The 72089-nt window shown below is 41.7% G+C and overlaps 1 protein-coding gene across 2 annotated transcripts; it reads left to right on the top strand.

Annotated features, from left to right (window-relative positions):
* The first annotated feature begins 14502 nt into the window (after window positions 1–14502).
* On the top strand, window positions 14503–53097 carry WASF3 (WASP family member 3). Of its 2 annotated transcripts, none has more exons than XM_028106508.2 (8): window positions 14503–14635; window positions 34074–34208; window positions 36324–36477; window positions 39468–39585; window positions 43932–44107; window positions 48257–48523; window positions 50114–50481; window positions 52940–53097. In XM_028106508.2, the coding sequence occupies exons 1-8, from the start codon at window positions 14503–14505 to the stop codon at window positions 53095–53097; spliced, it is 1509 nt and encodes a 502-aa protein (XP_027962309.1). The 2 variants fall into 2 exon arrangements, with proteins under 2 accessions (XP_027962309.1, XP_087878307.1); XM_088022181.1 differs by lacking the exon at window positions 43932–44107 and adding an exon at window positions 47233–47399.
* Window positions 53098–72089: the final 18992 nt, after the last annotated feature.

A 72089-nucleotide genomic window follows, 5' to 3' on the forward strand; every position in this document is an offset into this window, starting at 1 on the left:
ATTTAGTACAATAGTAAGGTATCTTCTATAAACGGAACTTCGGAAATGTAGATCAACTTCTTCCTTTCATGATTGGAGTCGACCACTCACAGATGGTCAGGTGCTTGGTTCAGTGTTGGGAGGGTAGCAGGAAGGAGAGGGAATAGAAACATCGTATGAGAAGTCAAGGCTTACTTGGGTACCAGGGCAGAGAATTTTTGCTGCCTTGGCTGCCTTTATATACTGATAAAACACAGAAATGAAGTAGCCTTGGCTTGTTGGCATATTTACAAATGTGGCTTATGGGGGAACATTTACAAATGGGAATGTGGTGGGCAGAGCACCAGCCGAGTCAGAGATTGAGCTTCTAATGTCTCCTCAGTCCTTGGCAAATCTCCATAATGCAGGTGATTTAGGATCTCTTTGTCTTGATCTCTGATGACAAAATGAAGAAGTTAGTCTAAATCTCCCAGGTTCCATTTATCTAAAAAAGTTTATTTTATTAAATAGCTGGTTTTGTGTGGCTGGTCAAAACAGGGAAGGAAAATAGTTCCTGGCAAAAGCATCTTCAAGGTTCCTAGAGTAGTAACATGAATCAGGATGAATTTGCACAACAAAGAAACAGAAAACAGATGTATGCTCAAATATAAAATATATTCTGTAATTTCAAATGTACCGAGTATCTGGTTATATGGACAGCAGGGCCTTATAAAGAGACTTGGAAACGGAAGACAAATATATTTTTAAAACATTTCACATCTAATAAGAATTTAGTAATTTATTTAAATTAAAAAATCCAGACTATAGAAGCATAAGAATCAATTTAGGTAAGTGTAGTTAAATAGAAATAAATGGTGGAAGGTGCTAGAACAGAGGCTTTTTTTTTTTTTTTTGAGCACTCATCACCCTCCCCTATGATACCCAGGAGAGAAGAGCAGAGGAAAGAGACCCCAGGATTGTTCTTAGTGACTGTTCTTTGCCAGGATCCCCACTCTGCTTCTCTATATTCTCACTTAGGACAGATTGCTTTTCGTCACTTATACTGGCTTTGAGGTTTCTCCCGTCAGCAGAGAAACTGCAAGACAGGAGCCAATGGGGAAAACCTTGGTGGGGAGAAATCTCAACCTAGACATCGAATCTCTGCCTTTTCAGTTAGACCCACATATCACCTTCCACTTGAAGTGTCTTTCAGAGTGCCTGTTTGTAGCCCACAAAAGGCAAATGATCACTTCTTATCTCAGAATGCCCTCCGGAAATAGGTACTTGACAGGTTTCAGGTGTATCACATTATTCTGCAGACATGAATCTGCTGCTTTTCCCTGGGATACTTGCTTAGTTATTGAGGCTGCTTAGCAATTTTTAAAAGTGATGGAATGCTTCCCGTAAACCTTGAGTAAGGACCTCCATTTTCCCATCCGCTATGCTTAATGAGTGCAGCTCCCATGTGCCAGGCATGGTGCTGCAGGGTCTGTGATGCTGTGTCCCCCTCCCCCACCCACCACTGAGTCTTTCTAATTAATTTAATTTAATTTGATTTAATTTAATTTAATTTCCTAGGTATGAGAAATACCTACAATGTAGTGCTTGTCACACTGGGTTGTAACTTAATTTATATGTCTATGTCTCTCACTAAACCATTAATTCCTTGAGTAAAGGGATTGTGTCTTTTTTTTTTAAGATTTTATATCTTTGTGAGAGAGAATGAGCGGGGGGAGAGGGAGAAGCAGACTCCCCACTGAGCAGGGAGCCCGATGCAGACTCGATCCCAGGACTCTGGGATCGTGACCTGAGCTGAAGGCAGATGCTTAACCGAATGAGCCACCCAGGTGCCCCTAAAGGAATTGTGTCTTATTTTTGTCTACTCTTCCTGTTGACACTGGCTAAAGAATAGTAAAAATGCACTGTTTGGAGAGCAGATGACTCCAGTATGATAGTTTTCTGAAAGGCAGTGGAATATCCAACTGAAAGGACAAAACAAAGCTTATCGGAGCTGGAGGGAACGGAGGGAGCAAATCTGTTTTTCTTAAGAGGAAACTGAGGCCCACCTTGACTGTGACACTTGCACAAGGTCATGCGGTGTTAGTGACAGAACTGGGACCACAAGCCAGGTCCGCCTGTTCCTACTCCAGTGTTGTTTCACTGTACCTTCCTGTGTCTCATCATGTGGAAACATACAGACCGTGTTCTGAAGAGCAAAATGTAGTCATTCATCCCAGTGAAACGCTAGTGATTAAACCTCACCCAGTTTCCCCCCCTTCACCCCACCCTTCCCAGCTTTGATCTAAAGCTTAGCTAAAAGAGGAGGTAAGGCAGTATAGCTCTAGAAGATAATGTAACAGCTTGGGAGTTGAGGAATCCTAGGCTCTTCCATTGGCTGTGGGAATGTAATATTAGTGGCGAACATCTCTTGGGAAATGTCAGTAGGCAAGCAGCGTGCCATGAGACTGGGGTGCACAGACATGGCCCTTGCCCCACGGGAAGTATGGTGGGAAGTCGGAGCAAGGGCTTGGCAGCACCATGTCACTCGGTTCTGTATGAGCGTGGGGCCAGGACCACCTCTGCCTGGGTCCCTCTTGAGTACAAAACTCGCACATAGAAGTCAACATGATTAAAAAGCCGGACATCTGCAGTGCGCACGTGTGTAGTTTGGTGTGTGTAGTCTAGTCCGTACCGCGTGATTTAGTCTTGCCTCACACCGCACTTTGATTCCTGGCATGCGGCAGTCAGAGCAAAGGTTACAGCGCACCAAGAATAGAAAAGACAGAATCATTAACACTGTCAGGTTCTGCAGGTGGTGCATGCTCTCAGAACTCACAGGATGGTCTTTATGGCTGCAGAGTGAAGAAGGGAACCCATCCCCAAATCTGTTCGTTCAATTTTGTACACTCAACTTTCTCTATCAGTAATATCGTTTTAAAATATCTCATAAAGACTTAATGCAGTTAATAGAAGTTACTCTGCATCCAGTCAGCCCTTCCTACAATTGCAGTATAAGCTGGGGAATGATCACAGTGGTGAGTTTCAATTTAATTTATACTGCCCATTGCAGTATATCCCATGCACGAATGTGATCTCTTATCCATACTAATTATCCATACTAAGTGTTATTCCTTTCTTTCCAAAAGAGTTTGCTCACTTTGGGGTCTGTGCATGCATATACTTAGAGTACACTCAAATGTTCAATCCTCAAGAATATCACTTTGCTTTCTTTTCCCTTTGTGAATGTAGCTAGCTGTTTAAAGTCTTAACAAAAGAGGAAGCGGATATGTTCATCTTGTTCTTACCATGATGGCAGAGAGTTTGTCTTCCAGTTAGGATGTAAGAAGTTGCAAATGAGCATTGCTTCCATCGGTAAGAAAGAGAAGAAGCCATTGGTCTGTAAAGTAATAACTTTTCTTGAATTGCAGAGAGTAACAAGCCCTCCTGAGGAGAGCAGGACATTTAAGCTATTTTGTGTTTTGCAGAGCGTGGGAGGAACAGGTGACTGCCATAGAAGTGGCGTTTAAAATGAGTTCTTAAAGGTTGAATGTGAGTTAACACATCCCTTTAGAATAACCAGGAGCCCAGATACAAGCGGGGGTTCACACTCACAAGCTCTTTTCTGCAGGTCTCTACCAAGTGCTCCTAAGAAAGATGAGTGGCAAGCCTGGAGACTAGACAGGACCCCATTGGTGGTACAGCCGTGTGGGAGATGACCATACTAGGGGACTGGCAGGATGTAAGGTCTGTTATCCCACCCCTTCTCTCCTTTGACACAGAAGTTGTGGGGAGGGCAGCAGATCCTCTAGCACCCAGGACCCAGGCAAATATTACTGCTTCTGGAGGAAGGCTAGGAAACCCTTTTGTCCACCCTTTGTAACCAGCGAAGATCTGCTTCTGGGACCAAGCATAGTAGCAAAAGCAGAACAACCTCTTAGCCCCCCGATCTTTCACTAATAGAAAACAGAGTTCTGCTTATGTTGCATGAGGAGCAGAAAACTCTTATGCCCAAGACAGGGACAAATACAAGGTGGAGTCTAGCTGCCATGGGAAAGAAAGGCACAGATGCTGAGGAGGCCTGCTCTGAGGTCCAGGTCCATAGGCCCCTCCTGAGATATAGGCTGGACCAGAAGAGCCAAGAACTTTCCCTTCCCCAACCATGAACCTCACATCTAGAAACAAAATAACAGTACCCCTCTCCTGGAAGGTGAGAATGTGGAGAGGGACTCCTCTATGACACAGGTGTGAAGGGACTGCTGGGTGGAGCAGGAACACTAAGAAAAATCTGACATTTCAAACCCCACACCAGGTACAAGGTAGCAGCCCATTGCTGGGGGATTTTGTTGCTCTGCTACATTAGGTAACAGTAGGTTGATTCAAATCCTCTGTAGTAAAGGCATGCTGGAAGACCACGCAAGCTCATTTCCAGGCAGAAATACTGTTTGCCTAAGTTGCTAGTGTTCTACAAATGATATCCAGCATTGAGCAAAAAAAAAATTATGCCACAAAAGGCAAGAAAAACAACTTATTGTCAGGAGATAACACTATCAACAGGAACAGGCTCAGAGATAATCCAGAAGTGGGAACTATCAGAGACTTTAAAATAACTGTGATTAATGTATTAAAGGATGTAGTAGAAAAGGTGGACAATATGCGTGGACTTGTAGAGAATATCAACAGACAGAGGAAGACTATTTTTTATTTTAATTTTTTTAAAGATTTTTTATTTGACACAGAAGGGGAGAGAGAGAGAGAGAGAGAGAGAGCGAGCACAAGCAGGGGGAGTGGCAGGCAGGGGAGAGGCAAGCTCCCTGCTGAGCAAGGAGCCCAATGTGGGACTCAGTCCCAGGACCCTGGGATCATGACCTGAGCCGAAGGCAGACACTTAACCGACTGAGCCACCCAGGCGCCCCAACTATTTTTTAAAAAGAGAGTTAAATGGAAACTACTGGAAACAAAAACACATGAGTTGGGTTTGTTAGCAAACTGGGCATAGCTGAGGAAAGAATCAGCTAATTGAAGCTTAAGTCAACAATATAAAATGAAATTATTGGATCATGTGGTATTTCTGTTTTTTAATTTTTTGAGGAACCTCCATACTGTTTTCCGTAGCGGCTGCACCAGTTTGCATTGCCACCAGTGGTGCGCAGGGTTCCTTTTTCTCCACATCCTCACCAACACTTGTCATTTCCATATAATGGGAAAAAAAATATATATATATATAATGGAATGCTGCTCAGCCATATATTTGGATGAGATCTTGCCATTTGCAATGACATGGACGGACCTAGAGGGTATTATGCTAAGTGAAGTAAGTCAGACAGAGAAAGACAAATACCATATGATTTCACTTACATGTGGAGTCTAAAAAACAAACAAAAAGCAAAAACATACCCATAGATACAGAGAACAAACTGATGGTTGCCAGAGGGGAGGAGGGTTGGGTAACATGGATGAAGGGGAGTGAGAGGTAGAGGCTTCTAGCTGTGGAATGAATAAGTTACTGGAATAAAAGGTGCAGCATAGGGAATATAGTCAATGGTATTGTAATAGTGTTGTATGGTGACAGATGGGAGCTCCACTTGTGATGAACACCACATAATGTACAGAGTTGTAGAATCACTATGTTGTACACCTGAAATGTGTGTCAACTATACTCGAGAAAAAATAAACATAAAATGAAACCTAGAAAGAGGGAGGGAAAGAGAAAAGGAGAGTATATAAGACTGCCCTCCCGTGTTTTTCTTCTACTCTCAGTCCTCTACTACACATACAACACTTCGCTTCTCATACCAGATGTATGGCTTTCCCACACATCAGGCAATTCTCTGTTATGTCAGCCTGGTCTCCGATAATTCTATTCAGTTCTAACACTAGAGTTGGTGCGGATCCCACAGTTTAAGGGCTCAGTCCCACAAGACGGCTCTCACTTCAGATGACAGTTGCACGTCCTAGGTTATCACCTGAACTCCTGACCAACTGGCTATAAATCAGGGTTCCCACAACCCCTTCTTTTGGTTTGATCATTTGCTAACACAGCTCACAGAAATCAAGAGAAATAGTTACATTTACCAGTTTATTATATCATAAAGAATATCCTAAAGGATATAGATAAATAGCCTAATGAAGAAGTATATAGGATGAAGTCTGGAAGGGTCCCAAATGCAGGAGCTTCTGTGCCCACGGAGTTGGGGTTTGCCACCCTCCTAATACATGGATGTGTTCATGGAAGATCTCCAAACCCATACTTTGGGGATTCTTATGGAGGCTTCATCACATTGATTGATTATTCCATTTCCCGTTCTTCTGCCCTCTCTGAAAAATAGGGGAATAGGGCATGGGGCTGAAAGTTCCAAGCTTCTATAAAATTGGGGGAAAATATTACGTATCTTATTTTAGGAATGAATGTTATACTTATATTAAAATTAAAGTAATAATACCATTAGTATGTTACTTTTTTTTTTTTTTTGCCCCACACACATTTTCATGTGAGCCTCTGAACAAGCTGTAAGGCAGGCAGGGAAGGTGTAATTAGCACACACAGGGACTTGGGGTTAATTTGTTAAGGTAATACATAAATCAGAGTAGAGTGTACCTTTATGCTCTATATTCAACATTGCCTTCCCCATTTTTACCCACTTGATCCATTTTTTCACGAAACCTCGTCACCAGTTGATGTGTGTTACTGCTTACTGTTCAGAGTTTGAGGACCACATCGGGGAGGGTTAGAGGAACAGGGAAGCGTGACCTGTTGCAATGATGGAGGGAGAGGCAGAGCTCAGGCTGGGGGTTTGTAAGGGCGTCCTCACAAGTGATACATATGAAGTGAAATGAGCTATTCGAGTTGCTGCAAACTCATACAAATGCTGGCTAAAGCCTGAGTGTGTGTGCATGTGTGTGTGGTTTTTGTGTTTTTTTGTTTGTTTTTTAGATTTTATTTATTTATTTGAGAGAGAGGGCATGAGAGTAAGAGCCCAAGCAGCGGGGGAGGGGCTGAGCAGGGAGCCCAGTGCGGGACTCGATCCCAGGACTCCAGGATCATGACCTGAGCCTAAGGCAGACACCTAAGGGACTGAATCACCCAGGCGCCCCCCATGTATGTGTTTTTAATAATGCCATACTGAAAAGAACACATTGGCAGCCCATCCATGGGTGTTAGAAGCTGAGGGTGTCGAGAGGGGGAAGGACACCGGAACGGGCTGGAGGCTAGGTTCTAATGATACCCAGGATGTGGAAATGTGTCTTGGGCAGGCTGAAGTAGCGAGCTGGAACTGAATCCTCTCAATGAATGCTGGGATGTTCAGAGGGTTGTCAGATCCCTTAAAAATTGAATAGAAAAACTGCTCACCAACCTAGAGAAATGGCTTGCCATCAGCCTGGGGCTCCAGAAGTAAGAAAAAACCTTGAACTCTCGGTGAGAACTTAGAATCCCAGTCCTGTGCCGGGGTCTCAGTAGAAGCAAACACAAAATTGCCCTGTAAGACAACTTTCCTGAAATGAGGTACAGAGAACAAACCCCCACTGTGAGAAGTAAGTTAGCAGTAATGAGTTAGATACTCCAGGAAATCAGCGGGTGCAGCGTATATGGGCAGCATGCATGCACAGGAATTAGCGCACTAAGGTAGGTAGATGATTGAGTTATCCAGATCCCCGAAGCAGACAAGATGGGTGTCAGCTGGCCTCCACACATGCTCCTCCCTGCCCCTTGTGTAAACACAGCTTTTTCTCCTGCTCACAGTCAGCTTCCTCTGCCTTTATGGGGGCCTCCTCTTCACTTTTGGTCCCTGGCCCAATGAGTCCACAGTACTGTCCAGAGCCAGAACGTGGAGTTCAGTGGGACCCTGACCATACCCCTGCCAAGAATGAGCCGTTTGCTGACTCGGACCTCTAGCCCTGCAGAGTCCAGTGGTGCAGGGATGGAAGCACAGAACCCCTCAGTGGGCTTTTTGCAGTGATGGTAAGTAGGGTCATTCCTGCTTCTACCCCTTGGCTCCTAAACCTTTGTGTAATTCTTTGCTTTGATGGCATGGCCTGACTTCAGAATCCCAGAGGCATGCATTTGATTTTCCCTGGGAGCTTGCCAGGGGCTCTGTATGTGCCTTTTCCCATTACGAACACGGTCTGCACCATCCGGGGTTGCTGGGTCATACGGCCCAAACATCTAGGTTGCTTGTGCCGAGCCTGGCCCTGCGACAGACTCTTTTCTTGCTCTGGGCCACACTCAAAGCTGGCAGCTGCTGTGTCACCCAGTCTCTGGCCCTGTTGCCCCCAGGACCCAACCTAACAGGCACTGTGCTTCCTTCTCTGTGGATTTGTCTTTTACTTAGGAGGGGCTATCCCAGCATGCCCTTACCGCCACACCCCTAGAAGCTTCACCAGAGTTGCCAGACCCAGAACCTTCGTCGAGTTTATCTCCCACACTCCAGAAGCGTGTGTCTTACGAGGGCCTCCAGAGCATAGCCACGCACCACTTCCCCAGTCAGCATGCTGTCAGTCTCCCTCCCCAGGCCTGGCACTGGGCACCCACTTGACATCTGGAAAGGGACGTGTGCCATTAGTAGTACACCTGCCGACTGGTGGGGCCGAGGCCTCTGCATGGTGTGCTGAGGTGTTTGGACTCAGCATCATTGTGAGCATCCATCAGAAGTCCCCGTTCCAGTTGTTAGGATCCCTGAAAGTCACAGCTTGGACCTGCATAATAGAGTGCTTTGACTGAGCATTCAAAAAGTCTGAGCTCCAGAGCTGTCACGGTTAGGTCCGCAGTTCCATTACAGGTCATGACGAGGACCTGTTTATACCCACCAGGAAGGCTCGAATGTTCCCGCACTTAGCTATTAACTGCTTGTTAATAACTTTCAGGACCTCATTGCCCTTATGCAGGCCACCAGCGCACGCTAGCAGTAACTAGCCAACTCTGCTGTTTTTGTACGTGTTTTTCCTTCTTTGTCTTCCAGGGGTCTGCATTATTATGCCCGTCATGGCATTTCTCTGTACCAGGTCAGTTTCTGGGTCACTTACAACAGAAATCTGTCACAAGTGCACCACAGTCTTGTGGCAGGGCTCTCCATGCCCATCCTTCCAGACCGTCTCCTCGTCGCCTGCAGGGCGGTCTGTGCACAAGTTCCAAATCCCTGTCTTACCACTTGTTTTCCCAGACCACTCTTGCAGCCACTTGTATTCGTCTGGGTCCTCGGGAGACAGCCCTCAGGATGGGATCACACCTGTGAGGATTTGGTTAGGGGGAACTGCCTGTGTGGCAGGAAACAGAGGAAGCGAGAAAAGGCTAAAAGAGCCATTAAACTGTGAGGCAAGTCTGACCCCCATTGAAGAGGGGGGGGTTGGGTGGAAGCATCCTCTCCTTGTTGGCCATGCCATCTGAGGGAGATTGGGCAAAGCCCTGGGGTGCCCTTGTCTGTCTCTTGTCTTTGCCAGTTTGTTACTTCATTCTAATCTCTTGCTGCTGACTAACCTTGCCGATCTCCATTTCCTGTGGTGGAAGAGTTACCCATTCCTGCTGTTCAAGAGAGCAGCTGCTGAGCGGGCTGTGGGGGTTCCACTTCCGAATTCCCAGGGAAAGGCTCTGGCCTGGTTTCAGCCGCAGCTGGAATCTAGTTCACGGTTATGTGAACCAGGTTGTCTCTCTCTAAACTGAAACATTTCCCAGAAAAGTTGGACAGACTGCAGGTTTAATAGTGATACCTTATGTAACCTCTAATAATCCTCACAAATTTGATTAGTTATCTTTGATTTTTTTTTTTTTTTTAGCATACAGAATAACTTTAAAGAATGATCTGGATGGGTCATAGTTCTTCCAGTGAAGGAATTGAGAGGCATACTTGTCTTATTTGTTGGTGACTAACTGGGTTCGTTCATTACATGTCTCTTTTTGTCATTGCAAAGCATTTTCACGAGTAATGACTGACCCAACATTTTCTCCTTTACCTCTACCCTGCTGTTCAATTTATTCAAAACTGGATTAGTGTCAGAAAAAATAAAGGCCATCTGGGGAAAAATACACGTGTTAGAGTATTTCGCACTGAATTGGAAAGCCATAAAAGCCATTGGTAGGTAATTAGGACTTTAAAAAGGAGCTACAAAACAATTTTTCTAAAATTCGGAAGAGAGTAGCATGGCCTCCCTCTGTTGTCATTTGTATTTAGACAAGTGTGGGAGTGCCAAATAGATGCATAATGATCGTGAGAAATGAAGGCTCAGGTTAATTAGAGCTGAAATGCTGCAACAACGCAGACGAATACCCAAGGAGAAGGCCAGATCGAGACGTGTCTGTGTATGCATGTGGGTGTGTGTGCAACTGGCAGACGGTTTTTCAGTGCTCAGGCCGTGTTGGGGAACCGTGAAAGTCAGTGTGGAAAACACAGAACTTGTAGACTCAGTCCCAGAGTTCAGAAAGCTTAGAGGCCACCCTGGGAGAAAGTCCTAGCCTGGTACCAGGCACATAGACTCCCGCAGGTTGCCTGGAATGGTCAGCGGGGACACTGAACAGCTGCCGTGGTGCCTCCTGGGAATCCTTCTCAGACTTCCTTGTTGTTTTAATGTAATATAGTACAGTAACAGAAGAGGTGACATACGGTGAGGCCAACAGATCGGGCGGTGGCTGCCAATGAAAAGATAAGTGTTGCAGGTCCCAAGACTGAGGGGTATGCCACATCATGAGGGGGCCACATGGGGAAGCACCAGGTTCGAGGAGTATCTGGAAACAGAGGGAGCGCCAGAGGGAAATGGGGGCAAGAGCCTTTATTGTGGTTTCTGTGGGAAGGGATGGGTGAGGCGGGCCAAGCAGGTTTAGGATTTGCTGAGTAATTACAGCAGGCTTTGGGGCATAATATTGTCCCTAGATGTCTGGTCCCTGGCACTGGGACGCTTAGGGCAGGCGGACAATGGCCTGGGGTGTGACAGCAGAGATGTGGGCTCTGGGTTGGTGGGTTTGCATATGAAAGGTGAGCGCCTGGGTGAGTTTTGCTAGCTCTAGGAATTGGCTTAATTCTGGGAGGAGCAGTCTGTCCAGTCCAGGGACCTCCGTCTGCCTCCAAGATGTCAAAGTATCAGAAATACAGGTACAAAAGACAGGGTTAATACACCTCTACAGAGTGAAGCTTTTCTCTCTTGTGTCCTAATAACATCTTCAGCAAGCCTCTGGGTCAGCACCTTCAGTGGGGCTGCCAGGGACCCCCGGGGCCTCCCGGTACCCACAGCGTTAAGTCAGCAGTTCACTGTGTGACACGAGAGGGGGATGTCTTAAATATGAAATGGAAGGACTTGGCCGGGGTGGGTGGGCTTTCAGAGCAGGGTATGAGCCCTTCCAACTGAGAACGTCAGGAAAGTCTTGTGTGCATTTTCGAGCCTCCCTGTGTGGCAAGGAGCCTGTGCTAGCTCCTACCTGTGCCCTAATGAATGACAGGCATATCTGATATTGGGGAACTACCCAGTCCAGGGAAAGAGGGGAGGAAGGTATCAACTAGCTGTGGCCAGGTTTGGGACATGCCGGTGGGACCTCTGTGTGATACGTGTATCATTAAATTTGTATGTGTTTGAATAATTGTAGGTCCCAAGAAATGTGGGTGGTAAGCTGGGGAGGTGCTGTACTGGCAAGTTTTCTGGGCATGTCCGCGGCCTAAAAACATGGGAAAAGAGTGACATTTATCCTGAATAAATACAAAATGAATGTGGAATGGGGGAATATTATATGCATAGCCTTCAGCTCCTGAATCTTATATTTACCCCGAACTCTTACAAATCCCTCTTTTGAGAAATGATTTAAAAGCTAATTCATGCTTGGGCCAGTTTCACAAACCAGCATTACAGGCAGACCACCCATGAATTCAGATTCTTGTAGAACATCCAGTTCAGTAGCTTTACCTGCGCAGTCTCTAGAAGTGTTTGCCATTGTACCCCTCCCCCCATGTCGCCCTGTGCTGCTTTGTAGACATCATGGGCTTTGTTGCTTAATTTTCTTCTCCATTTCATGGCGCGAGTCCCTGTTGATCAGTTTTCAGTATTTTTCTTTCCACACTCTATGCTTTTATTAAGTTTATCAATGATATTTTTTTCCTTATGACGAATTCTAGTTTTCTAGTTCATGCTATTGTGATTAGTTACCATCCTGTTGTTCTAAAGGATTCTCCCAGAAAGTCATGACAACTCACAGTAAATCTTACATTTTTGCCTTGAGACTTGGAGATCTAGAATTTGCATATTTTAGCACTCCTTCCTTAAGTGTGTCCTTTTTCTTTCACATAATTTTTATACAACTGTTGTTATCTATTTTCTTTGGTCTAGCCTTATCATCTGCTAAGTAAACTGTTGCTTTTTTATTATAATAGGAATAATAACATTATAGCAACATGTAAGATACCATAAAACTAATATAGTCAGTCACATTTTTTGAATACGAAAAGCCAGGCTATTCTAAATGATTTATATAGTAATAACTCATTAGATTCTCACTCTCTAAGGTAGGTACTGCTATTATCCCCGTTTTACAACGGGGAAACAGAGGCACAGGGAGGTGAAGTGATGTGCTATAGGCAATATACCTAAGTCAATGGATGAAGTAGGATTTGAATCTGAAAATATGGTTAGTATATTGAACTATCACCTTCATGGACATTAGACAGAAATAGTCAAAAACATTGGATAATTGAACAGAAATTTTCCCACTTTTGCCTTCCTTTGTTTCATTCTCCACATTACCACAGGACCCTTATTCACCCTTCAGATTTCAAGTCAGCAGTCATGTCCTGCATCCACCAGAGGCTGCCCATGACTCTGCAGACAACTCAGCACCCTACCCCCCAAAATGGTTCTCTAACCCTGAGTTCATTAGTCTGTGTGTTTGGATCAGTGTCTTGCTTCCTCATAGAATAGAGCTCCACTGGGGGAGGGACCTTGTCTGCTTTTATTCCCCATTGGGTCCTTGTTACTCCCCATCCTGCTGGTAGGTTGTAGGTGCTCGGTAAGGATTTATTAGGTGCTTGAGCAAAGATTTTAAAGAAAGGGGAAAGAAAGGCAAAGATTTATTACATGCTTACACATTCCAGGTTCTTTAGATACAGGGTACGGTTCAGTTATCCTACCCATTGGGAAAAAGTTTTACCTCAAGTAACAGAAAACCCAACTACAGTGGTTTAAGCAAATAGGATATTATTTGTCTCGCATAACAATAATTCCAGATTGGCATTTCAATTTCAAAGTTCGACTGCTAACCAATGTCCTAGGCTTTTCTGTTTCTGTTCCTTCAAGTTGGGCAATATGATAATCTTGACAGTAAAAATGACAGTAGATCCCAGTCGTTGGATTTTCTGCTGTTGTATGAGCAGTAGATTGGTTGCATAAGCAGTAGGTTTGAAACTCTATATGCCTCCTTAAACAAAAAGTTGAGATTTTATGTTAATTTATAATGTACTTCTTGAGGAGAGAAGTGAAAAGAATTGCCAGGACATTGGGGAAGGCTCTCCTGAAAGGTCTGGTGATCCTTCACCTTCCATTCTTATTTACGCCTAAGGCATCAAAAGCTAATGGGGAATTGTGTGGGGAGAGATTATTGGCAGGTGTATAACGGTAGCGTGACCTGGTTGCATTTTCCATAGGGAGAAGCCCTGGCTCAGTGTCCATGTTCCTAGATCTTTTCTTTTCCAACAATCTGGGGAGAATGTCCTGATCTCTTTGGGTGGAGAGTGAAAAGCAGCCAAGTGGAGAAGCGAGCTAGGGAGTGAGGGTATGGGGAGCAGCTCTGTCTTATATTCAGTGTAGACTTTGAGTTACTACTCTTGGCCTCAGTGCCTTTCCTACCCTAACCTTTAGCTATGTTTTGTTTCTCAAGTAAAAATTCTGGAATTCACCAGAAAGTAAAACAGCTGGGTGCAGTGGAGTAAGAGCAGCCTGGGGAAGGAGAAGGAATTTGTGAATGGATTTTTAAAAGCCAGCAACCCTCTTTTCATATTCCTCCTTGTAGAGCCTTGTAGTACATCTCATTCATCATACATCTATGGATCCATCCTCCCCCCACCCCTGTTTCATGGATACATGGCACCGCCTGCTCCTGAGCCTTTGCTGGGCAGGGTGGGCAAGGTTCTGTGGTTCGGGCGGGCTCACTTCCTGTCTCCCTTCGTTTCAACCCGGCTATGCCTTTTCTGTGTCTTAATCTGGTTGGGCTCGTCCAGGTTTGGGCTGCCGTGTCCTTTCCTACCCTTAGCATTTTTGGGCTTATGCCTTTTTTATTCTCTTTTCATTTTACTAGAGAAGAAAGGAAGGTAAAAATGCATGTATTCAGTCGTTCATACTTTACTGGAAATCTTGCTTACATTATCTTTCTATAGAAGTAGGATTGTACTCTCTATCTTTGAAATCGATAAAGTTTATGTAAGTCATTCAACATCTGTTGTATATTTAGTGGATTTATGTAGAAAGGGTAATGAAAATTCTTGGGAAGGAATCAACTTTCAAGGGAATTAAGACTCTAAATTTGTTAAAATGTGAATATGAGCTTTTTTAAAAAATGTCTTTTTAATTTTCAGATTGTGAGCCATGCCTTTAGTGAAGAGGAACATCGAACCCCGGCACCTGTGCCGGGGTGCCCTGCCTGAAGGGATTACCAGTGAACTTGAATGTGTAACCAATAGTACTCTTGCTGCTATCATACGCCAGCTAAGCAGTCTAAGTAAGTCATCTCGTTTCTAGAACACCTGTTTTCTGATGACCAATGGCATGTTGTTAACTTTACCATTAGCAAATTGATTTCAATTCAGTAGTTAATTTTGTCTGAAGAAGAGACCGCAACTTTGAAGGACCAACAACTTTGAAATCCCACTTGCCCAGTTTTCCCAGTGTGAAATAAATCACTGGTCTCATGATACCAACTTTATGTGCTGAAGATGTAAAGTTAGAATTGACCAATTTACAAATTATTAGATAAGACCAAACGTGTAGATTTGAAGTAGTGTCAATTTTTAAAACCTTAGTAAATGAGGATAAAATGTTGATACTTTTTTTTTAAATGTGAATTATTTTAAGCTTGGACAGGACTAATTGTTTTTTTTTAATGTGATAAATTGTTAACACTTATAACATGTCTGGCCTAGAGTAGATGCCCAAATATTTGTTGATCAAATAATATTCCAAGTAAATTGAAGATTAAAGCCAAAAATAGTGAGATTTGCTGATTTGAACCTAAATGTAGGGACTAACTTCCAAATTGAGGTCAACAGATAAGCTGCTGATTATTTTATATATATATATATACACACACACACACACACACACTACTATGTATATATTACATATTTAGATTTTATAAATCCAAGCAAATATAAGGAAGAAAGGACTTTCTATTATTTTTTTAAAAGATTTTATTTATTTGAGAGAGAGAGAGAGAGAAAGCGCATGAGCAGGAGCGGGGCGAGGGGCAGAGGGAGAGAGGGAAGCATTGGCTCCTTGCTGAGCAAGGAGCCTGATGCGGGGCTTGATCCCAGGACCCTGAGATCATGACCTGAGTCGAAGGCAGACAGTTAACTGACTGAACCTCCCAGGTGCCCCAGGACTTTGTATTATTTTAATTTTGAACATTAATGTGAAATACTCAAGAAATAGTTTTTTTGGGGGGGAGGGGCAGAGGGAGAGGGAGAGAGAGGATCTTAGGCAGGCTCCATGCCCAGCGTGGAACCCAGCAGGGGCTCAGTCTCACAACCCTGAGATCATGACCTGAGCCAAAATCAAGAGTCGGATGCTTAAGTGACTGAGCCACCCAGGCGCCCAGAAATAGTTCATTTCTGAAGACTCAGATATACATGAAAATGCATTTTCCTTCAAAGCTTTTTGCAGTTGGAATGTTTTCCCCCAAACTTTTACATTTATATCATGATCTTGTTTTCTCACTTTGTCCCACTCCTTTTTGGTTTAGATGCATTTTGGGTGACAGGTTTTCACAGTTAAGTTTTTCAGAAACTGCTAATAACTTAGAAAAACCTCCATGATTTCACATACCAGTAGCCTCAAGCACAGGAAAATGTTTGCTAAAAATGTTCAAGTGCTTTTATTTAAATTCTGAAGAAGAAACACTTTGGGTAAGTATTTCTCTTTAAAGGAATTGTACTGTGTTGTTATATTTTTAATATATAATCATTGGCTGAGGCAAAAGCAATTTGGAATTTACTTACAATGTGTTTTAAAATAGATTTCTTTTGGAATCTAAACTAATTACAATTGATTTTGGGTAGTGGTTGTTGATAAAATGTATAAATTGGTGTAATTATAGGAAAATAGCTTGTAAATTATTGAAGTGTAAAAATGTTTCTGTTTGAATTCATATATTTATAAGAATGCTTGGTCTCTTGTTTTTATGGCTGAAATGCCTATTGATGAGTATAAGAGATGAAAACTAACATAAATGGTTAAAGTTTTAATAGTCAAGCTGTATCTCATCCTGTAATAACACTCAGCCGAGTGTTATGTTGGTCGTGTTTCTGTGAGTAAAACCCGACACACAGTATTTTCTGCCTATTATTATGGAATAATAGGCAGAATAATAATGTCTCCTCCAAAGATGTCCCTCTCTTAATCCTTGGAACCTGTGTGACATGATGGGGAAGTGAACGTTACTAAGCAGCTAATCTCAAGAGAATGAGGTTAGCCTGGATGATCCAGTGTAATCCCAGGGTTCCTTTAAATGTGGGAGGAGGAGGAACCCGTGTCAGAATGATGTGATGTGAGACTCAGTCATCTGTTGCTGGCTTTGAAGATGGATGAAGAGACTACAGGCCAAGGAATGCAGGCCATCTCTGGAAAGTGGAAAAGGAGAAGGAAATGGATTCTCCCCTAGAGCCTCCAGGAGGAACGCAGCTCTGCCCAAACTTTGATTTAGCTTAGTGGAATCCATTTCAGACTTTTTTTTTTCAATTTTATTTATTTATTTGACAGAGAGTGGGAGAGAGAGTGAGAGAGAGCACAAGCAGGGGGAGTGGCAGGCAGAGGGAGAAGCAGGCTCCCTGCTGAGCCGGGAACCTGATGTGGGGCTCGAACCCAGGACCCTGGGATCATGACCTGAGCTGAAGGCAGACGCTTAACTGACTGAGCCACCCTGTCATCCCTCCATTTCAGACGTCTAACCTCTTGAATGTGAGATAATTAATGTGTGTTGTGTTAAGCCACTAAATTTGTGGTCATTTGACACAACAAGGAAAAGCAGCAATAGGAAAGTAATGTACCACCCAGGCTTGGTTTCCTGGCGTCCACCTAATCCACTTTTGCCTCATGAGTGGACCAGCGATGGGCACTGGCCTCAAGGACAGTTGGCCTTAGTTAGGCTACCCCGGTGGGTCTCAACCCTGTCTCTGTTAGAGTCACTGGGGGAGCTTTGAAACAAGATGCTAGGAATCCCCCGAGAGAATGATTGGAGTGTGCCCTAGAGATGTGATCTGCAGAATGAGATACCATGTATCTGGATTGAAAAGATGAGCTGGGTCAGTCCTGTGCTTGCAGCAAGTTTGAACTAAGAAACACAGCTTGCTAGTCTGTTACGGGATCTGCTGCTGAAATGTCACCCAGGACTGAAGAAGTGATGGCCACCTGCATGCCGAAGCTGGAGTTGTGGGCAGAGTGTAAGAGAAGGCAGAGGAAGCGAGCTGGTAGACGAAGGCAAAGGAATGTGCAGATAGAGACAGGAGCTGATGGTGAGAAAGAGCACGAGGTGCAGGAGGGTGGAGAGAGACCTGGTCTCTGGACCTGCGCAGGAGGGTTTTCCCTCCCGTTCAAAGAGCAGCTCCAGGGTCCGCAGAGCAAATCTCCTTTCTTCCTCTTCCTTGTGCGATCCGTGCCTGCAGCCCAAAGGAACTTACAGAAAGAAGAGCAGACTGATACGGATGCCAAGGATGTAATTGTAGGAAACTCATATGCTTAGTTACTTATTGGTGATAGAATAGCACATTTTTGGTTACCAGTGATTTATTCATGAGTGATGATACACTCAGTACCCTTCTAGGTACAGCGTACAACAAATCAATTTGGTGCCTACTTAGAGTTTTAAAAAGCATATATAATTGACATCAATATGGCTACAGAACAGGAAGCATACTATGACATGCTACAGCACTCACACATGTAATAAATGCTCCAATTTGGGTGAATCTTTGGGTTTTGTGGGGGCTTTCCACTGAGCCGAAATATATTACCGGAGATATTTTTTGATCTGATATTTTTATGATCTGTAATTGTTAGGAAGAATAAGAATTTAAAAAATGTTTTTACGTTATTTTCTCATTTTGTAGTCATTCATCAGGTATTCTTAAAAAGTGAAATTTTAAGGGGCGCCTGGGTGGCTCAGTCGTTAAGCGTCTGCCTTCGGCTCAGGTCATGATCCCAGGGTCCTGGGATCGAGCCCCACATCGGGTTCCCTGCTCCGCGGGAAGCCTGCTTCTCCCTCTCCCACTCCCCCTGCTTGTGTTCCCTCTCTCACTGTGTCTCTCTCTGTCAAATAAATAAAATCTTAAAAAAAAAAGTGAAATTTTAAGAATGCATGTATCTGTCATATTAAAAATCTTCTAAAAAGAAGTCTTCTTTTACTGAGTATTAATTCCCAAGATAAAGTCAAAACAGAATCTTTTTTTATTCCTTTGAGTATCTAACCATTATGCATTAGGTCCAGATACCATCTTAATCTTCTCCATTTCCCTCCCACATGCCATTAGCATCCCCCCAGTATCTCTACCCCTCAGATTTGTAATGGGTGATGCACACCATCTGAACTTCTCATGAGCAGTACAGAAAGAGGCTGGACTTCATCTACAAATGCCATGTGGGCAGAGTATCATGGGAAGTTAAAGGATTTGCCTTGACCATAGACTCATCATATCTGCCTGAGCAGCAGAGAACTTGCCCTGAGAAACCTACTGTGATGGTCCAGGGTAACTAATTCTCTGTAGGTCCAAGGGAGGAAGAACAGACCAGGAGTCCACAGGAATTTCTTTGCTCTTTTCCAAAAAGGAAGACTTAGCAATCAAGGCCCTGATTCACCAGATCATTCGGATTCTCGTCACATCTCTAGAGGCGGTTCAGCGTCATGCAGATGCAAATGACTTTCTATAATGATGAAAAGAATATGGTCCCAGATACCAAATAGACCTCTGTAACCCCTATAACTCTACATAACTTTTGGGGAATTTTAGGTTTTTAGCCAGGTACCATGTTCCCATTACATCCAAATTAGACACTTGACTTTAAAGGGTGAGAAATTTTGTCAGCATTAGATACTTACCAGGCTTTTCAGGGAATTGAAATCTTTTCAATGAGAAAATATTAATTATTGTAATGAGTTTAAGAACAGTCATAGAAATGAAAGAGGAAACATGTAACTTGAACTGCCTTATAGTTAATCAAGGCTTTCTCCAATAAAATAAAATATTAGTCTAGTAATTTTCAGATTTTTTTTCTTTGCATGTTCCTAACTTTTTTTTTTAAAGATTTTATTTACTTATTTGAGAGAAAAAGGGAGAAAGAGAGAGCACAGAGGGAGAGGGAGGAGCAGATTCCCCGCTGAGTAGGGAGCCTGACGTGAGGCTCGATCCCAGGACCCCGGGATCCATGACCTAAGCCGAAGGCAGGCACTTAACCCACTGAGCCACCCAGACGCCCGCATGTTCCTAACTTCTAATAGGATTGATCTGGGGGGAGTGGGCGGGGGACAGGGAAGCCAGTTTTTTTTTTTTTTTTAAGATTTTTACTCATTTATTTGACAGAGAAAGAGACAGCGAGAGAGAGGGAACACAAGCAGGGGGAGTGGGAGAGGGAGAAGCAGGCTTCCTGCCGAGCAGGGAGCCCAATGCAGGGCTTGATCCTAGGACCACGGGATCATGACCTGAGCCGAAGGCAGATGCTTAACCCACTGAGCCACCCAGCCACCCTGGGAAGCCACTTTTTTAAAAAGTTTTGGTTAATAATGTATTACTTGGTTTTCTAGCTATGGAATATTGATTTCTTTTTTCTTCAAATGACAGTTGAGTGTAGCAATTACTCTTACATCAGGGGTGCTTTTTCATCCTTTTCCTTAATAATCTGAGTACTCTTGTTCCTATCAGCTAGTTGCTCAATTAAAATTATGGTATCTTGCAATCAAATTCCTACTGATATTATAATGTAATTTTAATATAATTTGTTTAAGAAAAGGACATGGGGAGGCACCTGGGTGGCTCAGTGGGTTACGCACTAACTCTTGGTTTCAGCTCAGGTCTGATCTCAGTGGCTCCATGCTCAGCAGGGAGTCTGCTCTTGGATTCTCTCTCTCCTTCTGCCTCTCTCCTTGTGCCCCTCTCCCCGCTCTCATACTCTCTCTCTCTCTCTAAAATAAATAAATAAACCTTAAAAAAAAACCCAACATGGGAACATAAGGCATTTGTGCCAAGGATGCCATAAGTTCTCTTTAATACCTCTAGGGTGTTTTTTACTACTTTTCTCTTTGTTCTTGTGATAATAGTGGTCTTCCTCTTCCCCCCCTTGTGAAGACTCCTAGGATGTCACAAAGAAAGGGGTCACCCCTCCCACCCCCAAGGTTTTTGCTCAAATTAGATGGTAATGAGATAATATAGAGAACTTACAAAGCATAGGAAAACACAGATTAAAAAAATTACAAAATTTTCATTAATAAGAGAAGATAATCTGTAATGCTTTGTATATACCATTATAAAAATGGTATCATATACACATGGTTTTGTAGCCTATACTCAGTATATAGTAAGTATCTTTGTTGATTCTTCTAAGATACAATTTTTAATAGCTAGAGATTGTTATATTGATATACCATAATTATTTTACCATTTCCCTACTGTTAGACATATAAATTGTTTCCTTGTTTGGGGGGTGGGGAACACTATCATAAATTCTTGTATAAACCAGTACATATACCTCTGGTTCTTTTTGATATTTAAAAAAAAAAATTCTGAGACTCCATTAATTTTAAATATGTCTTTCCTTTAAAAAATTATTACAGGGGCGTCTGGGTGGCTCATTGGGTTAAGCCTCAGACTCTTGATTTCGGCTCAGGTCATGATCTCAGGGTCATGAGATTGAGCCCTGTGTCGGGCTACAAGCTGGGCATGGAGCCTGTAAGATTCTTTCCTTCTCCCTCTCTCCCCACTCGCATGTGGGCATGCTCTCTCTCTCAAATATTATCTTTTAAAAAAATAAAAAATTGTTACAAAGTCTATTTTTCTGTTAATTTTCAAAACTCACTTCTGTGAGTTTTACCATCCTACCAGGTTCTCACAGTGAATATCAGAGAAAAATCCCCTTGTGCTTACCCCAGAGGGAGGGGAAGAGTAACCATTTTGAAATACAACCAGAGCATTCTGTGTTTTCTTAGTGCCTGTTCTCAAAGGGAAACAGTTTCATTGGAGCCTAAGGGAGTTGAGTTTTACCAGAGTCTAACCAGCCCCGGGAGAAGGGAAGTACCTACTCCAGCCCCTTCTTGCCTTCCTTTCTCATCTAAGGGGGAGGGGCATGAGTCCCAGGAGCCTAGGCTCACCAAAAGACTGAGACCAGATCATAGGACTACCATAGATAGATGAAGGGCCAAGGAAGATATGGAATATATGTGTATACAGTGGGGTATTATTCAGCATTGAGAAAGGAAATCCTGCCATTTGCAACATGCATGTACTTTAGGGACTTTATGATAAGTGAAATAAGCCATACAGAGAATACTGTATGATCTCATTTATGTGTGGAGTCTTTAAGAAAATAATTTGAACACATAGAAATAAGAAGTAGAATGGTTATTACCAGGTGAGGGCTATGAGGGAGGGAAAATAGGAAGATGCTGGTTAGAAGGTACAAGCCTTTAGTTATAGATGAGTAAGTTCTGGGAATCTAATGCACAGCATGGTGACCATAATTAAAAATACTGTATTGTACATTTGGAATTTGCTAAAAGTAGATCTTAAGGGTTCACACAGACATACATACACACACATACACAAAGTATGTGAGGTGATGGCATATGAATTCACCAATTATGGTAATCATTTCACAACCTATATATATATCACAACCTATATATATGTCAAATCATCACACTGTATAAATATACACGGTTTTGTCAGTTATACCTCAATACAGCCAGAGAAAAGGTCATAGGACTCTAGAACACTTTCCTTCCTGCCACACCTTCCCAGCACATCACTAAAGGCCTACATACCCCAGTTCCTTTTACCCAGTACAACATGTCTGGCTTTCAACAAAAAAATTAAAAGGTGAAAAACACAGTTTGAAGAGACAGAGAAAGCATCAGAACCGAAGTCAGATGTAGTAGGGATGTTGGAATTATCAGACCAGGAATTTAAAATAGCTATGATGAATATGTCAAGGATGCTGATGGAAAAAGTAGACAACATTCAGAAATAGATGCGGTCATGTCAGCAGAGATACAGAAATTCTAAGAAAGCGGTTGGCCTGGTGATGGGTGTTGAGGAGGGCACGTATTGCATGGAGCGCTGGGTGTTGTACGCAGATGATGAATCATGGAACACTACATTAAGAACTAATGATGCACTGTATGGTGATTAACATAACATAACAAAAAATAATTCTAAGAAAGTGTTAAAAAAAACACATTGCAGGACAGAGTAAAAAAAGGTGAATGGCATGCATGAAGAAATAGGGAATTTCAACAGAGAAATGGAAACTAAAGAGAAAAAAAAAGAAACAGAACTGAAAATCCCAGTATCAGAAGTAAAGGAATTCACTTAGTGGGCCCAACTGAAGACTGTCGAAGCAGAAGTAGCTTGGAGATGAGCCAATAGAAATTACTCAAACTAATTTGCAAGAGAAAATGAGATAGAAAAGAACAGAGAATCCAAAATGTGGGACAATATCAGAGGGGCTAATACATAGGTAAGTGGAGTCCCAGGAGAAGAAGATAGAGCAAGAATAAGGCAGAAGAAATAATGAATGAGAGTTTTTGAGTATTGATGATAGTTACCAGCCAACAGGTTCAAGAAACTTAGCAAATTTCAAGAAGTGTAAATTAAACAAAATCCCATTGAGTCACCTCATAGTAATATTACTAAAAGAACAAGGTAAAGAGAAAATGATAAGCAAGAGGGGAAAAGTGCATATAGGGAGGGTGCAGTGTTCAGAATGACCGCTGATTCTCATCAGAAACAAGACCCGAAATGAAATATGAATGAACTGAAGTGAAATGGAAATGAAAGCCATATTTTATTTTATTTAGATAAAATCTGAGAGAATTAAGTCTTCAGTAGATCTGCATTACCAAAAAATGCTAGAAAAATTCTTGAGGCTGAAGGAAAACGATACCAGATAGTAGCCTGGATCTGCAAGAAGGAATAAAGATCAACAGAAAAAGTAAATATGGGAGTAAATATAAATGCTCATTAAAAATTATGTATTTATATCTATTTGTTTAGAAGCCTTCTGACTGTTCAAAATGTATTGTAGCATTCATACCCTGTGTGAAATTAAAATATATGGCAGTGAGAACTGTAAGGGTAGAAGGGGGTAAATGGAATGATATAGTTGTGTTTTACCTTGTTTTACAAAATATTATATTATTTGAAAGTACATCATGATGAATTAAGAATGCATATTTTAATTTCCAGTAACCTCTAGGATAATGCATAGAGGAGATAAAATGGAATCCTAAGAGAATCATTTGATTTTCCCAGAAGAAGGCAGGAAAGGAAGAAGGAAGGAACAAAGAACAGAGAGGACAAATGGAAAAGCAATACCCAGGTGATAGAATTAAACCCAGCCCTGTCAAGAATTACATTAAATGGAAACCTTTTGAACACCCACTTAAAATTTAAGGCAGAGCTTATCAGGTTAGGTAAAAAAGCAAGACTAAAATACTTGCATTTTTAAGGATGAAGACACAGATTTAAATAAAATAATGTAAAATAAATACCATGTAAACTAAACATAAAGCATAAGCAAGCTGATGTGACTATTAATGTCAAGTAAAGTATAAAGCAGAGGTAAAGAAGGAGGTTCCATAGTGATGAGAGTCTATTTGTCAAGAACTCACAATTTAAAAATTTTAATTTTAAAGAATGTGGAATAAAAATAGAACCAAAAAAGAGAAACAGCAATAGACATCGCAGAATCACAATTGCAGATTTTAACAAAAACCTCTCCGCAAATGATAAAAATAGACAAAAGTCTATAAGAATATAGATGGTTTGAACAACACTACTAACCAGTCTGATTTAATTGACCTTTATAGAACACTGAACTCCCACATTTTAGAATATACATTCTTTTAATGTTCACATGGAATGTTCACCAAGATGAACATAAGCTCAGCCGTAAAATAGTATGTTTGAAAGATTGATATCATAAAGAGTATGATGGTAATGAGACCATAATTATGATAATCTTTTTAGATAATCCTGACATATTAGAAAATGAAGCAATATCTTTTAAAATAATCCTTGGGTCAAAGAAGAAATGAAAGAAATTAGAAACTATTTCTAACGTGTGATAATGAACCATGTATTTGTGGGACTTATTTAAAGAAGTGCTTAGAGGGAAATTTGTACTTTTAAATGCTCATGTGAGAAGAAGAGAGAGTTAAAATCATGAGCACATTCCTCAGGTGAGCTCTCAATGTTGCTCAGCAATCCTGCTGTAATTCCTTTGTTAATTAGTTTTCCTGCCCTTAGAGTGCCTATTTCATATCTTTCTTTCCACCTCAAACTTCCCCCTCTGAGCTGATGACTTGCTTCTTATTTTGTTGGGAAAATAAAAGCAGTCAGAGGAGAAACAGACAGTCCCCTTTTGCCAGATCAGTCTGCTGATATATTCTGTACCAATGTGTCCTGCTCACCCTCCTTCAAAATGGTGAGCAATAATGTTTCTGTCAAAAACAGTGGCCCCCACATCCTCATGCTCACTCCGGGACTGTGTTCACCCTCTCTTTTCTGCATCACCCCTCCCCACACTCGATCTACATCATGCCTACCAAATATTAATATATGGAGAAATCTCCTGACCTAAACCTCAGACCATCCTCTACCTGTTTCCCCATTTCTTGCTCCCCTTCACAGCAAGATACCCTGAAAGAACATTCATATCCTCATTGCCTTTACCTTCTTCATTTTCTCTTGTCCCCATTAAAATTTTGTCCCATCCACTCCTAAAATTGTGCTTGTCAGCATTACCGGTGACTTCCCCATTGCCACGTCCAGTGCTTAGTCGCAAGTCTGGGGAACATTTCTTTCCCCGGCTTCTGGGCCAGCACCCTCTGGTGTTTCTCCTCCCTCACAAGCTATTCTTTATTAGTCTCCTTTGATGATCTTTCCAACCTCTGCATGTGGGAGTGCTCCAAGGCTCGGTCATTGACACCCTTCTCTGCCCACTCCCGTTCACTCGGTGACCTCATCCAGTCCCATGGCTTGAAACGCCATCTTTACGCTGATGTACGTCTTCCATTTCACCTCTCCCCGAGATTTCAGGCTTGTGTATACAACTGCGTACAAGAGATCTGCACTTGGATTTCTAATAGGCGCCTCACACTCTACGTGTCTAAAACGGAATTACTTCTTTCCCCTCTCTTCCCTTCTTTGTTAGCAAATGAGAACTCTAGTCTTCCAGTTCTTATTTGTGTCTTCTCTCTCTCTTACCAGATATCTTCAAACTGTGTACCAAATCTGTACAGCGGTTGGCCCCTCTGCGGCCACTGTTCTAGTCTGAGCCACCGCTGCGTCTCTGCTCAACAGCATCCTCCTGTCTGGTCTCCCTGCTCTACTCATCACTCTGCTCCACGGGGAAGGGATTTATTCGTTTGCTTTCTTCTAACCACTTTTCCCTCCATTTCACTGGATTCCAGCCATATTGACCTATGGAGGCTGCCTTCCCACACCAACCGGCTTTCTGCCTTCTGCCTGGCAGGTTCCTCCCTGAGATATCTGCATGGTTCCCTGGTCTTTTGTGACCACCTACGTACCAGCCACGTCCTACACTCCCTGCTCCCTCACTGTCTTATTTTCTTCATAGCACTTAGCATCATGTGATACCTGTTCGTCTGTTGTCTGTGTATAAAATAAACTTTGTGGCTGTGTTAACGGCTATGTTTCTTTAAGCAGCTACAATGGTGCCTGGTACACAGTGGGTGCTTATTAGATATTTGCTAAGTAAACCGAATATGCTTAATAAGCAACCTGTATTTTCTCAGTTCTTACGAAATGCCAGAAAGAATATTGTTAAAGAAGTATACACAAAAGTTCACTGTGGTTAACTATGGGTGACATTTCTTACTTTTTATTTTTCTGAGTTTTCCAGATTTTCTGCCACGAGCACATACTGCTTTTATACTCACAAACAGATTTCAGTAAGAATCAGGGTATATATTATATTTTTTTGTCTTACACGGACTTATAAACGCAACAAAGACAAAGAAATCAGAATGTTAGCAGTGGATGCCTTGGATTGGACTTTGGCCCATTTTCCCCATTGTTTACCTTTCTGTGTTTCCTATATTTCTTCTGATAAGCGTGGATTGCTTTCATGGTAGAAAAAATAAAACTCTAAAAAGGGTGGAAAAAACCTTAGGGCCCAATAATTATAACTTACTATTTTATGGATTTCAGTGGTAATTGGACTTTACTACAAACACTATAATGAAGTTTCTTTTTTAACTTTTTTATTTTGAAATGATTTCAGACTTATAAAAGGTCAAAACCAGGAGAGAATTCTCAGACTTTCACCCGTATATTATTTTACCACATTTTCTCTTTCTCAGAGACTCTTCCTCCTGCTTTCCTTTCTCCTATACACACATACATGTATATATTTAATATTTTGTATTTTTAATATTATGTATTTTATGTTTAGTAAATATATATCCTTAACTCTCTTCTTTAATCTGGAACAGTTTCTCAATCTTTCCTTGACTTTATGACTTGACATTTTAAAAGGGAACTGACCATTTTCTGGAATGTCTGAGTCTGGGTCTTCTGATGTTTCCTGATGATTAGATTTAGGATATTGGCAGGGCTGTGACAGAGTGATGACACATCCTTCTCAGTGCATATCTTCTCAAAGCACATATTCTCTGCCTGCCCCATAACTGCCCATGAGGACTTCACTCACGTTTTGTTTTCAGTCACGGTAATGTCGGTAATTTTTTTTTTGGTATCAGCATTGATTTGTTTATTGTAACAAAGGAATCATACTGATGTAAGACATTAGTAATAGGGGAAATGGTGTATAAATTGTATGGGAACTCTCTGTACAATCTTAATTTTTCGATAAATCTAATACTATTCTATTTCTCTTTTTTATTATGTTAATCACCATACATCATTAGTTTTTGATGTAGCGTTCCATGATTCATTGTTTGCATATAACACCCAGTGCTCCATGCAGAACGTGCCCTCTTTAATACCCATCACCAGGCTAACCCATCCCCCCACCCCCCTCCCCGCTAGAACCCTCAGTTTGTTTTTCAGGGTCCATCATCTCTCATGGTTCATCTCCCCCTCCGATTTCCCCCCCTTCATTCTTCCCCTCCTGTTTTGTCCAAAGATTTCCATAATTAAAGTTTTGTCTACCTCTGTAATTAATTAATAAGTGTCTTATGGGGAAACATCTTGAGACTTTGGAATAGCCTGCTTTCATCCACTTCTCTCCACTAATCCTAGGATCCACTGATGATTCTTGCCCCAGACACTTAACTATTGTGATGGTTACAAAATGGTGATTTTTGTTGTTCCCTAATTTCTTCTACATGTATTAGTTGGAATTCTGCTGTAAGTGCTTTCACTTCTTTCCTTGTCATTCATTCATTCATTCATTCATTCATTTATATCCATACATATAAATTCATGGATTGCTGTTTTATTCTGTGGGTTGTAATCCGTTGTCTTTATTATTTATTTTGATGCTTACATTTTCCTTTATTTGGCCAGTGGGAGCCCTTCCAGGCTGGCTCCTGTGTCCTTTGTGACATGTATCTGCCACTCTCTGAGCACTTCTGGACTTTTTTAGAAAAGCACAGCAAGGTATGCTAAGCTCATCTTGTACTTTTCCACCGTAGCCCTAGAATCAGTCATTTTTCCAAGGAGCCTTGTTACTTTCAGAGGAGAATGAAAAGCCAAAATCTCACCAATCAAGATCTAGGTGCTAGATGTATGTATTAAAATTTCTGAAGGACTTTGTTATGACTGGTTTCTTGTTCTACAGAAAGGACTCCTATCAGACACAGTAGTTGTTTCCAGTAAATTTTTGCTTTTAAATAAAATGGAAAATCCATGCATAATTTTGAATGCTTTGGCAGTTTAGAGGCATACTTCTCAACCTGACATACTTGGACATGAGTTGATAACGGTACTAGTAAACCAGTAAGTGGATCCTTTGTCAGTAAAGAATGAGTAAATTGCACTTACCTCAGCATGGTCTTTAATTCAATTCAGAATTATTTTAGTTTAGCTATTAATGGACTTGCCATTGAAAGAGTGAGTAAAATTAAGCTTTTCAAATAAGTTGCTATTTGCAAAACTGAGTACTGTAATTTGCAACATTTTATTTTTGTTCATCAGGAAATAGTTTCTCCCATTTTCTTTAGTCACTTGTTAGCTTCTAGCAGCTGGTAAAAGATTAAGTACGAGTCCTTAATTTCTGCTTCTTTTTTATAAATTGAGAACTTTTATAGAAATACAGTGTCAATTGCATGTTGTTGTTTTTTCCAAATAGAGTTAATTTTAAGCATTGAAGGTAAAGGACACATGTTACTTATCCTTTTCAACTTGTATGGCATCTAGCAGAGTGTGGTTCTCAACAATAGCTGCTGTGCTTTAGGAATGCTGGTGTGACTTTTGCAAGAGGTGCTGGTGTATACTCCTGTATTCTTGGTGATATATGCTGTCCCTGTTAATTAGATGTCTGCATAACTGAAGGGAAAGGGAAAGGATTTTTTTCTGGGAGCAGGGGAATGGACTGGAATATGCCTTTTAAACTGTGAATGGGCAAATAGAGAAAAATTAGTTGGCTACATTTTGACCATGACTGATAATCCAAATAAACAACTGATAGTCTTGGATATAAACTGTTTGGAACATGGTACTCTGTCTACAGATCATCCAACTGAAGGGACAGTCATTTTCCTAAATGGGTGTCATAAAACAGTAGTTCCAAAGGATGTTATTAGGTGTTTCCAGGCCCCGTTAGTTTGAAAACATGGTGTGCTAGATGCATCTCTTGCAGATTCCTATTGCACATTAGCGTATTAAAGATTTGAGATACCTCCAGGCATAGAAGCATGTTTAATCTTTTTAGCCCAGCATTTCCCAAACTTACTTGGGCAGGGAGGGTTTGTTGGTTGTCTACTTGTTAACAAGAAAACACTGGAAGAGATCATATGTTTTTTATTTAGGAGGTACTCACTGAGCACTAACTCAGCACAGGCAATGCGGAGATAAAAGGCATTGCTCATACCCTCAAATAACTTACACAAAGACAATGTTCAGGTTATGTGAAGAGTCCTGTGACTGAGGTATACTTAAGGTATTGTGGGAACACAGAGAGAGGCATCTGATCTTACAGACCCCTATCTGCATCCTCAAGGATTGGTTTTAAGTTAATGCATTTTTATTCATTTATTCCTAAATCTTTTTGAGCACCTGTTATAAGCCAGGCATGTCCTAGACCTTGGGGATTGATAAAGCAGTGCGCAGAACCAAGGAGAGTCCTTGTCGTCTTGGATCGTACATTCTCGTGGAAGGAGACAGGCAGGAAACAAGATGAATAAGTACAGGTGTACAATTATAGCATGGTGATAAGTGCTAAGGAGAAAAATACAGCAGGGAGGGGACAAGGGTGTGTGTGATGGCACTTTTTAAAAAATTTTTTTATTAACATATAATGTACTATTTGTTTCAGAGGTACAGGTCTGTGATTCATCAGTCTTACACAATTCACAGTGCTCACCATAGCACATACCCTCCCCAATGTCTGTCACCCAGCCACGCCATCCCTCCCACCCCCCTCCACTCCAGCAACCCTCAGTTTGTTTCCCAAGATTAAGAGTCTCTTATGGTTTGTCTCCCTCTCTGGTTTCGTCTTGTTTCATTTTTCCCTCCCTTCCCCTATGATCCTCTGTCTTGTTTCTCAAAATCCTCATATGAGGTGATGGCACTTTTAGCTCAGGTTGCTAGAGGTGTCTCACTTAGAAGGTCACATTTGGGTATAGATCTGGATGAAGTGAGGGACCAGACCCTGTGAGTCTCTGGGACAAAATGGTCCAGGGAGAAGGAACAGGAAATGCAAACACCTGACCGGAAGCGAGAACGATTGTCCTGTCTGAGAAAGAACAAGGAGACAGTGTAGGTGGAGTGGAATATGTAAGGGAGAGGATGACAGTTGATGAGGTCAGCAGGGTAGATGGAGTTAAATCACTTTATAAGCCTCCCAGGGCCTTTGGCTTTTATTCTGAGTGAGGTGACAAAGCAAGGGAGGGATTTAAAAGTGCAGACCAATAGCGGGATCTGTGGGAAAGGGGAACGGGTTTAGGCATTGCAAACAGTTCATTTTGACCAGAGCACAAAGGAAGGGCAGAAGAGAGGTGCACAGGGCCTTCTGCGCCCTGCTGAGAGGCCTAGATTTTATCTTGAGAATGATAGGGAGCAATGAAGAATTTGAATAGGAGGGACAGTCAGATCTCTCTTTAAGAAAGATCATTTGGCAGCGGTGTGATGAATAGATTTGAGGGTGGGAAGTGAACCTGAAAGCAAAACAGCCCAAAGCTGTTGATCTGTGTAGGGCAGGAGGGAAGCAGGGAAGGTATTAGCTCAGGGGTGCTGGGGAGAGACGAGTGCTGAGGTTTGGTGTTCGGTGAGTTGTAGTGGGAGGCAGCAATCCCAGATGACTCCGTTTCTGCCTGGGTTTCATTTTGGGTTGGTTGATGCCTTTCCACACGGGGATGCAGGTTTGAGTTAATGTGAAAATGAATTCCTATTGGAATTTGTACAGCATTTGGGATTCTTTATAGGATGTCAACGTGGAGATGTTCATGAGCTAATTAGATACACAAGTCCGGCACTCAGGAAAGGGTTTATAAGCCAGTGAACAAACATTAATTCTGGATACCACATCTAGTTACTGAGTTGAAAAACATATAATTTGTGAGAAGACTTTATTTTATTCCTTTGCCTTTTTGGGAACCACTTTATATATGGTGGGAGTGGAAACTGCTGGCAGAATTTTAAGTGACTCCAGAGGACCATACAATAGATACCAGGCTTTAAGAGAAACAATTTACTGCTCTGCTGAAATCAGTAGTCTTGGGGATCCCTCTTCCGTTTTTGGCAGGAGGGATGACTTTTTAGATACAAGATGTTTTTATTGATTTCTTTACTGCTTTCATTGTTTAAGAGGAAGTTCCTCTTGTTAAGACAGTGACACCATGAGAGTTTATGAAATTATATTGCTTTTAGATTCACAAGAAATGTTCATCCATTGTCTGGGAGTGACCATTTATGCAGCAAATATTTCAGTCCATTTCATTAAGTAAACAGGAAATTAGCAAATGGCTTATGGCCTGAAATAATTCATGGAAGTTGCTAATTCTAGGCAAGGAAGTTCAGGGAAGTATATGATAAAAGCAAGGGATTAGAAGTTAGAAGACCACAGTTTTGTTTCATCTCTTACTGCCACTTACTAGCCACAGATCATCTTTCGATGGTCAGGTTAGTCATCTGGAAAATGAAAGCAGTAACTCACTGTTGACCTGATGAGCTGGTGCATTCATCGAACAGGCGTTTGTCAGGAGGCACTGTTCTAGGGCTGGGCTGCAACACTAAGTAGACAAGCATGGTTCTTACTCTCACAATTTGCCATGTTGTGAATTACAGCAGTCTGGAAAGTGGATATCAGAGCACCGTATAAATTGTAAAGCACTATGAAAACATCATGGTGATTCTGGCTTTAAGTATTCTTTCCAGAAGATTTAGGTTCTCTTCTCATTTGAGTGATAAATTGGTAGAAATGGAGATAAATGGTAGGTTTACACACAGACCTTAAACCCTTGCCAAAAATTAACTCAAGATGCAACATCGTCCTAAACATAAAACTATAAAACTCCTGGTAGGTAACATGGGAGAAAAGTCCAGATGACCTTGGGAATGGTGATGACATTTTAGATATAACACCAAAGAAAGGCACCACAGTGAAAGAAATACTTGATAAGCTGGACTTCATTAAAATTGAAAACTTGGACTCTGTGAAAGATTCTGTCAAGAGAATAAGACAGGCCACAGACTGGGAGAAGATATTTGCAGAAGACATAATCTGATAAAAGGCTGTTATCCATAATATACCAAGACCTCTTAAAATTCATTACCAAGAAAACTAACAACCTGATTTAAAAATGGGCAAAAGACCTGAACAGACATCTCACCAAAGAAGATGTACAGATGACAGGCATAGAGCATATGAAAAGATATTTAACATCATCTGTCATCAGGGAAATGCAAATTAAAATGAGATAACCACTTCACACCTTTTAGAAGGGCTAAAATCCAGAAAGCCGACAACACCAAATGCTGATGAGCATGTGGAGCAACAGGAACTCTCATTTGTTGCTGGTGGGAATGCAAAATGGTGCAGCCACTTTGGAAGACAGTTTGTTTCTTATAAAAATGAACATGCTCTTACCATGCAATGTGGCAGTCTTGCCTCTTGGTATCTACCGAGGTGAGTTGAAAACTCATGTCCACATAAAAACCTGCACACGGATGTTTATTCATCACCACCAAACACTGGAAGCAACTAAGATGTCCTTCAGTAGGTGAATGGATAATCAAACTGTGGTACATCCAGACAGTGGGACATTATTCAATGCTAAAAAGAAATAAGCTGTCTTGCCATGAAGAAATGTGGAGGAACCTGAAATGCTTATTACTAAGTGAATATGATTAATTATAATTAATTATGATTTCTACTATATGACATTCTAGGAAAGGCAAAACTGTGGAGACAGTAAAAAAAATCAGTGGTTGCCAGGGGTTGAATGGGGGGGTGGGGGGTGATAAATAGGTGGAGCATAAAGGATTTTTATTAGTGAAACTATTTTATATGATACTATAATGGTGGATACATGTCTTTATACATATGTCCAAATCCATAGAATGTATAACATAGAGAGTGAACCCTAATGTAAACTGAACTTTGGCTGTAATGACGTGTCGGTGTGGGTTTATCAGTTAGAACAAATGCATCACTCTGGTGTGTGATGTTGATAGTGGGGGGGCAGGGATTATATGGGAATTTTCTGTGCTTTCTGCTCAGTTTTGCTGTGAACTGGAAACTGTTCTTAAAATTAGTCTATTTTTTAAAAAGTGGTTCTCTCTGGCAGAGGAGATACGATGCAGGTGTGCCTTGCACACACAGGGTAGACAGTTATTAAATGTTTGTTGAATGAATAAAGGAATGATGTTAGGATTTGGAAATTCAAGCAGGTACTTCTATCTTTTCAGAAAATTTTTTTTTTTTTTTTTACATTTTAAGAAAAGTGGGAGTAGTTGTGTCTGGCACTCACAAGAATCCATACAGAAAATTTAACTCCAAATACAAAATATTGATTTTTAGAGAGTGCCAGAGTCAGCACTATATCCTTAGATTTCAAAATATGAATTAGAACAGTTTTGTGCCATTGGAGAGTGTTAGACACAACGTTTCTAATGGTGAATGAAGCAAAATCTCAAATTTAGAAACCAAAATGATTTATTTATCTTGGGAAGTAAAAAGAAGATTAAGGTCCCAAGATTTTATTTATTCATAAAGCATGCAAAATGAAAGTCCTTTTTTCCCAAAGAAGTTTAATGGGAAACAACTTGCATGATAGCTCATGTAGCAATTAAATGAAAGTGCTGTACTCCCTGGGGTATTTTAAAACTATACAACTTTGGGTCAATTTCAGATAAATGTTAATATCCACAATACATTTTCAGAAGTTCTAAAGGCCCTTGACTGTGACACTATTTTTATAATCATTTGCACAAAATCCTACATGTTGACAGTAATCAGCATTGGCGAGAACGTGTGAAGGCTGCTTCAGCACTTCTTAACAGATGGCCTTCTCCATTCATTTTCTTCTCTAGGCAAACATGCTGAAGACATATTTGGTGAGCTGTTTAATGAGGCTAACAACTTCTACATCAGAGCAAATTCTCTTCAAGACAGAATTGATCGCCTTGCTGTCAAAGTTACCCAGCTGGATTCAACAGTGGAAGAAGGTAGGTAATTGCATGAAAGCAATGAGCTAGAAGTGATGGTGACAAGACGGTAGTAATTAATTGCAGTGTAATCACTGCTTTTTCCTTGGGGTAGTGTACTGATACTTCATCTTGTCCTTTCTAGAAGAATATTGGGGGGGGCACAATATTGGGTAAGGTAGTTAGAGTCTTGTTTGCCTCATAGATGCCATCCATACTCTCTTTTTAAAAAATGTACACGTATAGTATTTGTTTTATAGAATTCTTTGAATATTTTTGGTATTAGAAACCCTAGTTTAGGTCATTGGTGATTCTTTTAAAGATACTTTCTTACCTAAAAATCACAGAATCACTCCAAAGACGTGGTCCAACTAAGAGGGAGGGTGATACAGACACCAGCGTGACTGAGTGAAGGTGTCCACCTGCTACCCTTGTTGGGGTTGATGCCTGTAAATAATCGTGGTGATCCTGCTGATTTAACATCTCAAGAAATAGCATTTACTGATGGCCTTTAGGTGTCATGGTTGTAAAGTAAAGTTAAAAAGTGGTAAGCACTGTGTAGGTAACTGATAATCATTTTGAGGATATACCCTGAAATTGTGACAGTTTCAATAAAATGAAAATTCAGCAACTCCTTTTTAAAGATTTCACTTTCTGTATCTTTTGGATGAGAGACTGAGATTACACTGGAAAAAAAAAATCTGCAAAAAAAGTAGAAGATACAGCATTTCATATTTATTTGAGAAAAATGTTCAGGTTAATTATTTTTACCTTTATATAGTGGTAGTTATGATTTCTTTTGTTGCATTAAAATGGTCTTAGTATATGATTTTTCTACTAGACTTAATAGTAGTAGTAATAAAAAATGGAAGTTTTATTTTTTTTTAAATGTGTTTTAGGGAATTCATCCCTCATCATTTAAAAAAATGTGTTTACTCCCATTCAGGTCTTTTTCAAAGATCAATATTAGTGAATTAGAAATTTAACAAAAATGTAGAGCATTGAAATTTTAATATCCATTATGATACATTCTTTAATCTGATTTTTAAGATTTATCTTATTTGAAAAAAGTAAAACCTTGGATAGCTATTTGGTCTATTCAGATAAGAAATTTTAGCATCTTAAGCCAGTCACTCATTTTCACATTGGTATCACAAATGATTTTTAGTGTTTATTCATCTTCCTTCAGTTCTTTGTGGGATCTTGCAATTGGAAAACCAGTGATAAACCTTGTGCTGGAAAAGGTTAATCTGTATACTAGAGTCCTTAAGATTTTACAGTATATCTCATATCCTTAAAATCCCTTCCACTCAAGATTTACCTGATTTCTGTCTTTTGCATGGATTTTATAGTAGAAAAAACATTTGACCAAGTTAGGAAATCTGTGTTCTATTTTGGGTCTGCCTTTTCTCCCTGGGTGATCTTGGAAGAGTCGCTTAACACCCAGCTTTCAGTTTCATTGGTCAAGTGGGTTAATGGACCAGGTTGCCCAATTCAAAAGCTTCTGTCAAAGTTAGATGAGTTAATACGTGAGATGTGAAGTGTTGCACACACACAAGAAATAGGTATAATCAGCCCTGATTTTCTTACCCTTGAGTGTAGTTTTATATGCTGCTACTTAATTTCTAGGACTATACGTATTTTGAAAAGCCTTGCCATCTTTCCTTAATGTTAGTGTCAGGAAAACTTCATGTATTTTTTACATTTGTATATTTTTTACAGACGTATTGCCTACATGTATTACATTCAGCTGGTATTAACTGAATATTTTTTTCCTTCAGGATACCCAAACCTTTGTGTTTACATGCCTGTTATACTGAACTATAGTCCTGCGTGGTTTCTGAAAAATGCTATTATAAAGAATGATGTTCTAATGTTAAGTTCAAAGAAATAATTAGTTCACTACAGAAGAAGAAAAGACGTGATTTGTCTTCATTTTATAGAGACAGCTGTTATTTATAAGAAGGAAGGAATGTACATGCTATGTAAGCATGGTTTTAAATGAACAATAAAAACATGATTTTGTTATTCTAGAATCATAAATTCTATTTGTGATTGTGTCTCAAATGAGACTTATTGCTAAACAGTTAAAAATATTTCAATATAACTCAACCTGGGGGGCTTTTTTCTAAATAGTGTCACTACAGGATATCAACATGAAAAAAGCTTTCAAAAGTTCCACAGTCCAAGACCAGCAGGTGGTTTCAAAGAACAGCATTCCTAATCCCGTTGCTGACATTTACAACCAGAGTGATAAGCCACCTCCTCTGAATATCCTTACACCATACAGGTATGGCTTCATGTATTCCCAGTGCCTTTTTAGTCTAGATAAGCTGAGGAAGGAGGACAGTGCTGTGGACATAGTTTTTCAAACTGAATATAATCGCAGGTATTATATGCCACAAAATTAGTTTACCAGTACAGAATTGTTAAAGGTTTAATATTTCAAAATAGAGATAAACTCACCAAGAGAAGTATGAGCTCTAATGTTAGCTTTGGTGGATATCTGTAGTAGGTAGCTACTTTTGTAGATACCTGAGTGTAGACATTTGAAGTAGAAGTGGACACATTGCATAGTATTATGTGTGCTTATGTTGTTCCTCATATTCAAAGTCCATTTGAAAGGAACTGCATAATTCATTTATAATGCAGCGAAATACCTTTGTCAGCATTTCAGCACTGCAGGGACGTTTGTTATTTAATTCAGAAAAAGGTATGCTGCAGCAATAGGTGTTTTTACGAGTGAATAATACAGTCAACAAATTAACCTGTTACTCTAAAATGGTGGGACACGGTATCAGGACCAAACTTTCCAGAATAAGAATGGAAAATCAGTAGTGCAAAAAATTAATTAAGAAACTAAAAATGCTTGTTAAAAACACCTCTCCTACCTCTTACCACATTAGGGTTTTCTTTCCATATTTTGTCACCTTCATCCCCGTCTCCCTTTTCCACATACCTTCTCACTGCCCTTCATCGTACAGCTTGTTCTTCTCCGCCTTTGCCCTCCAGGTAAGCTCATGCCCTCAGCCTCTGATGAGCACAGGCTGTGGTGGCGGGTGTCCTCACAGCCCGCAGGACTAGCTCCGCTGGCTGACAGACTCCCTTTACCATCGAGTGGGTTCTCTGTTTCTGGTGCCACCATCTTGGGCCTTTGGTCCTTCTCAGGGAGTGCCCTGAGGTTTTTTTGTCTGAATTCCTGTTCCTTCTCAGGGTCTAAAGGGAGGTGTTTGGACCCACCCTCTGTGGCAGCTCTGCTCATAAAGCAGCAGTTCCAGCAGCGTCCCTTTCTTTCAGCACGGAGAGAAAACGTAATAGAAATCCCATGGAAACTATGATGGGAGGGGGCCAGTGGGCCACAGCTTTCTAGGAGTGTGCTTTTCTGGAAGTTTTATTTAGCACACTCATCTAAAAATTAATGATCTACATGAGTGGCAGTATTGTAAGCCTGATGTTTTATCTTGTACTTTTGCTTTCATTCAATAGGCATTTTGGTGGGGGGGGGCAATTTCAGTTTTATTTAGCACTAGAAGCCCCAAGGGCAAGCCTGTTAAAACTTTCCTAAGAAAGTTTCCTCAGTAAATATTCTGTTCTAAAGGAAAAAGCCTAGAAAACTCAGTGGACCACTTATATTTGATGAATTGAGATCATGATTAGATACTTGTGGTGATAGACAAATTTTAATTGTATAAAAAATGAATTGACTTTCATATATATTATATGTCTATATTCAGTTTAATGGAAAATAAAAATGTCTGACTTTTTAATAGTGTGTTTAAGAATAGCTGTGCTAACTCAAATGTACTTTTTGATAATAAAGTAGTATTTGAGGTATATAAAACACTGAAGACCGTGTTAATATATGAGCATTACAACATGACTGGAAAGTGAAGTATTTGGTTGCTATCAACATAGGACATTGCTGCTTATATTCTTATGTTGAGATTAATATTTGTTTATTGACATGAGCTTCTGCCTTCGTTAAAGTATTAACTCCCCCTTTTTAAGAAAACTGCATTTTATATGTCTTAAATTTTGTAGCAAGTAACTGTGCATTTTGTGTCTTAAATTTTGTAGCAAGTTACTGTTCAGCTTTTCTGTATCTTCAATCCATTCAGAAGGCTTGGTATCTTTGGGAGGCTATATTTTTCACAGTAATGTTACTAATAAAATATAATGCAGGTCTCCTATCAGTTAGGAAACTTGGAAAGGAAAAGAAGGGTTTCAAGTAATAAAGATTGAAGTGTAAAGTGAATTGCCATGGCTAGTGATTTTCAGATGGTTGAGGGGCCAGAGTAACACCTATAGGAACCTGGGCCTTCGTTTGTGATGAACGTGGCATAGCAGGAACATCAGGGACCAGCAGGCAGGATTTTCCCCTGGACTCATTCAGTTAGTTTTCTTTGACTGTTTGGGCATAAACTCTTTCTTATGCTCACCTCACTGTGCCTCATTTCATTTTGCTTTTCTCTGTGCCGTAAATGACTTATTGAAACACTGATTTGAAATGTAAATGCTCTGCTTCCTCTTGAAGGTAATCTACAGGCCAGATACTTTTTTAAAGCATTAGTCGTATAGAGCGTTTAGTTCGTGTTAGGATTATTTTGAGCTTTCCTATTGATTTATATTACAGCTTGGGATTTGTATTGGTTTTATGATAGATGAATAACTTATATAAATCCTTGAAATAGTCCTTAGACCACAGTGGTTGTAGCAGGACTTGAAAGTGAAATGCCACGAGTGAATTCTCTTTGTGGGTTACTTCACCTTCCATCACACCTAATACACTGGGAACATTTTGCTTCTTTCCGAATTGAATTTATAGATGTTGGGCCAACCTGATAAAAGGGACAGCGTCCTTACTAATTTTTATCCTGATAATATTGAAGCTCCAGAGTAGAGGTGAATATATACACACCAAGAATCCATTCATCTCTATGTATGACTCCTGTTGGAATAAACAAACCATTTCCTGAAATAATTGAGGTATCAGATATCATTGTTTATGAGCCATATTGTGATTTTGATGCACTTTTCAGTACTTAAATCTGAATTGTCAAGAGTGCTTTTTATGTAATTATTCTAGAAAAGTTGCTGTTCTTGCATGTTCACCCTTTTTTTTTTTTTTTTCCAAACAAGGAGATCCAGAGAGACTTAATGTGTAGGACAAAGTGCCCCATGTAGATGTTACCATCTCATGAGTTAAATTAAGTGAATATTCACCCCACATGAAAATGTCTAACAGCCTTTTCCCCCAACTTGTGCTACATTGATTTACAGAGATGATAAAAAGGATGGGCTGAAGTTCTACACTGATCCTTCCTATTTCTTTGATCTCTGGAAAGAAAAAATGCTGCAGGACACAGAAGACAAAAGGAAGGAGAAGAGGCGTCAAAAGGTAAATAATTCTAGTACGGGAACTTGTGAATCGACGTTTAAATGGGATCCCTGTTTAGAAATAAGTCAGTAAGTCCTTTATGTAAATGGTTGAGATGTTGGATTTAGTGAAGTACAGGTTTCATTTTTTACATGAGGATACTGGCAGTTCAGTCTAACACAGTAATACTATTTTTCAGTAAATACTGCCTGATTTGTTCCCTACTACTTGTTTTGCTTGAATAGAAGTAGTGACTGGAAGTTTTGTTTGTAACCATGTTTTATAACTTTTCTCCTGCTCTTTAAATTTAACAAAGCAGTCAACATTTCATATCAGATATAATGACCTGCTCTCATCTCTTTAAAGCATTCTTAATTGGTGCTTTGCCATCTCACTATAATTAACACCTTAAGGAGATGTTCATATTGGATTGAAAGCGTGTGTGATCTGTACATTTAGGGCATAGTATTTACCAAAAAATGAAATTCCTTTTGGTGGGGTGTAGTAGGCAAGTGACTTGCAAGTCTGAAGGTTGAGAAACATCCACATTATGAGCACTCTTGGAAGAATAATCACACTCTGCCCAGGTTTAGGGACTTCTATCTTAAGAACTTCCCCTCTTTAGCACCCAGAAATTAGACTTAACCTCTTGAGAGTTAATTCTCCAAAGGCAAATATTTGCTAAGACTTTTATATGTAAACTATGTTTTTAAAAATGAGCACCTGGTTTGCTTGGCAAATCTTAGAGTGCTTTTGTTAAGACAAATTCTTAGCATGTTGTGGGTTAGTGACCTTAGTGTTTGGAGGCATCTCGATGTACTGGCCCCATAGAAGCAACAGTTTGGGATGGAAGAGAATTTGAGATTTGAAAACAGGATTTAAGAAAGGGAACATAGAAACAGTTTGGAGACTACAAGTGTAAGATGTTCCCTCCGAAATCCAGGAAAGAATTGTAAAGGTTGGTTATTCATGCTCTCTTTTTGTACTGTGGGTGGGGAGATGAATGGGAAAATCTTGGAAGAGCTGCTGAGTGTTGAGGGGAAAAGTATTCAAGTGAAGAAAGTATAAAGTATTTAAGTGAAGAAAAGAAAGATCCTAATCTCTTGACTGGAAAAGAAACATATCTAGAGGCTGGTTGGTCCCTATACCTTTTTATACTAACAGGGATTTAAGAATATATTCCTTTAAAACCTGCCTGTCCTTTTAAATGGTCTTCTAGGTTTCCCTTCTCAGTGATACTTTAAGCAAAAGTATCTAATTTTTTCAGCAGTGTTCTTCAGGGGAAAACAGTCTTAGTCTATGGATGATTATCATGTCTTCAAAATTATGCCATTTCCTTGGCTGTTTTGTCTCATTACACATTCCTCCAATGCATAAAATTCTGATAAGAATTTCTTACTCACTTATATAACCCTCACGGAGATTACAGTGTAGTGGGGGAAACAAACATTAAGTAATCATGCGGCCCACTGGAACTCATAAAGAGGGAAAGAATTTTGAAAATTCTAATATAAATATGCTTTTATTATGTAGGAATAGAAACTGGGACTAGCTATCCTTCATTTCCTAGGATTTCAGAAATGCAGGTTACTTTCAGTTTGGAACTGAAAAGTCTCTCTGAAGGAAAAGTTAGTTTAGAAAATTTGGGGATGAGAAATCCATTGTTTCTGAACTTGGTTTCCTTAGTTTGCTGGTTTAAAAAACATTTTTTAAATGATGCAAATAAATATGTAGTTGTAAGTGTGTAGTTACAGTGCCTAGTAAATGTTGTGAAGGAAAAGTATGGCGTACGGTGGGTGAGGTGACAAGGTCGGGGGGGCAGGTAACCGTGTAGGCGAAGTGGTGTCATTCACTGAGTTCCAACAGTGGGGAGTTAGAAGTCAGCTAAGCAGAGTCAGTGTGTGTGTGTGTACGCGCGCGTGCATGCACATGCATGCATGAGGGGATGCTGGAGGAGTTGGGGGCAGAGGAGGTGTGGGGTGCTTCAGAATCGAGGAGCGTTTGAGGTAGAAGCAGCTAGGATCATCCCGGGCTAGGAGACAGTTGGGCACATTCATACAAAGCCAGTGTAGTTGGAGTACAAATGCATCACTGTGAACCCTTTTCACAGTCGGTTTGTGCGCACGTGTGTGTGTGTGTCATGTGCATGATGATGGGTAGATTTGGAGGCTGAATCCCTGTAAAGAAAGTTGCAGATAATCATAACACTTTATCTAAATACGTCAGCATACGTCTTTTATTCAAAGCAAGGGTGACAGTTACTGATTAATACAGTGGTTCTTAATCAGGACGTGTATTGAAATCCATTGAAATCTCTCTCCTTTTGGTTTCTACAAGTATACAGACAATGCATGCTGGTTGTAAAATGCTCACATTACACTGAAGTAAATACATTAGTTTAGAAAATTTGGAGATAGGTTTCTCCCTTCCCTAGGTATCACCAATCACTAGTAACGATTGAGTGTGCACATTTTTAGACCTTTTAAGCATTCATAAATATATGCATACATTTCACAAAGTACTTTTACATGCATAGAATTGTACTACACATGACTTATACACATGCACATGCAGACATATACATATATTGACATAATTAAAGATGTTCTTTGTTCTTTTTAATAGTTGTATAGTATTCCAAGGTATGCATGCTACATAAACTATTTACCCCTCACTGTATTAGGACATATTTCAGTTGTTCGTGAACAGTTGCTTAACAGTACTGTGGTACTACGTGACTCACACGCAGATATGTCTTCTGGGTAAACCTTTAGAAAACAAATCTGAGCTTTAAATTTTGAAAGATACCATCATATTGCCCCTGACCATTAAAAAGACTGAACCAGGTTATGCTCTTAACAGACTTCTTCCAGACCTGCATATCATTATTACTTTTTTTGATGCACTCATCCCCCCGCCCCCCAAAAATCTCATTTGCATTACATACCTTTTCATATCTTTATTAAGCATTTATATATGTTCTGTGAATTCCGTGTTCACATCCTCTGCCAGTACCTCACCCATGCCTCCCGCACCAACAGGATCTTCTCAAATGCCTCCACAGCACGTCAGCCCTCCCTTCTCACCTTCAGTGGTTTCCCATTGCTCTGGGGATAAAGAACAACACTTTTGCCCCAGCCTGTGAGGTCTGGCCTACCTTTTATATCACAGGAGCCATTCCCCCTAGCTCCCCATGACCTTCTTTCATTCCTCCCGATGTGCCTTCTCCTCAGAGCCAGTGCACATTCTCTCCCCTCTGGCCATGCACCCAACCCCTTTGCCGAATGGGTGCCTGCCCACACGACAGAGCTTGTCCCAGTGCCCCCAGGACACTCCCTGACTTCCATGCAAGGCAGCATTCAGTAAACAATGCATTGGCGTTTTACCGTATGCTATACCTGTACATTTGTTTGTGTGATTTTGTGGGCCTCCCCCACTGGATTGCAAGCTCCATGAAGGCCGATTCCTTGTCTTTTGTGTTTGTCTGCTGTTTGCATCGTCAGCGCCTGATACGGTGCCTGAGACGTTGTCGTGAGCACCGTAAGCTCACCCAGATCTGGTCGCTTAGTCAGCATTTGTGAGTGTGTACTCTGTGTGAAGTGAAGCTGTGTGCGGAGGTACTTTAATGGGAGTGTAGGAGTTAAAAGCACGTAGTTCTCATCTTTAAAGACCATAACCTCTTATTTGGGAAGTATGAAAAACACATACACATGTAGGAATAACTGTCCTCACCTTTAAAGAAACACCCATGTAGGACCCAAGTTTTTATTGGATACATTTTTGCTGGCAAAGTAGGGCTGGAGCAAGACTGATTCTCTGTATGGGAAGGTAAGTTCTTATCATGTTTTTGTTCTATGTTAAGCTAGTTGCAGGATTAGCTTAAATATTCTGTAACAATCTTTTAGAACCTGGCAGTGGAGTATTTTGAGTGATTTTGTGAAAAGATGATTGCATATTAACATTTCAGTCGAAATTGTGTACTGGTAGGACATGATTAGTCTATATCTCAGACACTCATCTGTATAATGCAGATCTAAAAGATCTAGTACATTTAAAACAAGCTAAAAACCTAGTAAGATGCGAATTCTTTACCAGAAATGATGGTAAGCGATTCCTGGAGGTAGCTGCCACAGTGTAGCTTCTGTTTATTTAGGTTAAATGGTTAAGTATCAGTTACCGCTGCTAGGTCTGTGTCAGGTAAGAGAATATATACTGTGTTAGAATTTCTTAACGTTAGTGTGATCTGAAATGGGAATGTCTCTTGTCTGCATGCCGGGCTTGTATCCCGTGCATTACAACTGCATTTAACCTGCTCTTTTCCTTTCCCTTCTGTCTCGGCATGCTTGCTTTCTCTTCCTGGACATCAGGAGCAAAAGCGTATAGATGGCACAACCCGGGAGGTGAAAAAGGTTAGGAAGGCCAGAAACAGGCGCCAGGAGTGGAGTATGATGGCATATGACAAAGAGCTTAGACCCGACAACAGGCTGTCTCAGAGTGTGTACCACGGAGCGTCTTCCGAGGGATCCCTGTCCCCAGACACTAGGTGTGTGTGCGTGTGTTGTAGCAAAGCCTCCGCGTAGTACTTGGTTTTATTATATGTTGGAAACACACCAGTGGCTTTGGTGTTTATATGGCCCACGATATGTTTCAAAAACTTTCCTTAAAAATTGATGATACATATTTTTTGATTCTGAAATAATACTTGAAAGCGGTTTCATTTTACATTGGGTTACTTTGTATGATTTTCCATCGCTCTGACTCAAGTTTTTTGTTCCACTAACCTAGATGTAGTGTTTTTAACATTGATGCTAAATTTGGGCTCAGTAACTACCAGTGGCTTACATTTTTATCTTAATAATCATTTAATCCTTTCTCTCCCTCTTTAGCTTAGAGTGTTGAATTTGCTTTGCCACTTGATAAACTAAAAATAATTAGCAGGTGGTAATTGATGTGCCTAAGATGGAACTTTATTATTCTTTTTGGAAACCTTTTCTAAGAGTGATGAGCAAAAGAGATAGTTATTTCTTCCATTTACTAATCTTATGTGTTCTAATTTCAGGAGAAGAATTCTGTTGGAGTTACTTTAAGAATTTGTAAGCATTTAAGTAAAAATATTTCTTGCAGGTGTGAATGATGTGGTCACTAAGTCACATGTGTTGCAAAAGGGACTCATGGAACGACATAGACTCACTAGTCAGTTTGTACTTCTAGATTAGACAGTTTAATTTCCTGTCTCTGCTTGTGTAAGGTCGTGGTCTTCTACTGGCCAGAAGCTTCAGAGTCTTCCGTCAGCATTTCAGAATTTGAATAGAGAATTCTTACGTGACTCAAGAATGTTTCAAAAACAGCAACAACCTGGACCTTACGTTATATCTGTGTCCTTTTTTCTTAATTTTTATCTCTATAACCTCAGTGTCTAACACAGACTCTGCACACAGAAGATATTTCATATTTGGTAGTTACCGTGCCCAAAACAATCCCTACCCCAGAAGGGCTGTCAGTCATTGGTTGGCTATGCTAAGAGGCAAGTTCTAGGCAGTTCTTCTGTATAAGCTGTTATCTGTTCAGTACTAGGGAATTATTGGAGCTGCATCAGAGTGTTCACCTCAAGTGTGAATCTCTATGTCCTTTCATTTCCATAGAAAATAATAATGATGATTCAGGTTTGCTCACAGGTCTTGGGGTGAGGAGGGGTACTTGAATATGATAGATAGCCCCCAGGGTGTTTTTTGGTTTTTTTTTCCCCCAACTAATTTGATTGTGATTATTTACTCATGTAAAACTTATACTTTATTTTATAATACTCCATATATATTCTTATTTAAGTAGGTACAGATGGAAAAATGATTTTTTTTTTAATCCCACAGTTGAATGATTGCTATTCATTCTAGCATCTGAGATTCAATTTTTCCGTGTTGGGTATAAAATTGATGATTACTGAGATTATTTGGTATTCTGCCTTTGTATTTATGTTGTTTAGATAAATATTCATTTCTCTTATTTTTCAGAACGTAAATCCTATTTCCTGCGGCCTCTTACTATCTGCATGTACCAGATAATAGATTGTACTTGGATCCTATCCCTTAATTTAGAATCTTTTATTTTTTATTTTACTGAAGTATATCACTTTTTTCTTATTATAAAACAAGTTGAACTTCTTATATTTGGAAATGACAGAGAAAAATTATCCATAATCCTATCATCCAGAGAAACCACTGGTTTGCATTTTAGCGTATTTCTTTCTTTGGTCGTTTTTCTATACATATATGTGTTTTTCTTTTACAAAATTGACATCATGCTCTGTTTTCTATCTTTTGACTTTTGTTATTTCATATTTATGTTTTAAGTGTTGTTTAGAAACATGGTTTTTAATGGATGTATAGGGGACAACAGTTAAATTTAACCATCAGATTTCATGGCATGTGTATGATCTGTTCATGTAAGTAATCTGTTTTAACCCAATCCACGTAAACTAACCATAGAATTTTGCTTTCTCTGTAGATCAGGAATGGTTTGATTGTAAGCGTAAATTTAGGATGAGAATGGACATGCTTCCCTCCTGCCCTCTCTCACCATTATCAGGCGGTGTGAGACCTCCAGCCCAATGTCCTTGTACTCATGTCCTCCTTTCCTGCGCCCCGTGCTACAGCTGTCCGACTGCCCACCTGTCCACCCACAAGAAGACCCCAGGGGAGTCTTTGGATTCTCCCACTGAGTCTCCACTGCCTACACTTCCTTCCTCCTTTTTCCACGCGGTCTTCACTCTTACCAGTTCTCTTTTCTGTGACAGATAATTAGTGCCGATCATGACGCTTCAGCATCATCCCACTCATCTCCATGTTGGTACAGCATCTTCTGTGGCTGATTGCTAACTTCCTGTGGGGGTCTCTGTCCCCCAGCAGGCCCCCTACTCTCCACCTCTCCTCCAGCCCGCTGGTGCCCCCCTCACCGAGCAGCCCCTCTCGAGCCCACCCTTCCCCAGAGCCCTGCCCTCTAGAACTCTCCCGCTGCAGTTCTGGTCCTCAGCTGCTCACTGCCTGCTCCTTACTCCCTCCTCCATCTGGTCTTCCCCTTTCTCTGGCTCCGTTGGGGCTCTGTCACAAAGCCACTTTATGAAGGTAGCACTCTGAATCATGCCACAGTGTTTACAATTTCTGGCTCCTCTTCTCATCAGAAGCACTCTGTGTTTTCCTAGATAACTTTATTTCCTTGAGAAAGTTGTACACACAATCTGTGACATAGGCACGCACACAGAGTCAAGCACACGTCACCAGTGACTCTAGAGTTTTAGGTATTTATGTTTTTAAAATGTGCTAAATCTAAAGCCAGGTCAGGTTCTTCTCCCATTAAAATTTTTTAAATGTTAAATATTTTTAACCCCCTTGCATAGTTTGCATAGTTCAGAAGACATGCTCCTATGCATGCTGTAATCTAGAATTTATACTGCGGTTAAGGAAGGAAAAGTGGGTTGCCAATTATTATTACACTGCAATCAGAGAAGAAACAAAGCAAAAAAAAGCAGCCTTTTGTCGTTTAGGATGGTTTTCTCTGCTGTGTGATGCTCCAGTTAGGGAAGCTGCTGTCTGAGTTTCAAAGATAGAAACTCGGTTAGTGTCTTCCCCGCCCCACCCTCTACATCCCCAATGTGTGTTTGCCTGTTTCCTCCAGAGAGAGAGACACAAGCTGACCCCTCACAGAAGCCAGCAAATACATGTGAGAAGAGTAAGGACAAGAAGAGAGGAGTGGGAGAGAAGGAAAATGGGCATTGAGTTCATGAGTGACGCCAAGGAGCTGGTGCAGGCAGGGGGCGCCACCGAGGACACGGTGCCCAGAGGGTTCGTCATGTTGCTCTCCCGGACCCCGGCCTCAGCTTGCCTGCCCTGCTTTGGCTGCCCTGACAGGTCGCACAGCCCCTTTTCTGATCCCATGCGTCCCGGAGCTGGCCTGTAGCCCGGGCCGGGGACACGCCGCTGTCCTTACTAATGCCTGTGGCCTGTGTGGCCGCCACCCTCACGAGGCCGCGCTCCCTCCAGGGGGGGCCCCCCGGCATCCCGGCACCCGCAACTTTCCAGGCTCTGCTCATCTAATACCACATCTCCATTCCTTCCAGAGTTTCACGCTCCGCCGTCAAAGAAAAGAAGTCCTTTCCATACTGCACCGCATTCTTTCTCTTTTGGCTAAATACAGTCCTTCTGTTTAAGAAAACTACAACCCACTGAATTGCATTCTTGATTTCTTTTGCTCTTCTTACTGTTCATATTTATCCAGTTCACCTGCCATTTTATAATTGCTAATTATATGCTGTCAGTTCCGTTGCCACTGAAATCCTGTCTCAGGTGCTGTTTTTTAATTAAATGGAATTTGTCTTGTAGCCTTCTCTCTTAGAAAAAAAGCACGCTGAAATATTGCGGAAACGGGGCTCTGCTGTTTCCTGCTTGCTGATCTGTCTGACTTAGTCACTTCAACGCTGTGACTCTGAAGCCATGTAACACTGGGGCTTGCTGCTAAAGTAGTCATTATGTTGTTGCTTGGAAGCTCTCATGGGGCTGGACCTAGTCTATAGTAAAGAAAATCAGTGTGTGATTTCTGTACATGGGCAAAGTTATCATTCAAATAATATGCTTATGCCTGCTGGAGGGGAATCTTTTTAACTGAATTTTGGTTTCTCCCACCCCTCTTTCCTGCACATCAGGTCACACGCATCGGATGTTACAGATTACTCTTACCCGGCAACTCCCAACCACTCTCTGCACCCGCAGCCCGTGACCCCTTCTTACGCAGCCGGGGATGCGCCACCGCACGGGCCAGCAGCCCAGGCCCCCGAGCATGAGTACCGACCCCCCTCCGCCTCGGCAAGGCACATGGCCCTAAACAGACCCCAGCAGCCGCCGCCGCCACCCCCACCGCAGGCCGCAGAGGGGTCCCAGGCCTCCGCCCCCGTGGCGCCAGCAGACTACGGGTAACTCAGGACTCCTGTCTTCTACCTCTGCTTGCTATCATGTTGAGGTTTGCTATGTGTGGTCTAAAAATGTTAACTGAATAATCATACCTTAGGGGACAGATGTGGCCAAGGATGACTGGATGTAGATACTACCAGTATGACCAATTCTGTGTTAAAATATTCAGTGTCACACTGCTCCCCTTTTTATTACAGACAGATCTCAGGTTTGTATCTGTATTCATGTATACAAACTCCCTTCATACGTACTTTTAGGTGTGTTTGAATGCATTGCTAAGCCAAGGCATTGAGAAAGGATGAAACGCTGATTTTGTGAACCTGTCCCAAACTCTCAAGCCTCTGTCTATGTTCCGGGTGAACCACTGAGAGGTCCTATCACAAGTGAGGGAACTCTCCAGGGCAGCCACCCCTTGACCCCCTGCTTGTACTTGACCATATAGTTCCCTTTCTTGATCTCTTGGTGCCCAGATGTCCTTCTACCCCCAGGTCCGGTCCTTTTGTTTTCTGTCACTTGGGTAAAATCTAAACACCTCCTAAAGAAAGACTCTCATGCTCAAGTGTTTAGTAATGTAAGCACCCACCTTTATTTTGTTAGGCTGTCTTTTGTCCTCTCTTTTCTGGCTTAACCGTAATCTTTAAAGAGTTAGCCTCTCGGAGACAGTGCCCGGGAAAGTTGAATGTGTGTGTTTACATTAGCATGTGTGTTCTTCAGTCCACAGCAGCGTATATCACCTTCTAAATGTACGTCCCTCCACTTTCAGAGATTCTCTTCCATTGCTTCTCTTTAAGGGTCCCCAGAGTGTGTATGAGGCTCTAACTAAAGGTCTGGCAAAGAGAGGGTCTGTGGTCCACTTGTCCAGTTGTTTTGGAAAACCCTTTTCTAAGTAGGATTCAGTGGACTTCTTAGGTGTAGGACTTTTCAAAGATTTTGATATTTTAATGGCCACTGTGGGCTTGAGGAATTTCCATGGGGATGAGATACAAAATACAGAATTTTCCAAATCTGACTGACCACAGAACCCTTTTAAGACAAGTTTGTGAGCCACCCACCTTTGAGATGCCCAGTATGAAGGATAGATTTGAATTGCTCTTCATAACCTTTGTAGTCAACTGTTTTATTCTAACCTTCCACAGAAAGTTACTTTTTAAAAAAGATTTATTTATTTGAGAGAGCACAAGCGGGAGGTGGGGGACGGGCAGAGGGAGGAGAGAGAGAATCCTAAGCGGACTCCACGCTGAGCACGGAGCCCCACGTGGGGGCTTGATCTCAGGACCTTTGAGATCATGACCTGAGCCAAAATCAAGAGTGGGACGCTTAACCAACTGAGCCACCCAGGTGCCCCAAAAGTTACTTTTAGAGTGGTTTTCTTTCTGGTTCATTTGAGTAGATGAATTTCATCATAGTGAATAATGTAGACCTGTAAGAACGACTGACCCGAAGTGTGGATATTTGCATCCTGCAGTGTTCTGAGTTCAGAGGACAATATATATTGTGTTTGGGGGAGGCCCCTGAATAAGCCATGTTCGACTCACAGAGGATGGGACTCTGTTGCTGCTTTAGTGACTCTGTGTATTTCATCTCTTTATTAGGATGCTGCCAGCACAGATAATTGAGTATTACAACCCCTCAGGACCTCCTCCTCCTCCTCCAGCCCCCATGATTCCTTCAGCACAAACTGCTTTCGTCAGCCCCCTGCAGATCCCCATGCAGCCCCCGTTCCCTGCCTCCGCGGGCTCCTCCTATCCGGCTCCTCCTCACCCTCCCACCGCTGGGCTCGTGGTCACAGCCCCGCCACCTCCGGGCCCACCGCCTCCTCCACCGGGCCCCCCTGGCGCAGGCTCTTCTCGCTCGTCCTCCCCAATGCATGGCCCCCCTGCAGCTGAGGCAAAGCGCCTAGAGACGGCACAGCCACCCATAAGTGATGCTCGAAGCGATCTTCTTGCTGCCATTCGAATGGGTAAGTGAGCGTCTCAAACACAGTGTTCCTTTTAGAAAGAGACTTCTTTATGGCTCTAACCAGCTACAGCCTAGTCTTCTTCAAATGACTGCTCTTTCCGCTCTTTCCACTGAACTGTTTTTTAGAATAGGGTTAAAGGACACTTGTTTCATTTTGTTTTTTTAACAGGAGACCTGTTTTTGCCAGTGCAAGATAAATACACAATAATAGAGTATCGAGGGGATTCAGGAAAGCTGTACTTGACTAGAAATAGATAATAAAAATGATCATTGATTAATTGGATCTTTTCTCTGCATCTACTCTAAGGGTAAATGTATAAATGAAAGAAAGTGAACTCGTATCAGTGATTGAGTTATTTTTAAAAAGCTGAGCTATGTCCTAGACTTTCCATATTTTTAGCTTGATGTGCTAAGCCAGTAAGTTTTTCAACATTTATTTAGCAGCAAGATTCTTTTGTCGGATAAAAGTCCTACACTGAACCCCAGAACATGAGACATACAGAAATAGAGCCTCTCTGGTCAAATCAGGATGGAGGAGCCCAGACGCTCACCCGTTTTGGCATCCCCTCGGCACCACACACTAACCATCTGTTCCACCCCATTTATTCTCAGCCCCAAGCCCACAGCCCAGGCCGGTTGAGGGTCACTGACAGGGTGTGCGGATGTCCTAGGAGCTCCTTATTCAGTGGGGAGTTGCACCATCTCTTGGTCACAGGCTCGTTGTTTCCATCTAGAAGGGATTGAGAAAGGCATCACTGACGTCCTTCCCAGGACGGCTGGGACATTACTGCCTCTGCTTTTTGCTTGAGTGCCCACAAATCAGACCCGAGTGTGGCACACAAGCCCAGCCTTCTCGTAGGTCTTCAACGTCATTGACACACTTGGATTTTGTCAAGAAAAGAAGTCCCAGAACTATGCGACCTCATTGATAAATTTAGGGTCATAGTAGGACAGTGTTTTTGTTTTTGGATACCTGTGAGCCCCTTCCAATAAGAGTGATCATGTAATCAGGATCTAATCATGAGGAAACAGGAAGCCTGCATCAAGGGACAGTCTACAAAGGAGCTACCTCTGTTCTTCAAAAATGTCAAGGTCAGAAAACACAAAGACTGAAGAACTGCCCAGGTTAAGGGACATTAATGAAAGATGACAACCAATGTAATGGGTGTTCCCATGTTGGATCCTAGGCCTGGTGGAAAACTTTCTGCTGCTAAGTCTACTGGCAAAATTTAAATAAAATTTGTAGAATAGATGATAGTATTGTATCTGTGCTAATAGTCTGATATTTTTTTAAAGGTTTATTTATTTATTTGAGAGAGCGAGAAAGAGAGAGTACATGAGAGGGGGGAAGGTTAGAGGGAGAAGCAGACTCCCCACTGAGCAGAGAGCCCGATGTGGGACTCGATCCCTGGACTCCAGGATCATGACCCGAGCCGAAGGCAGTTGCTTAACCATTTTGATCATTGTTTTTTAGGAATTACACAGGAAGTATTTTAGGGGCAAAGGAACATTATATGCTACTTATTCTCAGGTGGTCCAGAAAAAAGTGTGTGTGTATTAGCAAGAATGATAGAGAAAGGTTGCTAAAACGAAGTGGTCAAATGTTATCAGTTGGGGAATCTGGGTTTAGGTTTTATGGGGATGTTTTTCTACTAGTCTTTCTTTTGTGGGGGTTGGGTCGGAGGGAGAGGGAGAAAAGGAATCTTAAGCAGGCTCTGCGCCCAGCATAGAGCCTGAATCATGGAACCCTGAGATCATGACTTGAGCCAAAATCAAGTTGGATGCTTAACCGACTGCACCACCCAGGCGCCCCATTTTTCTACTAGTCTTACAGGGACTCCATAAAATCTGAAATTGTTTCAAAGGAAAAAATTAAAGAATTAACTTTAAATCATCTTTGTTACCTACTGTTACTTAATAAGAAAGTAGACCATTCTATTTTATATTAATTTTTAGCAATAGTTGATGAAACAAAGATCTCCGTTTCCTCCCTGAACTGGCCAAAAGCTATTAGCGTAAAATGCTGCTTTCCAAGCCTTTGGATTACAGCAGTGTCCAGGATATGTTCATGATAGAAGTGTTCCATGTTTGTATGGTCCAATAAGGTAGCCACTAGGCACAATAAATTTACCTTATTAGCCACATGTGGCTACCATAATGGAAGGTGCAGCTCCAGAATTTTCTTTCATGATGTTCATGTGCACTGGAATTCTAAGTTTTTTTTTATTTCAACACATTACTACAAACAGTGTTACAACTTTGAGTACGTTTTTGTTTTTGTTTTTGTTTTTTTGGTCACAAAACTTCCATTTCCCAAGCTTTTCTCATCTCAGGTTTCCAAAACTTTTTACCTTTGGTGTCAGCGGGGTGGGAGAAGGTAAATAGACTTATTAGTTTGTTTTCCCTAATTTGGAGCAAGTAGAGGGATTCTAATTCTCCTCTTTGGGTTGTGTCCCCAGGGATTCAGTTGAAAAAGGTGCAAGAACAGCGTGAGCAAGAGGCCAAGCGCGAGCCAGTCGGGAATGACGTGGCCACGATCCTGTCCAGACGCATCGCCGTGGAGTACAGCGATTCTGACGACGACTCGGAGTTTGATGAGAACGACTGGTCCGACTGAGGCGGCGCGCATGCGCAGCAAGGCGGCACGCTGCTGAGCCCGGCGGCCACCGCGAGACCGTGTGTCGGAAATGTCTTGAAAATTTTAAGTGGTCTCAGCACCCACATAGTGGTATTATAATCCTGTAGCTTAGCACCTTTTGTATTAATAATGTGATATTGCTTTTGCACATCCAAAAATTCTGGGTTTTTTCAGTATTTACTGTGTAATACTTAAGTGCCACTAAACATAGCAAATTGTGCTGCACATGAGGAAATATGCTGTAACTATCGCATTGTCCTGAAAACAGCCTCTTGCTTACTTTTTCTTGGCCATGAAAGTACTTAGTGCGGTTTGGGTTTCCTCTTCTTGATCACTATAATTCTGCAGACTTGCTGTGTGTTTGTGAAGCTGCCTGGTGTTAGGTCTTTGCAAGATTTATGACCGTGTGTCAGAGTGATGTCTTCCAATCAGTAAGTGGACCGTTTCACCCTTTTTTGTTTGTTTCAAATGTGTTTCCGAAGAAGTTGGTTCCAGAGGGAAAGATTTAACAGAGTCAAGCGTTGCTGCTTTCCTTTTCTTGGCTCGGTCGCCTCTGTGTGAATCGGAACGCTCTGTGAGATGATTTGGTTTCCTTTGCACGCTCTTGTGAAATGTGAAATTGGAAGGATCCTTTCCAGGCAGGATTCCCTGCGGGCACTCACTTGGTCGATGCTTGTTGATGATTTCTGTTGAGAAGTTCCAGCCGCTGCGCAGTCATGAAAATGAACAGGGTTCTTTTTCCTCGGCGGCGGGGGGAGGGATCGGGGCGGACACTGGGAACACCTGGCAGCCCCTAGAGCCCCCGGGGCCAGCCGCCACACGGACATGGCAGGCGAGGGTCCGCCCGGTGCAGAGGAACGCGCCCCCCCCCCCCCCCCCCCCCCCGCCTTTCCCCGGAGCCGCGTCCTAAGTGAGGCCGGTGGAGTTCCTGGCTCCCCGATGGAGTTCCTGGCTCCCCGGTGTGCTTCAGAGAGTGCTTCCCCATGGCACCTCGCTCCACTTGGTCTGGATTTTAAAGCTTAGATTTTAGGTGAAAGTAGATGCTGACAGCTATTCGCTTTTCCTGGTGCTGTGGCCAGATTAGGGATCCATCACCCAAGTAGGGCCTTGGCCCTACTCCTAGAAGCACACGGTTCTCTTTTCTCATGTTGTCCTCAGCACATTAAATTTTAAAAAAGTACCTCAGATTAGATTAGACGTGTAGCTGTTCCAGATCACTTTCCTTTCACCTTAGCCCTAACTGCCGTTCTTTCCACATGGCCATTCGAGAGACCCCCCGGGGTTTATTATCTTGGTGAGAGCAGAGCACTGGAAAATAGGATGGCAGCTTTGCTCTTGTAATCTTGGGTGAAGGGTAACTGCTTGTTCAGAATCAAGAAACGCCCCCAGGCTTCGATTATAGATACGACTTCACAAATATACTAAAATACTTCAATTACTAGGGATTCTTACCTACATACAGCCTTTCAAACGGATGGCGGTTATTTGTGACTGTCTGTCATGATGAAGGAGTCTTTAGCTCAAGACAGACTTGTCTGGTTCATGGTAGTCATCTAAACAGGACCATGACCAATGGATTTTTGTTAATGAGTCCTCCTGAGGACTTCAGCGGCGCCCCCAAACCACGTCTGTGTGTCCCCAAGTGGACATTGATTCAGCTTGTGGGCGGTCATCATTGGGCTTTAGTCATGTAGATTTTGAAACTCTGAAAAGCCTAATGTCTGCATCCCCTTCCGGAAACCATGCTTCTTCTATCAGGTTACCTGAGGCTTTTCAGCTGTACTAGCCATTTGGGCACATGCTTCTCGAGTTTCTGTTTCTTGGAGCTAGTCACTATAATTTTATTGAATATAAGTGGTAGTTATTAATGGACTTTTACATTTCTTTGATTTCTCCCCCCCCCTTTTTTTCCAGCATAAAGGCCTACTGTTTTGGCATTATTCTTGGGACTTTTACCATTTGTAGTCTGATTTTATCTTTATTACAGTATTTTGTTTTTTTGGTTCCTTTTCCGTTAGGAATTACTTGTATAATTCTAGAACTTCTATTTGGTAACGCTTCTTTGTTTTTTATGTCCCTTCTGTTCTCAGGATGAAGAGAACACATAAAGCTACTATCCATGTCAGGATTTCTTCTCTTTATATCTTATTACAGTAAAATTACTGGCACTTTATCCATAAATATTCATAAGCCTATTATTAGTTGTCTTCCTGTGGTTTAATCAACAAGTTATTTTCGACTTGATTTTCCGACTAGTGAAAACCTTTTGCCCTAATGTGTTGCGTAGCCTTTAAAAGAATGGAAAATGACTAAAATTCAATTTAGATTATTTTTGCAGTATATTTCTCAGCAACTCTGATTTATTCTAAAATTAAATCCAGACTTTTTCTAATGTGCTATTACATGAAAAGGAAAAAGTGAATATTTTGAATTTTCAGTTTTCATTTTCAAGAACTATTTACCAAAATGAATGGAGAAAAACGTTTAAAAGCATATTTCATATCTATGGATTTTACATTTTTCAAGTAGTAGTTACAATATTGTAAGGTTATTTTAAATTGTCCTCAGCTTTTCCCCCCATGTGTATTTTAGATTAATTTCTTACAAGTTTTTTTCTCATATCATAGATTAGGCAAGGGGATGAGAAGGTTACTCGGTACCACACATTAGCTTACACAAACATACGTGGTTGGTTTTCCATTGTTAACCCCAAACCATGAGATTTGGTACACTTACGTTTTTCTTTAGTGAAAGTATATGGTTAGAAAATTAACATTTTCACTTCAGTAAATTTTAGAATATCAAAATCTTTTCTGAACACCAAGTGGCTAGGTTGTGAAAGTTTTGTAATAATTTGCAACTGGGATACATGATACATTTTAATCCATTAAAGACTAGTGGGAATGTATCAGCCAGAGTAGCAAGTAATTTTTGTTTATAAATCAGAGTATCTGTCACCTTGCAGTATTACCAATGCTGTTGTAAATTGAATTTAAAGTGGTATTAAAAAACAAAAAACACACCTCCTGTTAAACAATTTTTATCTGTTTGTATATCTTACTATAGATTATGTACAAGTAACATCTAAATAAAATTACACTTTTAACCCTAAAAGGTTTTGCTCATTGATAATGGTGTTGTGTGTTTAACCTTTTTTGGAGGGGAGAAGTTGGGGGTTGGGTGGAGTTTTTAATTAGCATTTTCATTATGAGATAGCAAAAGATACCACTCTGATTTCCATTTAAATTTCTGCATAAGTTTTGCATATCCAAGAGTTCAGATTGGATTCTGGGAGTGACTCGGGAAGCACTGGCATAATTAGAAAAAGCCTTTCTGGGAGCAGGAAGCCACATGCTCAGATGAGGTGTCTTGGCCACATCTAGTCTCAGTAATAGTGATGAATACTCTGTACCATTTATTGCTTATGGGATGCTTTCATTCAGTCCTTACAATAACCCTTTAAAATGGGCATTCTCTCCGTTTTATATATGAGCCAACTAGCATGAAGTTAAGTTGCTGGTCAAGGGCCTTGGTTGACATCGAACTCACTCTGGGGCGAGCATGCACCTGGGGGACAATGGGAACTGAGTCGGGAAGGTAAGCGTGGCCACGTTTGGGAAAGCTGGCTGGAATGAGCTTCCGGAACAGCTGCCTCTGAGTTGCCCGTGCCCGCTGTGTCCACCTCCCACAACACGCGTTTCCCAGAGTTCTAGCTGGGTCTCCCCGCAGCCTCCCCTCCGGACAGCGTGTTTCGTGAATACCGTCTGCATCTTTGTATCTGGAGAGCACATGGCCAAACTGGTAGACGGTGAGCAGCCCCTTGTTGAATGACTAGGTGAATGGATGGATGTCAGAGTTACTTTTTTACCAAAAAATGAATTGTGTGCAACTTAAAAAAAAAATGAAATATTTTACCCTGTAACCTGTATTCCCCCTTATTATATACTTGTCATTTGATGAATAGGTCCCACTTTCTTTTGGTGTATTTCCTACAAGACTGAACTTAGTGAGGCAGGCATGGGGCCTCTTATTTACTCTTATATGCTGTTTACCAAGCACAGTGCCTGACACTTGATAGGTGTCGGTAAATATTTATTGACTGGTTGTTGTTTGTAAGGCAGAGGGGGAGGCTTCTTCCATCAATAAATATGTGAAGGCCTAAGAAGAGCTTGGATGCAGTAATAGGTATAGAGCACCTAGAATAGTGCCTGACACTTAACAGTCTCTGCAACTCACTTGGGGAAGATGGAGGCCAGTCTCCGTCCTCATGGAGCTTCTTGTCTAAAGAGAAAGACAAACATTAAATATCGTCAAATAATTTTAGATCATTTTACATGTACTTTAAGGGGTGGTGTAAGGAGTGCCCAATCTAGTCTGTGGGCCAAGGGAAGCTGAGGTCTAAGAATGAACAGGAGCTTAGGGGTTGAGGGAAGGGAAAAGAGTTTCTCAAGAGTGGGACAGCATTTGCCACCCCTACGGTGGGAAAGACAGTATGGCATAATAAGGGGAACAAAGTATTTGAAATGGAAGAAGCGGGAGGAAGAGGGACGTCATGAGACCATATACAAAAATGGTAGACACCTTCCCATGCCCAGCACTCAGAATTGAGGGAGCTTTTTGAGCCAACAAACACCACCACAGCTGCAGCTACAAATGTACAGAAAATGTCTTCCTATTTGCAGCCTGATGGTTATTCACTGATCTTGACAGCCTTGGGCCTTAGACTAATGGTATATTTAGAAGGCACCTCAGTGTCCAGCTAGTCCAGCTCCCTAGTGTTAGAAATGGGGTAACAGACCATCACTTGCATTGCTTGGGACTCCAAGCTTGGTCTCTTAGTTCTTGAGTTTCAAACTAAGGTCCTTCTGTTCCACACTAGACCTCAAGAGTTAGGTAAACATCCCTCCCCTCAACATTTTATTGTGAAAAAAACTGAAATCTACAAGAACATTGTTTAGTAAACGCCCATAGAACCATATCAATCCAACTATCCATCCATCAATCCACCTTATTTTATGCATGTCAAAGTAAGTTGCAGTACACTTACCTCTGAGCACTCGGTATACATATCATAGAGTTTAATATTTATAGATAATATTTAATACTTTTAAGGTAAAAAGTAAAATGCAACATCCTACATATACCGATGAGTTGTAACAATGTGTACACTCCTGTAGTGCAAATCCCATCAAGACAGCATCCCTGTGACCTCAGAATGTTGCTTCATTCCCTTTCAGGGTCTGCTCTCCTCTGTCCCAGTCTCTGCGGCAAACACCATTGTGGGTTTTTTTTTTTTTAACTATAAATTGAAAAAAATAAAAAATAAACTATAGGTTGATTTAGCCTGTTGAAGAACTTTACATATATGGACTAAAGCAGTCAGTACCATTTTACACCTTTTATTTTTTTAAGATTTTATTTATTTGAGAGAGAGCATAAGAGAGAGATCATGAGCAGGGGGGAGGGGTAGAGAGAGAAGTAGACTCCTCACTAAGCAGGGAGCCCGATGTAGGACCCGATTCCAGGACCCTGAGATCATGACCTGAGCCTAAGGCACACGCTTAACCAACTGAGCCACACCGGGCTTCTTTTAGCATAATGTTTTTGAAATCCATTCATGTCATTGCATATATCAATATTTTATTCCTTTTTGTCACATAGTAGTTATGTGAATCCATTGTATGAATATACCACAGTGGTTTTATCCATTTTCTTGGTAAGACTTAATACAATTCCTTTCTGGACATACCTGTTCATCTATCTTTGATAAATAACCAGGAATAAAATTGCTGAGTCATAGGTCGGTGTATGTTTAGTTTGAAAAGAAATTGACAGACTTGGGCAAAGTGGCTGTATTAGTTTAAACTCATCAACAATGTTGCTCCACATGCTGAGGTATGATTTTCTTTGCATTCATCGTGCTTTTGGGGTTCAGAGCTCAAATCTGTAAATTTATGTCTCAAATGAAATTTGGGAAATATTTGGACATTACTTTTTCCAATATATTTTCCGTCCCTTTCTTTCTTCCTCTCCTTCCTATTACACATATATTAGACCTTTTGAGGTTGGCCCACAATTTCTTGAGGCTCTTTTGACTTAAAAATTACTTTTCTCTCTGTTCTGCAGATTGGATAATTTTTATTCATTTATCTTCAGATTCACTGACTCTTCCATCACCTACAATTTACTCAAGAGCCCATCTAATAAATCTTGTATTCTGACCTTTTATTTCCATTGTAGAATTGCCTATTTTTTAATATAGCTTTATTTCTCTGCTGAGATTCCCTACCTGTTCGTTTATTACAAGCTTATTTTCCTTTACATCTTCGAGCGTGGTTACACTAGCTCTTTAAAAACCCTTGAGTGCTAATTCCAACATGTAGATCTTTTCAGGATCAATGTCTAATGATTGTCTTTTCTCTTGAGTACATGCCCAGTAGTTTGGGATTATATCCTAAACTTTATAAATACTTCAGAAACTCTGGATTTTGTTATGTTCCTCTGAAAAGTAGTGATTTTTTAAGGGAGTTGCCATGACTAGAATTAAGCTCCCAACTCTCTCCACCCTGCCCTGCGATGGATAACAACAAAACTCTCAGAAGTTTGTTTAACTTAGCCAGGTTGCTTTGAGTTTGCCTTTGCGTTACACCTGGTTACAGGATCAACCAGAGATTTGGGCAGTTTTACACAGAGTTTTCAGATCCTCCTCTCTGGCTCTCCATTCTAGTATTCTCTGTCACTTTCTACCTGCTCTGGTTACTCTGACCTTGGTCCTTTTATTTTTTAAGCCAGTAAGAGTGTGGGGTAAGCCAGCAAATCTATGGGTTTTCTACTGAAGTGTAGCTGCCCTGCTTGGCAGGATGGAGACTGTCCTCAGGCAAAAAGCCACTAAAAAATAGGAAATGCACCTGAAGATTTTCCTTCTGAGTCTCAACCCTCTGGTGTCCTTCTGATTTTTATTTCTCTCCAGTGTCTTCAATAGTTGCCAAGTGTATTTTTGTCCACTGATTGTTATCTGTAAAGAATTGGTCTGGAATGGGCTAGTCCTGCATTCTCAGGGAGCCTCATTCTATAAATATTTGATGTGATATTTATTTTTTAAAATATTTTAAAATGCAATTTAAAAATGCAGACTGTTGTTGAAAACCAAATTATAAACAGAGGACCACTTCAATTTTTCTGCCAGGTGAACTCGTTTTTTTGCAGGGGCCCTGCATTAAAACTTAAGACATCTTTATTTAAGTGGTGTCCAAGGATTGCGTGGCGTGGTATGAAACACTTGCCACCTTCATCTCCTTTGTTTAAACTATACAAGTAGGGGCGCCTGGGTGGCTCAGTCGTTAAGCATCTGCCTTCGGCTAGGGTCATGATCCCAGGGTCCTGGGATCGAGTCCTGCATTGGGTTCCCCGCTCCGCGGGCAGCCTGCTTCTCCCTCTCCCACTTCCCCTGCTTGTGTTCCCTCTCTCACTGTGTCTCTCTCCATCAAATAAATAAATAAAATTTTTAAAAAAAATAAACTATACAAGTAGAACACAGTATCTAAATAATGTGGAGACTGAGACTCTAACAATTGCTGGCCTTAACCCCAGGCTCAAATTTTTGGAACTTGGATGTTTTCACTGAGTGTTAAAAATTTAAATTTAGGAATAAATCTATGCTGACAAAATAATTATTTTTTGCTCTTGGTTCATTTGAAAAAAGGGGTTCCACTACCTAAAAGTTTGCAAACCACTACTTGACATCATCACCACCTGATTTTCTTATCGTTAGACCAAGAACTGTTCACACTGTGAGAGCACATTGTACTGGGGTCTAATTCTGCATTCTCTGACGACAGTACCAATACGGAGGCATGTCAGGAGCTAGAGAAGGCTTACATATTTAATTTGGAGGTGTGAGTAACAAGTACCTTGACAGGAACTTAGATGATAAAGAGATTTGCTTTCAAAATACACTTTCTTTACGGAGCTGACACGTGGACATTTATTTGCCAAAACACAATAGCTCTCTGTTGTGAATATTTGCATATGTCATCTTTCTAAATCCCCCACTGCATGCATCCTGTGCACTTGTGATTTGAGTAATTGGCTTCAAATATAGCACCATGATTAGTTAGAGGTGGTGAACTGGTAGATGATTTACCATGAAGAAAAATTAAGAAAATATGCCCTTTGAGAGCAATTTAAAACCTACCAAGTGGTACTTACCATGAAGTGACATTTAAAAGCGTTTAATATTCTAGGATGTGCTTCAGCTGTTCTGGCCTAAAACCAGTTTAAATAGAAGTCAAGCAATTTGAGAGTATGTAAGCCTACACATCCTGGAAGCGTGAATATAACTTAGCCCTTACATGGATAAGAGGTTACCTTCTGTGGCATAGGTGATGGTGGCTCGAAATGTCCCTTGTACCCTTTAGAAATCAGGACTTTACCATCTCAATAATTAAGTTAGGGTGTCATCTTTCAGCTCCTTTGAAATGTCTTTTAGTATTTCAAGGACCTAGGCATTCATTTGATCTGCAACCTAGAGTCTCAACAACCTACGCACTAAGGGTTGGAGCAAAGAGATGCACAGTAAGTCACTACCAGCACAGCGGTTCACTGTTGGGAGCCCCCCTGATCACCACCCCCCTGCCCCCCGCCCGTGAGCACCCACACTCATCGGCAGCTTTGTTTCCGGTCGACCTTCGGTGTTTGGCCCGGTTTCCCACTGCACCCAGCCGTGGCATTGCCGGGGCTCAAGCCAGCCCTGTGCCCCCCCTTTCCCATTTCTGAATGGCTCTAGGTCACTTGCTTTTGTACATTGTCTCTCACCCGCACCCCTCTCCCGTGGGCCAGGCTCCTTCCCCGAGGTGGCTGTCAGACCCTCACATCCTGTCACTGTCACATCCTTCCGTTGCCCCTGAGCTGCCAGCTTGCAGCCCGTTCCTCTCCTTTTCCCCAGTGCTTCCATTTCCTGCCTGGCCAGATCCCACCACGCAGGGTTTTGAGGCAACACTGCAGATGCAGAAGCCCAAGGAAGCTAATAGAGGAATGAGCCCTGTCAGAAATGGTTATACAGTTGTCTGACTGCCATGGAGAGAGCCAGACCAGAGTCCCCTTACCGCTTATCAGCTGAGTCTGAGTTCTCCAAGGATGAGAACTACACCACCCACATCAGAGTTACCTGGGATGCATGTTAAAATTGAGATTGCTGGGGGCCATCCCAAACCTACTGCGTCAAACCTGGAGCTGGGACGCTGGAATCCAATTTGTTCAGGAACCGGGAGTGATTCTTAGGAACGCCAAAGTTTCAGGAACATCATCTTAGCCCCTGACCTTTCATGGCTGCTAGGAGCTCAAAGATCACCCGCAGGGATGCAGGACTGGTCAGCTGACTGATGTCACCACAGGGACTCCACACTGGGCGCTGGACCCCATGGCAGTCTGGCGCCATCCATCTCTCTGGTGCCTGCTTGGTGGCAGATGAGCACCCCTGGGGCCCACAGGGGTGAGCTGAGTAGTGACCTGGTCACCTTGGGACCACAACCATGTTGGTTCAGCATCTGGTGGCCCAATTCCATGTTCCTTTTAGAGCAGCTGTCCCTTCAGGGCCAAACCTACCCAATGGTTATCTGTCCTCTGCTAAGACAAATGGCCAGGGACTGGTTTACACCCTGGTGGGCCCCCAACCTTGTTATGAAGGACCTTCGTCCGTGTTCACCCTGGTGACCCAGGACAGCATGGGAAGCTGTGGGGCCATATCCGCCCCTCCCCTGCATGCCCACTGGCCTCGCTCGCAGCCTCCCATTGAAGAGGGAGAGACACTCTGTTCTGAGGCCATTGCAAGATAGAGATTTTGAAAGTAGGTTAACACAAATGTCTCCCTTCAGGACTGTTGAGGGCGGTAGGTGGGGCTTCCTGTGTTGAAACTCTTTCACGGGTGTTAACTAGGGAGCAGTAAGAGGTCAGCCAGTCCCTCTGCTGACGTGGGGCCACCAACACAGGGCCAGGGTGAAGCCCGAGTCCCATTTAATCAAGCGTAGAGTGACACAGCGATTAGCCCTCGCGGGAGATGGCACTCAGTGCCGGGCGCTCAGACTGGCCCGCTGAGGGACAGGCGATACCCAGTAAGCAGCCGCTGTGTCCGCCAGGGCCCGGGGACGTCAGCCAAAGAAACAAAGAAGGCGCAGGGTTGCTGGAGGGGACGCCCAAGCCCGGCTCTCATTGTGCGTGGTGCCGAGGGTCAGCCAGGCCCTTCTCTGCTGGGGGTGTAGCCGGAATGGCCGTCTGTCCCATGTGGATGACGGCGTTTGGGCCACAGCCGCAGGCGGAAGGCCCAGAGGAGGGACGTGCCTCCTGGTTGCCCCTCAGAGCCAGGCCTGTGCTAAGACCGCCATATTCGCTGCCTGATTTAACACAGCGCTTCTGTGAAGCAGGAACCCGGATCCATTTCACAGGGGAGAAAACGGGGGCCAAATCATCTGCCCGAGGCTCCTAGAAGTGCGGCTCAAAGCCAGGCCTCCCTGAAGCGACTCTGCACTCCTCCTGCTTCGGCTTGCCCTTCCGGGGCCACTGCAGGAGGACGGTGGTCAGCCTTCACTCCTGCTGGGCCACAAAGCTGAGGGCGGGAGGGGACCACGACGGGGAAAGGGTTGGGTCGGACCCAAGGAGACAAGCACAAGTGGGCGAGCTTGACACACATGGCAGCAGGGCCTCCTAAGGGTAGGCTGCAGGGTGGCCCAAGAGGCCTGCTGGCTCCCTGATTTGGGCTAAAAGCAAATTGTTGAACTTCAGAGGCCGTGTTCCTTCCCCTGTCCCCACCACCCCATCCCCCAGCCTTGCCCTGGATCTCAGTAGGGGGTCATCTGCCCACCTCACTCTGTGTTACAAGGTTCATGTGTGGGGTGGGGTGGGGGGCCAAAGTCTTGCCTGATGCCCCCGGGATGTCTCACCCAGGGCCCAAGGGCCCTCCCTGGGCACGAGAGGTAGGGCGGGCAAGGCGCGGGTCTCGGCAGCTCAGAGCCATCCCTGGAAGTGACCAAAGTTCCCACCGGAAGGATGGCGTGGGGAAGGGGCCAGGGCCCCTGGAATCACCCTGGGGAGAGGCCAGCCCTCCAGGGCCTCTGCAGAGGTCCGCTCCAGCTCTCCCGGGACTGTGCAAAGCCCTGCACTTGCCGGCTTAAAACTACCTACCACCGTTGGAAATGTGCCTTTTAAGGAAAAGCCTCAAACCCCTAAGGCCCCTACAGAGGACGAATCTGTTCTGAGCTCTGGCTGTGGCTCTGGGGGGACTTCACCCAGGGGTCAGAGGCCTCCTGGACTGCAAGGGGCAAAAGGAACGGTGAGCTGGGACTCCTGTCTTCCCTCTTCTGGGCTGTCGAGGACAGTCAAGTGCGCTCTAATGCCACACACTCGCCCCTGAATGTAGGGAGGCTCGAGCCTCCCCTGCCCAAAGCAAAGGGCACTGAAGTGCTCACAGACCTCCTTTTCCCGGGCGCCTCCCTGCGCTTCCGTGGGGAAACACCGCCCCCCAGTGGCCAGATGAGTAAGTGTTTCTCTCAAGACCAACTGCACATTCGTTCATTGCGCTCACTCCTTCACGCCCTCGTTCGTCCTTTGCGTCACTCTTCCACTACTTTGGGAAACAAGTATGCGCTTCTCATGCATTGCTGCTGGTAGTGAGTTGGCACAAAATCTCTGAAGGGCAATTAGTAAACATCTGTCGAAATTAGAACCGTACATATCTGTCATGGAACAATTCCGTATCTAGAATGTATCCATGACTGGATTCTCCAAAAATGTGACAACAGTATTTGTGAACCCCTATTCTCTTCCAGAACTTTGCCACTCCCTGTCAAGAGGTGGATTCTGTTCCCCTCTCCTTGAATCTGCATTGGATTTAGGGGCTGCCTCCTGCACGCCTGACTTCCAAGGCCAGCAATGAAGGGCAAAGAGGCCTGGCTCTCTCAGAATGTCCTCCTGGAGCTCTGCCACCATGTTGTGAGGAAGCCCAGGCTGCCTGCAGGGGCCCCAGGCAAAGAGCCGTTCCCAGCCAAGGTCTCAGCCAACAGCCAGGATGGCTTGCAGGCCCTGTGGGTGGACGGGACTTGTCAGAGGACTCTGCCTACCATGAGTGGGCGCAGCTGATGACCACACCTCCATCCTCACTGACTCCTGCCAGCCGAAACTGCAGATCTGTGAGCAAAAATGGATGCCATTGTTTTAGGTTTCTCAGATTTGGGATAACTTGTTATTCAGCTCTAGAAATGGAGGCAGATATCCTATAGTAAGTGAGACCGGTATCTATTTCATGTGATTTATTTGCCCATGTGCTAAATGATACATTTACCACGGAATTATTTGAAATCACCAAAGGTTAGAAATATCCTCCTGTCCTACCAACAGATTATTTGTTAAATTATAATAGATGCATAATGGCGTACCCTGCAACTGTACTAAGAATGAGGATGTTTTACATGAATTGATATGACCTTCCATATATAGCAGTGAAGTGAAAAAACAAGGAGCAGAGAAATGTGCATATGTGCTATTCACTAGATAAAAAGAGGACTAGAGAACACATGTCTTTATTTGTATGAGCATAAAATGCTTTCAAAAGGATCCACAAGAAGGTTAGAGGATTATCTCAGCCAGGTTCTCAGAGGGTGGGGGAGGGAGGGAGAGGTCTACTGTTTACCCTTTAAGGACCTGTAAGTTTTGTAACCAAGTGAATGTTCACGTCTAAAAAATGGACTATTTTTAAATGTATAAAGCTTTTTTGATATGCTACAGGTGGTGATATAGAGACGAAGGACATAGTTCCTGCTCACCATCATCACATTCATACTACTGCCCTGCTAGCGGAGCAAAAGAGTACAGCACGAGGATAAAGACTGAAGCTTCTAGAATCAGGCTGCTGGAGTTCAAATCCTGGCTCTGCTCTGTGACCTTGCAAGTTACTCAAATGATCTTTAGATTCCTTCTCTGAACAGTGAGGGGCCTGAAGAGTGCTTACATCAAAAGGTTGTTGAGGTTTTGGCAATTGGCTATTGACCTATTCAGATTTGCTACTTCTTGTGGCAATTGAAACATTCAAAATTTTACAGAAATGTTTCTGTTTCCCCTTCTATTTGTCTTTCATATTTTTATTTGAATCTCCTCTTGATTCATTTTCCTGCTGGCTTTTAGGAGACTTTTCAAAGAACCAGTTATTTGGTTTTATTCATTTTCCACTTTTCTATTATTCCCTATTTCACCTATTCCAACTCTTCTCTTTGGGTGCTGTGTTTGTTTGTTCACTTGCTTGGATTTGCTCTTATACTTTTTGGAGCTTATTTTTAATTTTTTTTTTTTTTTTTTTTTTTTTTTTTTTTTTTTTAGAGAGAGAAGGGGGCTGGGAGGGGCAGGGGGAGAAGGAGAGAGAGAGAATCTCAAGCAGACTCCCACTGAGCATGGAGCCCATTGCAGGGCTCACAACCCCAAGATCATGACCTGAGATGAAATCAAGAGTTGGATGCTTAACCGACTGAGCCACCCAGGCGCCCCACTTTTTGGAGCTTATTAAATGAGAACTTAACTCATTTGTTGTTTAAAACTATAATTTTACCTCTATTTTTTTAAAAGATTTATTTATTTATTTATTTATTTATTTATTTATTTGAGAGAGAAAGAGGGAGAGTGAGAGAGAGCTGCAGAGAGAGAGGGAAAAGCAGACTCCCTACTGAGCAGGGAGCCTGATATAATTTTACCTCTAAATGTTACTTTAGCTTTGTCCTATACATTTGGACACGGGCTATTTTTCATTTCAATTAAAAATATTTAATAATTTCCTTTACTATTTCTTCTTTATTCCAAAGATTATATAGTCATATTACATTTTGTTTTCAGTTTTCATTCATAAGGGATTTTATAAATTGATCCTTTTGATACTGATTTATTTTATGTAAGGTCAGAAAACATAGTCTGACCTTGCTGTGGATTCTCTGGAATGTACTGTGGTTTCCTCTGTGGCCTTCTATGTAGTCCACATTTGTGAATGTTCTGGGTGCACTTACTTGAAAGCAGTGTGTATCCTTTCTCTAATATTTAACTGATCAAGCTTTGTTGGACACATTAATCAAAACTTCTGTCCCTTTGGTTATTGTTTGTGTGCTGGATCTGATTCAAAGAGAGTATTTTAAAATCTCTAACTCAATTGTCTATTATCTTTTTATTTATAGTATTCTTTCCTTTTCTTTCTGATTTTTAAAATTTTGGCCTTAAAACAGCTCTGATACCAAGCTTGCTACAGTAGCTTTCTTTTGCTTTATATTTGCCTTGTATTTGTTCAAACACTTAAAAAAATATTTCTTTATCCTTTTGTCTTAAATGTGTTTCACAATATACATATCACATACATGTAGATATTCATATCATTTGTTATTTCTTCTTCTTTTTTAATCTTTATAACTTTTGCATCATTTTCTTGCCTTGCTATACTAATGGGTTACTATTATATGTGATATTTACTGTAGGTATGTTTTTTAAAAAACTTCACTGGATTAATAAAATTCCCTTCAGTTTCCTTTCTCAATTTTGAAAAAATCATAAATAGATGTTGAATTTTACAAATGACTTTCTGTATTGATTTCAACAGTCCTGTAATTTTTCACCTTTAATCTGTTAACTAACTACAGATTACATTATTTTGTTAATGTTTTGTTTAGAAGTTTTGTGTTTATGTTCATGAATAGATTATAATTTTTCTTTAACTATCATCAGATTTTGGCATCAAGGTTATGTTTGCCTCATAAAATAAGCAAGAAGGTATTTTTTGCTTTTTTTCTATTCTGTAGAAGAGCTTGTTTAAGATTGGAGTTTTGGTCCTTGATTTAAGGTTTCGTAGAAATCAAAGGTGAAGCCATGGGAGTCTGAGCATTGCACTGAGGAAAGACTATGGATTGCTGATTCAATTTCTTAAATTTCAATAGGGCAATTTAAGTTCTTTATTTCTTCCTGAGTCATTTCTGATAAATTATCTTGTTCTAGAAATATGGCTATTCCTACTAAATTTGGAGAAAAAGTTATTCATTACATTCTTTTATTATCTTCCTTTTTTCCACACTTAACTTTTTATATGTTTATTTAGTAATGTGTATCTTTAAAAATACACAGTATGAAAAAAATATATATATACACAATATTTGGAAACTTGTATCATTTACATTATGCTATAAATCTCATTCTGTTTTTCTGTTTCTGTGTCTTTGAGATAAAAAATCATAAGTAAATATAGTTCTTATTATCTTTCTTAGTGCAAGCAGCAACTATAGTGATTTCCCTTTCTTCCATTACTGAAATAGGTTTGTGCTTTCTCTCTCTTTTTCTTGTCTAGGTCCATTGCAGTCTTGCCAATTTTATTTGTGTTTTCAAAAAAAACCAACTGTTAGCCTTGTTAATCTTCTCTATTGTGTGTTTGTTTTCATTTTCTTTTATTTCCACTCTGAATCTTAGTGATTCCTTCTTTCTCCCCTTCTTTGGGTTGATTTTGCTCTTCTTTTTCTAGCTTCATGAGATGGGGTCTTAACTGGTCTTAACTCATTATTTTTCAGCCTTTCTTTTCTTCCCACATACATATTTTAGTGCTATGGTTTTCCTCTAAATTCTGCTTAATTAAATTCCATTAGTCATGACATGACATTTCCCAGTTTGCATATGCAAATTATCTAGAAGCATGTAGAAGCATGTTTCTTAATTTCCAAATGTACGAGGATTTTATAAGCTTTTTGATTTCTAGCTTTATTGCACGTAGTCCTAGAACATGTTTTGCATGATTTCATGCATGCATGCTTGGATAAATTTGATAAGACTTACTTTTTGACCCAGTATATGGCAAGTTTAGAAAATAATATATATGAGGTTGTTGGATGCAATGTTTTATACCTGCCAGTTGATTTAAGTTTTATGTTGTTAACTCTTCTATATCATTACTGTTTTTTTTTTAAATCACTGGTAAGGTGTGTTTAAAATAGCCCACTAAGAGAGCCCCTGGGTGGCTCAGTCGGTTAAGTGTCTGAATCTTGGTTTCAGCTCAGGTGAAGATCTCAGGGTCACGAGAGGGAGCCCTGCGGTGGCTCTGCACTCAGCTCAGAGTTTGCTCTCTCCCTCTCCTTCTGCCCCTCCCCCTGCTTTTTGTGCACTCTCTCTCCAAATAAATAAATGAAATCTTTTTAAAAAAATAACCCACTAAGAATTTGGACTGTTATGTATCCATCAACCTTTCCCACACATATTTTGATGCATGTTATTAGGGTTTGGAATTTCATGCCTTATTTATGTGATGCTTCCTATGTACATACATGTCTGGCATTGTTCTAATTGCCTTAAATGTATACCGACTCAGTTATCCTCACAGGGCAGGTACTATTAATATTCCTCCTTACATGTGAGGAAACTGAAAACCGCAGGGACTAAGTACTTTGCTGGGATTTGAACAGGCTGACTCCGGAAACTATTCTTTTAATCAAACTTGTACAAACTTTCTAATGAATGGGCTTCTGTCATTATGACATGGGCTTCTTTCTGATAACTGTCTTTGCCTTAAATCTGTTTTGCCTGATACATCCTGCTCCACGAGCTTTCTTTTGATTAACATCTTCTTGGTACATCTTTTTCTGTCCTTTTTGCTTTCAGCATTCCGTGTCCTTATGTTTTAGATCTGTCTCTCATTAACAAATATTTAGATATTATCCTAATTCTGAGACGTTTTGTGTTTCAAAAGTTAAAGTAAAAAAGTTAAGTAAAAAAGTTAAAATGTAATACAACATCCTATATATGTTGTTTAGAACTAACAGATGAGGTTGTGCTTTCTTTCATCTCCTTTCTCTTTTTCCTTCCTTCCTTGTGTTCTTTGGGGTTGATTTTTTGGAATCATTCTAATTTTTTCTTCAATAAGTCAGAAACATATACTGTTTTAATTTTTTGAGTCATTACTCTGAGAATTACACCATGGAAACTTAATTTATCAAAATCTAAGGTTGATCTGTACTATTTCTCAGAGGTAATTAAAAAATATCTTTTTTAACAGCCAGTGTGATGTGCACGTGGTCCAGTCAGCACACATGGTGACCGATTCATTCTGAACGATGTTCAGGTACATACTGCCTCGAGGTGAGCTCCATCTATCCACTCCTTTGGGACAATGCAAGAGCCTGCATTCCATGGAGCTCTGTCTCAGTCTGCTTGGGCTGCCATAGCCTGGGGAGCTCAAACAGCAGAAATTAAGTTTCTTGTGGTTCTGAAGGGTGCCAGTGAGCCCAGGTTCTGGCAAGAGCCCTCTCTCGGCTTGCCTCTTCTTATAAGGGCACTAATCCATCATGAGGGCCCCACCCTCACAGCCTCATCTCAACTTCATCACCCCTTCTTAATGGTGCCGTCTCCAAATACTTTTGCAGTGGGGGGTTGGGACTTCAACAGGTGAGTTTCAGGGGAACCCAGTTCAGTCTAGCAACCCCTGTCTGACTCCTATGTTTTTATTCTTTTTTTTTAACCTCATAAGATACTATTGTTTCACACAATTAATGTTCTTTTAGATTTATCCCAGTATTTATCATTATTATCTTGGCTCATCATTTCTTTTTATATTCAGATCTTCCATTTGGGATCATTTTATTTTTTTCCCAAAGGATGTTGTTTTAGACTTCTCTTTCATGAGGATCTGTTAATGGAAAAGTGTTATGTTCATCTGAAAATATCTTTATTTCACCCTCTGTTCCAGCTACTGAGGGACTGTATGTCAACTCCAAACGCCACCCCCTCCCTCTCCCCCACACATCCTGCTGGAGCTGTGACTCCACCAGCGACGTCCCTGCTTTTGCCGCTGACTCCTTGCTTGGCTCTGTCAAGGGCTCTATTAGTCAGGGTCCAACAGGAACAGAGACAGAAATTTCACCGGTTATTTGAACAGGGATATTTTAATATAAAGTAGAACAAGACAAGTGGGTTCATTACTAACAGGAGTTCAGAGGGAGCCTGGAGGTAGAAAGTGCAGAAGAACAGCTCCTATTTCTAGGGTGAGGAAGAGGGGACCCTGGAGCAACTGAGGATGGGACGGGAACCCCCCCCAAGGATGAGGCCTCTTCACAGAGGGAATGATGACCACAGAAACATGCAGGTTTTCTGTGGCAAACAAAACAAAACTGAGAAAGCAAAAACTTGCAAGAGTGTGAGCTGGCGCTGGTCGGTAGAGGCAGCCGGCCATTCCTGGAGGGTGTGGGCAGGCGGGAGCTTGTCTGTAGCTGTGGCCTGACCTGGCTAGAGGATGCAGAACAGGTGGGGCTGTTCTAGAAGCAGCCCACTTTGGTAGAGGGTGTGAATGGGATAGTACAGGTCTGCAGGGGTGGAGAGGCAAAAGACCCGAACAGCCAGCACAAGGTGGAAGAAAAAGAACAAGTTCGGACTGATGTCACCCAACTTCAAGACTTACCACACAGGCAGAGTAAGCAAGACAGCGTGGTGTTGGGGAAAGAACAAGCACACAGATCAACGGAACAAAAAAGAGAGTGCCAAAATAGATCCAATCAAGTTCTCAGAGTTCTGGAAGCTGGGAAGCCCAAGGTCAAGGGCAGGTGTATGGTCTGGTGAGACCCCTCTTCTTTGTTCACAGATGGCAGTGTTCTTACTGTGTCCTCAAACGGTAGAAGGGGCAAGAGAGTTCTCGGGGGTTTCTTTAATAAGGGCACGAATTCCACGCAAAAGGGCTCTACCCTCATGATCTAATCACACACATGACCCAGAGTCCTCACCCCCTAAATTACCATCCTGAAGATCAGGGTTCACCTAATTTGGGGGGACACAAACATTCAGTCAATGGCACATATATAGTCAGTTGATCTTTGGCAAAGGAACAAAGGCAATACGCTGGAGCAAAGACAGTCTTTTCAACAAAAGCAAAAAGCTGCTGGAACAACTGGACAATCATGTGCAAGAAAAAAGAGAAAAAAATGAATCTA

This window comes from Eumetopias jubatus, unplaced genomic scaffold, assembly GCF_037043125.1.
Source record: "Eumetopias jubatus isolate StellerSeaLion01/CBP00866 unplaced genomic scaffold, mEumJub1_p1.0 scaffold_3, whole genome shotgun sequence".
Classification (NCBI taxonomy): domain Eukaryota; kingdom Metazoa; phylum Chordata; class Mammalia; order Carnivora; family Otariidae; genus Eumetopias; species Eumetopias jubatus.

Excerpts from the sequence above, each read along its gene's own strand:
- WASF3 (XM_028106508.2), top strand. The coding sequence starts at position 14,503 with ATGCCTTTAGTGAAGAGGAACATCGAACCCCGGCACCTGTGCCGGGGT. Across the intron at positions 36,478-39,467 it reads AATATCCTTACACCATACAG|AGATGATAAAAAGGATGGGC; the intron begins GTATGGCTTCAT and ends ATTGATTTACAG. Across the intron at positions 44,108-48,256 it reads TCCCTGTCCCCAGACACTAG|GTCACACGCATCGGATGTTA; the intron begins GTGTGTGTGCGT and ends CCTGCACATCAG.